The sequence below is a fragment of the Tripterygium wilfordii genome, chromosome 3, assembly GCF_013401445.1.
Source record: "Tripterygium wilfordii isolate XIE 37 chromosome 3, ASM1340144v1, whole genome shotgun sequence".
In the NCBI taxonomy this organism is placed as follows: Eukaryota; Viridiplantae; Streptophyta; class Magnoliopsida; order Celastrales; family Celastraceae; genus Tripterygium; species Tripterygium wilfordii.
This window is the reverse complement of record NC_052234.1, coordinates 8026825-8091366: the sequence shown is the minus strand read 5'-3', so window position 1 is coordinate 8091366 and position 64542 is coordinate 8026825. Positions and strand designations below refer to the sequence as shown.

General features: G+C 37.2%; 8 protein-coding genes across 10 annotated transcripts; 6 read left to right on the top strand and 2 right to left on the bottom strand.

Annotated features, from left to right (window-relative positions):
- Positions 1-1292: 1292 nt before the first annotated feature.
- LOC119995003 (21 kDa protein-like) lies at positions 1293-2360 on the bottom strand. Its single transcript, XM_038841359.1, has one exon. The coding sequence runs from the start codon at positions 2134-2136 to the stop codon at positions 1513-1515; it is 624 nt and encodes a 207-aa protein (XP_038697287.1). The 5' UTR covers positions 2137-2360; the 3' UTR covers positions 1293-1512.
- A 5665-nt stretch (positions 2361-8025) lies between these two features.
- Positions 8026-11689, top strand: LOC119995007 (protein PLANT CADMIUM RESISTANCE 2-like). Of its 2 annotated transcripts, XM_038841363.1 has the most exons (4): positions 8026-8239; positions 10835-10906; positions 11001-11213; positions 11613-11689. In XM_038841363.1, the coding sequence occupies exons 1-4, from the start codon at positions 8155-8157 to the stop codon at positions 11687-11689; spliced, it is 447 nt and encodes a 148-aa protein (XP_038697291.1). In that variant the 5' UTR covers positions 8026-8154. The 2 variants fall into 2 exon arrangements, 1 of the variants encoding a protein (XP_038697291.1); XR_005467593.1 differs by lacking the exons at positions 10835-10906; positions 11001-11213; positions 11613-11689 and adding an exon at positions 8322-8393 and having other exon boundaries at positions 8104-8239.
- Positions 11690-12998: 1309 nt separating this feature from the next.
- LOC119995006 (protein PLANT CADMIUM RESISTANCE 2-like) lies at positions 12999-14489 on the top strand. Its single transcript, XM_038841362.1, has 4 exons — positions 12999-13136; positions 13230-13301; positions 13393-13605; positions 14219-14489. The coding sequence occupies exons 1-4, from the start codon at positions 13037-13039 to the stop codon at positions 14293-14295; spliced, it is 462 nt and encodes a 153-aa protein (XP_038697290.1). The 5' UTR covers positions 12999-13036; the 3' UTR covers positions 14296-14489.
- Positions 14490-24737: 10248 nt separating this feature from the next.
- On the top strand, positions 24738-25608 carry LOC119995714 (cell number regulator 2-like). Its single transcript, XM_038842224.1, has 4 exons — positions 24738-24871; positions 24965-25036; positions 25128-25340; positions 25427-25608. Exons 1-4 carry the CDS (start codon positions 24760-24762, stop codon positions 25501-25503), a joined length of 474 nt encoding a protein of 157 aa, XP_038698152.1. The 5' UTR covers positions 24738-24759; the 3' UTR covers positions 25504-25608.
- Positions 25609-31223: 5615 nt separating this feature from the next.
- LOC119995347 (protein PLANT CADMIUM RESISTANCE 2-like) lies at positions 31224-32415 on the top strand. Its single transcript, XM_038841821.1, has 4 exons — positions 31224-31505; positions 31629-31700; positions 31794-32009; positions 32146-32415. The coding sequence occupies exons 1-4, from the start codon at positions 31319-31321 to the stop codon at positions 32226-32228; spliced, it is 558 nt and encodes a 185-aa protein (XP_038697749.1). The 5' UTR covers positions 31224-31318; the 3' UTR covers positions 32229-32415.
- Positions 32416-47896: 15481 nt separating this feature from the next.
- LOC119995348 (cell number regulator 10-like) lies at positions 47897-49002 on the top strand. Its single transcript, XM_038841822.1, has 3 exons — positions 47897-48451; positions 48575-48646; positions 48743-49002. The coding sequence occupies exons 1-3, from the start codon at positions 48268-48270 to the stop codon at positions 48838-48840; spliced, it is 354 nt and encodes a 117-aa protein (XP_038697750.1). The 5' UTR covers positions 47897-48267; the 3' UTR covers positions 48841-49002.
- Positions 49003-51121: 2119 nt separating this feature from the next.
- LOC119995346 (protein PLANT CADMIUM RESISTANCE 2-like) lies at positions 51122-52583 on the top strand. Its single transcript, XM_038841820.1, has 4 exons — positions 51122-51454; positions 51554-51625; positions 51812-52024; positions 52340-52583. The coding sequence occupies exons 1-4, from the start codon at positions 51250-51252 to the stop codon at positions 52426-52428; spliced, it is 579 nt and encodes a 192-aa protein (XP_038697748.1). The 5' UTR covers positions 51122-51249; the 3' UTR covers positions 52429-52583.
- Positions 52584-54397: 1814 nt separating this feature from the next.
- LOC119995145 (glucan endo-1,3-beta-glucosidase 3-like) lies at positions 54398-59346 on the bottom strand. Of its 2 annotated transcripts, XM_038841545.1 has the most exons (4): positions 59016-59338; positions 55471-56724; positions 55082-55109; positions 54445-54887 (listed from the first exon to the last, which is right to left on the bottom strand). In XM_038841545.1, exons 1-4 carry the CDS (start codon positions 59074-59076, stop codon positions 54728-54730), a joined length of 1503 nt encoding a protein of 500 aa, XP_038697473.1. In that variant the 5' UTR covers positions 59077-59338; the 3' UTR covers positions 54445-54727. The 2 variants fall into 2 exon arrangements, with proteins under 2 accessions (XP_038697474.1, XP_038697473.1); XM_038841546.1 differs by lacking the exon at positions 55082-55109 and having other exon boundaries at positions 54398-54887; positions 59016-59346.
- Positions 59347-64542: the final 5196 nt, after the last annotated feature.

The following is a 64542-nucleotide window of genomic DNA, read 5'->3' as shown; positions in this document are numbered from 1 at the left end:
TCGCAAGAGATATGGTGTGGAAAACATCAAAAGGGATGGGATTAAAGTCCATTACTAAACAATCACCAATGGTGGAAACTTAACTCAACACTTGAAAATTTCATGTTCTTGAGTTCAATGAGCAAAGTACATCATATTAGGTGATGGAAAGTACTTGAAGTGTATATACATCCCAAGGAAAAAGTGCTTTGGACCTATAAGGTAAAGAAGGAGGTTGAGCTATAAAGTTCTTAATAAGCTTATAACAAAGTTTGTGAGGTATTATACTTATAGGAGTACCTTTGATAAGCTTACCTATGTGAGTGTCGAAAGTGGTGCCGCTTTCTATGCGACTTGGACTTGTCTCTAAAGCGCTCATTAAAACAGGATACAGACGCAAGGCCAATCCACGCGTCGGCAAATAAGAATGAGCTTTATATCGAAAGTTTGTGTGTGTTGTGTGTCCGGTTGTTCGAAAAGGATCACTAGTTCAAAGTTCGTCTACTATGTCATCCTGAATAACCTTGATATACATACACTACATGAAGGTTCAAGTCCTAAAGACACCTTTGTTTATGCACAAATTTTCAACTGAACACAACAAGTGAATTTTTCATCCGTATTTTGAAAATGGTGGAGGAATGTTGAAATATTTTCAAAATAATAAAAGAAATTTTTACATTGGTAGTTTCATACCAATGGACACAACTCTTCTCTTAAAACTTCTCTTGAACACAACCTTTCAAAAGAGGTGTGTTTCTTTTGACAAGAGATATGTTGTTTTTTTAGACACAACCCTTCACCAAAAAGGTGTGTTTCTTTTTGGACACAACCTTTCACCAAAAGGTGTGTTATTCTCTATAAATACATCATTCCAAGACATTCAATAATCAATCAAAAAGTCATCTCCAAAACTCTCAAACTTGGATTCTATTCTTTCAAACTAGAATTCCAAGCACTTGTTAAAGTTCTGTTTTTCTTGGTCATTCTTGGGTGTTCTTCCTTTGTGCAAAGGCTGAACATCAAACGTTAAATACGTGGTGCTTCATTGTATCTTGGAAGTGTATTTGCTGCTATCCTGTGCACACCAATTGGTGGAGGCAAATAACACTTTAAGGAAAGCGTTAATCCGTTCCTTGAAGCAAAATCTAAATTGTCGAAAATTCTCCAACTTTCTACATTGCTGAAATTTCTCCAACATTAAGTTGACTGTTCAATGATTGTAAATTCAAGCATCTATATGCATAAGATGGAAATGGACCCGCTTTGACAATCCAACTAACCCTCTGTTTGATTTAGGAAATATTCATAACTTTACTAAAAAATATTCAATATATTTTATGAAAATATATAATAAAAAACCTTCCTTCAAACAATCGCCTCAAAATTATGAATTTTTCTAAAATTTATTTTTCCTAGAAACAAACAGAGCATTTAGCTCAAGTCTTATTGCACATATTACATGTTTTGAATTAACCAACAATTGTATATAAAAAAAAGAAGAAAAGAAAACAATGACGGTGGTTGAACAAATTAAACACACTTTCTCGGCGTGCCCTTGGAAGCATAATTGTTAACCAGAGCGACTGCATTACTCGTCAACTTCTTTACATCACCCACTCCCTCCAAAACCTTCTCCTTGATCTTATCTCCTTCTGGAACATCCTCGAACCCGTCCGTACACGTCTCCTCGTCCGTCAAGGCGGCGCTCATCCACGTCTGCACGTTGCTGATCTTGAACCTAAAATCCGACGCTCCACCCGCCCCAATATCTCTCATCTGCTTCAACGAGTCCTCAATCTCATCCACGGCGTCACCGAGGTTCGAGACGCAGTCGTGGAGGGCCGAGGCGGCGCCTGTGTTGGTTCCGCCTTCCCGAGTGAGGTTGGAGAGGTAGGAGGCCATTTTGCGAGCGTTCGAGAGGTTGACGGCGATAGCAACCCGGGCTAGCCGACCTGGGTCTGATTGGACGGCGCTGGCGTAGCGGGAGAGGGAGGTGTAGCAGACGTCAGGGTACAAAGTGGAGCCGCAGCTTGTTCGGATGTACTCTGAGTCGCTTGATTCTGTGGTAGGGTCAGCAGAAACGACGGCGCCGATTGAGTGGAGATTCAGTAGTAGTAAAAGTGGGAAGATGAATGGAAGGCGTAGGTTAGTCATGGTGGTTCTGTCGAAGATTGCTGTGTCGGAGTATTCTGTTTAGGGAGTGGCTTAAGTAGGATCATGGTGCACCATGGAAATCACGTTTATGCTTGTTATCTTTTATGAAAATAACATGTTTGCCATCGTAAATAGGTTTGTTTTATTATGTTAATAGTGGTATTAGGAAAAGGATAATGCTTGAGACCCCCGAAAAATGACCCCCAAAAGACCCCCATTTAATGTGGAGTGTTGGATGTGAAGTGGATCCTACATATGTGTTTTTAATTAATTGTTATTTTAATGCCACATTGATTTGAGGGATTTTTGTGATCAAATTTTTGGGGTCTCTAACATTGTCCGAAGGAAAATTTTCCGATTTGTTTGTAAAAGATAATGAGGGTAAAAAATAATCTAATCCCATTAAATAATTGCTAACCATTGTATGTGGCAATGATTCTGGAAAAAAATATAATCAATAATATCCAATATGAATTGTTGGTGTATTTTAAAATAATAAAGAATAAATCATATTTGTTAATGTAATCAATTGTATTATCCATTACTATATTTAACTTGTTAATTCTAACCTACCAAATTCAATGGAAACTTAAAAGTCTCGAAAAAATTAGTAAATATCACTTAATAAGACAGAACAAGTTAATGAGTTGTTGTGATGGGCTTGGATATGAATCCAACCCACAAGAGAAATAGAGTAAGAAACGAGGAGGAGGTGTGCGTTACACCTGGGGCTGGGATTGTGTCGGCCGATAATCAACCATCAACCGATTCATAAAATCAGGCCGATAATATCACCCGATCCATGTATAGAGGGGTCGATTGATGGCTTTTAAAATACGTTAAATTCAGTTGACCGATCAACCAACTATTTAAAAGAAAATAACTTTTAAATAAAAAATTAATACTTAATTATTATTATTGATTGTTAGTTTTGTAAATTGTTATTGTTAGTAATTCGTAATTACAATACTTATACATTAATACTGTACCTATTAACATATAATTATATTGTCAAATAAAAGAACTAAGCTAATTATAAGAGAGCTTATCATAAATAGAAAACGAATCAAAATATGCCCTTAAAAAATTGTTTATAATTAAGTTAAATTTCTTTAAAAAATAAATAAATTGAAGTAAACAAGTAAAACACCCCACCGACCCACCCACAACCACACCACACCACCGCCTCCACCACACACCATGCAAGCAAAGACAATACAATGCAAGCAACCGATACAAGGCCAAACCAATAACCAAGGGACAAAGCCGAAGATAAGGTAGTTCCTCGTTAAATGGTAACAACCGAAACTGCTGCAAACTCCTCCAAACTGTAGTAAACTCCTCCAAACTATTATGAACTTCTTTAACTGTCACAACCGCCGATAACTGCTCAAGAAAAGTATAAAAGAAGTTCATTATGACAAGAAAAAGGGGGGACTTTTTGGGATTTGACTCACTCTATAATCTCAAGTGATAATAAAAAAATCATATCGTTCTGCACCGTGGACCTAGGTTCAACGCTTAACCACGTAAAATCTCTCTGTCTTGTCTTATATTTACTCAATCATCTTCAAACAATTTGATTGTCGATAATTTACATCAACAATATTTTTATAAGAATAAAAGAAAACAAAATAACAGTTTAATATTTTTAAAGTTGGTTAAGTCGTCGTGCGTGCGGTGTGAAAGTATTACATATTGCGCGTTTTTATCTGATGTGGGAGTGAAGCACCACTAGCCCAATCAGCCGACCATGATCGACCCCCACCACCACCCTCCTCAAAGGCGATTTTAGTTTGTTAGTTAAACAAGTTAGAAGACCTTTTTGAATATTCTTTCACTTTTGCCCACTAATACTATAATAGTGAATTGAAGCGTGCAACTTTAATTTTGTCTCTCGCTTCAACTTATCGTGGGCCCAAGTAGTTCCATTACTTGAAAATCACGTACCCATCGTTTAATAAATTATTGTCAAATGTAATGACTAAACCCTCAATAACCGACCAAACAATCGGTTACATTTATGTCAAAAAAATCGCTAAAAACTAACCAAAACTGACGTGGACCTAGCTCAAGAATCACAAAAGAACTAAGAACACAAGAAACAATGTAGATAATCACTCTCTGATTTTTGTATTTCTTCGGAATCACTCCTTTGAAACTGATTTTCTTAATACAACCAAAAGTGCCTTTGCTAGGAAAGAAACATAACTATATCTCCTCTTCACTCACGATCAATGTTGCTGTTTTGTAGCCACCATTCATTCCCTTAATTAGCTCTTTTGACCCTTCCTTCTTGCTTTCCTTTCTTCATCTGATTGTGCTAATTGGTTGCCACGAATCCCTCCTTGGTCATTAGTCTCCTCTATGAACTTTATTGCTCCTTGCTGAACTGGTGCTATAGAATCCCCTTTAATCTTCAGTTGGGGTGGGACCGAAGGACCCGTCTATCGGCCTGTGGTCTCGGAATGTTGGTAGAATATAAGTCGCAAGATATGCGACCCAGTTACAAGGGACAGAATAGGGTGTTCTGATAATTCAAACAAATTACATGAACAATGCTTTTTACGTGCGTCGAACTTGCGACATCCTACTTTTTTGGCTTTATACCCCACCTGGTTTGCCGCCGAGCCATATGCCCCTTTAATCTTCATGAAACTTTGTAAATGCATGGGTTTGACATGTGCAATCTGAGTACAAAAATCATTCTCCAGAATATTTGACAAATCATTGTTAGGCCCATCTCTTGCACCAAAAACCGTGAAGACTAAACTTATGTCAAGCTAATAATGGACTAAAATTGATTTGAATTCGCAGGATTAGGGAACATAAAATCTTCATCATAAAAGAAAAGCTTCTAATGGTTCAAGGAAAGGATAGGCTGGACGCGCCTCTTACGGGATCATATTATATAATAGTATAAGTTTTCGAATTATGTGGAAACGGTTTGATCAAAGATTTGGTCATAGAAAACAGGATCATTCAATGTTCTTCAAGATCCGAGCACATGGAAAAAGTTCATATAAAAGAAGTTAAAAAGGCCTTCCATGGATTAGTACTGGGAGAGGCCTACTGTGGAAGACTTGTGACAGGTGTCATCATTAGTGCATCAAAAATTTTGAAAAAATCATAAATTTGTAGTATTTTTTATAATCATTTCAAAGTGTTTTTCTTTTAATTTGAAACAAAAATCAAATTTATTGTAATCAGACATGACAATTATAGATCATTGGTTATATACTAATAATTTAGAAATTATATATTTTTTAAAAAGACATTATAAGTATTTAATTAAAAGTAAGTGAGGATTCCAATAATTCGTCTCTTTTTTCGAAGTAAAGGAGAATTCTTCTTTTGTAGGAATCCAACATTCCTTGAAATTCTAGATTTAAGGATTACACCAACCAAATATCGGAATTATTAGAAAAAGCAAAACTCTTATTCCTAAAACGTTAGATTATGCGAATCAAACGATCCCTTAGTGTCCTAAACCTTTATATACGTTGCCTACTCCATTGATGAGTGCATACACCATCAAAATTTGAAACAGAAAAACCTTAAAATTTAACACAATCAATCCTCACAGTTAATCTTAAACACTCAAGTTTATAGGCATAAGTAACATATATTAACAATTCACATGTGTATGGTTAAAAGGTTTTTTTGCTAATATTGGCAGTTGTGGATCGATAGAGGCCGAACTCTGGGCAGCGATTCATGGGCTTCGTCTAGCTTGGGAAGAGGGTTTTCGCCAAGTTATTTTGGAGACAGATTCCTATATGGTTGCGGATTGGCTAAATAAGCAGAGTGTTCCAAAGCTCTCTCTTTCCAATTTGATTAGTGTGTGCCGGAAGCTTGTTCATCAAGCTTGGGAGGTGAAAGCAATTCACGTGTATAGAGAAAGGAACCGGGTTGCTGATTTCCTTGCATCTGAGTCTCTCAACCATGGCAATGGGCTAACGATTCTTCAGCATCCTATTGTTGGCACTCAGGGTCTGCTTTGGGAGGATTTTATTGGAGTTGCTTGGCCTAGGCGAGTATTGCAAGTAGAGGTTTAATCCTTTGGTTTGTTTGTGGGTATTCCCCCTCCCTAGTATCAAAAAAAAAAAAAAAAAACAATTCACATGTGTCCATTCCTGTCTATAAACAAGGCCTTGCACAAGCAGGCACAATGATTAACTCGAATTGAAAACTTGCTTGGGTTGGGCCTGGTCCATTTTGAACAACGTAGGAGGTAAAAGGATTTAAAGAAATTGGAAAATATAGAATTTGGACTTAGAGTCTTGTGAAAATGATGGGTAGGTTCAAGGGGTCGTATAATTAAGACAGGCCCATATGGGTTGGGCCATGGGAAATATCCAAGCCCATCAAATTGAGGCCCAACATGTACAATACATATGGTCATATACAATTATACACATCCAATCATGTGGGAGGTAGGATTGGCGGATTGCTTTTGTATTAAACGATTGTTTGAAGAAGAAAATGGAGATCATGTTGAACAGGTCCTACTTTTTAGTTTTAATGATTGCAGCATGTTATGCTATTTGATTACATGTACTATGCAATGACTTTGATTGCAAATGGATTGAATTTGAAATGATTATTTTTATATTCAAATGAATTCTGATTAAGATGATATTTTATAAATATAATATTTACACCACAATAAATAGGCCTGATGAACCTCAACCTTGAAGCCCACTTGTCTAGGCCCATTAGCCCGCCTCTCTTTGCTGCCCTAATTATATTGGTTTCCGTGTGTAATTAGGGCACTTTTGGTTGTTAAGGATTTTTTGTATTGTTTATGTTGTCTAGTTTTTCCTTTTGAGAGTGAATCTCTGTTACTTTCATTGAGACTGATTCTCATCTTGCTTGGAGTGACTCTCAGTTCTTTTGGGTTGTATTGGAGCTACCTGTGTTATGGTTCTCCTGGATTGTTGATCATATATTACACTAGTGGGGTTTCATATTCTTGGGAATCATGAATCAATGGAAGAAGAATGTAGAATGTCGGCTCACACCTTCACATTGCTCGTGAAGCTCGTGGAAGTGGGGTTACTTCAAGTCTATGGTCAACGTCAAGTGTTTTCTTCCACATATGGTGGGAATTGAAGATGTCCACTCACGCCAAGTTATAATTTATAAATATACTATTGGCATCTCGCGCTAGAAGAAAGAGACAAGCAAAACCTATGCGACACGTACACGTGGATTTCAATTAAAGCTACCCTCCAATGCGTGATTGCCACGAATTAACGCAGTACACATGTAGTAGGCAAGATTGTGACAATATTGCCTCATCAACTTGTTCCTCCAAAAAAACATGTGACCATCATAGAAAGTCATATGTTCGTTTTTTATTCTCCTCATACTAGCAATTTAAACTATTAGGAATAGTAATACTTCAATTATTATTTAATCACGCAAGTGACAAGAAAGATTGAATCGAAACCCATGGTAAAAATAACGATAAAACTGTTTGATGTGAGAGTTGAACTTGTAATCTTTTATATTTGTAAAGAGTTATCATAATCAACTTCTTAATCCTAACCAAAACTTCTTTAGCTACTCTAAATATAAACCGTACAACTCTAACTATATTTCACAAATACAATAATGTCGAAATCATTGTGTGATCCAATAGCCGTTAAGTCCGAAGGTGTTCATACATTTATTTGATTTTTCCCCTTTTAAAGCATATACTTTTTCCATACAAAATAAAAACTAAAGCCAAAAAGAAAACAAAGCAAGTGAAGTCATTTTTTTTTTCTGTTACTTCTTTTTTTTGGGAATGATTAATTAATATTCCATTCACATAGCGCCTCTCCACTATATATATCAATCATATTACTTTAGCTAGTGTTAAGTTATAAATACTAGGTTTATATAGTTTTCTCCTTTTCTCTTTCTCTACACACACACACCCACAATCACAATTTCTTTGCATTATAAAGTTTTGATACGTATACATATATATATAATCACAGGAGTAAATTAAGCTTGTGAAGGACAACAATGGATTCATACAAATACCCAAAACAAGATGCAGAAGTCTCTTGGTCGACCGGTCTCTGTGACTGCTTCAGTGACATGCGAAGCTGTACATAAACACACTTGATCTCTTGATTGGTGATCATGCATGGATATATTATTATATTAATTAGTTTAATATCTCGGCACAGGTTGCATATCCTACTGGTTACCATGAGTTACTTTCGGGCAGGTTTCGGAGATTGCTGACCAGGGAAAATCATGTAAGTTTTTTAATCAAAAAGAATACTAACGAGTGTCTTAGGGCATTGACATTTGATAAGGGCAGGGCCAGTCCCGAGCCTGTGGGTCAAAGCCTGACCCAAGCTTGAAATGACATTGAGCCTGGGCAGCCTGAAAAAGACTTATAAACAGGCATGGACTTTAGTTTTTGAGCTAAGCCCAACCCAAAACCCGACTCCATGGATTAAATTCTTGACGCGAAATATGGCTCGGCTCGAAACCCGAACAATGGCGAATTTTACATCACATGATTCTACTTATAAATTAGATGTATACATGACCAATCAAATGAGAAATGATTGTTGCAGCATGTTGTGTGAATGGAACAATCTTTGCAATATTGGGTGGTGTGACTCACTGCACTTGCTGCTACGCGGCTTATTATCGGCATAAACTGAGGAAGAATTACATAATTGAAGGCAACTGTTGTGAAGATTGTTGTGTTCATACCTTTTTGGGGCCCTGTGCACTCTGTCAAGAGTATCGTGAGCTCCAACACCGTGGATTTGACATGACCCAAGGTAAGCGACACCACTATAATTAGAAGCATCCTTCTGGGTGGGGCGAGATAGGAAGGCCGTCGTTCAAGACCCTCAAATCCTCAGTGCCCTATATTTTGAAAAAAAAAACCTAGACTATTAACATTAGAATAGTCACAAGAAATGTTGAATGAGTTAGTTATATTGTCTTTTGAAAGTAATTTGACAGAACAAGTTGATTACACCAACATAATTAATGATTTTGCATTTCAAAATACTACAAAATTCATAATTTTAAGTAATGTTCGATATTTAAATTTTTTTTCTCAAGAGGATCTATTTTTTAAAAGTTCACCCGGGACCCTCGAAAACTCGAGTACGCCGCTGACTATAATATATATATATATTTCATATTATTATGATAAATTTGACCTATGTAACTGTTCAATCATGGGCCGGGTTTCCTATAATTTGTTACTTTATTATTCAACTCAATAAATTAACTTGTTGAATAGGGACATTACATATCATTTATATCATATTCTAACCAAATTGATATGCGTTGCTCGATGCGTAGGATGGCAAGCAAATGTGGAGAAGCAAAATCGTGGGGTGGTGATGCCTCCAACCGTAGAAGGAAGCATGACTCGATGATTAATTAATTATTAATTACATGTTAATTAATGTGGAAGGTTTAATTATGTATCTTGTGTGTGGGAGCGTTTGTGTTTTGTTATGAGGGTGCATATAGTTTTATGTTCGAATAAGCATTTATATATGCATATTTGAATTGTAATATTATTTAATTTTAAATAATGATCATTCACTCGTCTATAATTAATAATTTTTTCAATGATACTAGGGATCCCAATGATAACCATTCCAAAAACATCTCAATAGTGTGTGACACTCATTCATTAAGTGTGGTAACATCATAACAAAATGACCATTAAAAATCACATCTAACGAATGAGTATTACGAAATGTGGGAGGTGCCTTTAAGCCCGTACCACATCCAGACTAATCCCCGCTCGCACCGGATCGGCCCACTAAGGTGTAAAATGCTGGCCAACAGGGTACTCCATACATGAGCGGGGATCAAACCCTGACCTCACTTAAGGGATGAGAGCGTCGAAACACTCACACCAACCCATGTTGGTTGTAGGCCATAAATCTTTACCCTTGATGATTCTTATGCTGAAATATTAATGAAGACACTTGTAAACAGACTCATGTAAAGCGGCATTTGACTTGTATCACATCACCGCTTAATTATCTCCAATTTTTTTTGTTGACATGGTCTCCATCACTTCATCTCTCCTTTTTGGGATTTGCATCTTCAACCCAGTTAGTGAAGTAATCAATCATCATTTATGTATCCATGGACATCTAAATAATACATCACAATGCAGCCATTAGACCCTAATAACCAACAAAAGTGCTCTGCTCCCTCACCCCCATTGTCAACCCAACCACAGTATATACAACCCCCAAGTCCGGTTGGTGTCCCATTGAGCTCACCGGGTCAAGTTGTCCAGCCAGCTGTGGTGCCCCAACACCAGCCCTTGCAGGAAGTCCCTTGGTCAACCGGCTTTTGCGACTGCTCTTCCAATTTTAGAAATTGTAAGTACCAATCCAATTCTTTTACTCTAAAAGATAAGGGGAAAAAAATAATGTTATGTTAATGGTGTATTAACTCTGCGATTTGCCTAATTAATATTTAGAGAGAGAAGTCCGATCTAAGTATCCAGGAATTTACCTTTAATGATGCGAACAATTTAGTTAAATATGAATCACTTGTGTTGAATTGATTGAATTTTTGTTATTTCTAACCATGCCTTTTTAGGTATTCTTCAATTATTTTTACTATTTGCTATATGAATTCTCTCGTATTCTTCTCGCCGACACACTACCATGTGAATAACATTCTATCTATATTACAGGTTGCATAACCTGTTTCTGTCCATGCATTACTTTCGGGCAAGTCTCGGATATTGTAGATAGAGGATCGTCCTGTGAGTACTCGATCCTGTAATCGATATATGTTATATAATCGTTACGGTAGTGTGTAAAAATTAATTTGAATGTGTTTTGTGATGGAGAGATCAGCTTGTGCGACAAATGGGGCCTTGTATGCCCTAATTATGTACGTGACTGGTTGTGGGTGTATCTACTCATGCTTCTACAGATCTAAACTGAGGAGGCAATACATGTTGAAAGCAAGCCCTTGTGGGGATTGTATGGTTCATTTTTGTTGCGAGACTTGTGCCTTGTGTCAAGAGTATCGTGAGCTCAAAGCCCGTGGATTTGACATGTCCATCGGTAATTACTAACCAATTAATACTAATTAGAAACTTTTATATATATATATATATATATATATATATATATATATAAATGAATTCTCTTATACGCACTGAATTTACGCACAACTTTTTAAGGATGTGAACGAGTGAATTTCTATATATATATACACATACATAGAAATTCTCCTATGTGAACCAACTTTGTAAATATATTTTTCAACCATAGATGTGATGGGTCCCACAGAAAATTTGTGATCCCCAATTTTCTTATTGCAACCATTGGATTTGAAGTTTACAAAAGTTGTTCACACTTTTAGTTCATATAAGAGAATTTATGTGTGTGTGTCTATATATATATAGTTTGATTTATTAATATTAGGTATATGTTCATGGTTGGTTTGTTATGTATGTCTAGGATGGCAAGCTAATGTGGAGAGACAATTTCATGGAGTGACAATGGCTCCAACAATGGAAGGTGGGATGAGACGCTAATATGTATGGAGAATGTAAACAAATTCATGATTTTCTTAAGATTTTATATTATTGTAGTTCATAAAACTTCTATATACATATAATTGAATAGAGATTAGCATTATTTAATCTAACATATAAAATACTTTATCAAATGTTGTTTATAAATGTTAAATTAAATAGCATATTTTAATATGAATGTGAGAATATATACTTTACGAAACACCAATATACTCCCTTATCCAAACTTGATTATCATTGTAAGCTATTGTCTGTTTTCCCAAGTTCAAGTTCAAGCTCAACCCATCATAGGCTTCTAAAACATTCTGAGACCTCTCAGGCTCACTGTTTTAAAACACGTCTTATTAAGTAAAGGAACACATGAGCTTATAAACTGTCCTTCATATCTTCATGGTCATGCATGACTTTTTCAACAATATATATAACAACAATATTTATATTATAAATAAATATAGATGTATAAGTTTACTTGCTTTAGAACTGAAGAAGTTGAGGAATAAGAGAAGAGATAACTCTGATTATATATTGTAGTGTTCTATATGCAGGCATATATGTTGGAAATTCATGGCTTTGACCATGAATTTAATTGAGATCCAATTAATGGATAAATCGGAAGTAAACATGAATATATGGAGTTTCATGTGGATAATAATTATGTGTATTCACTTGTTCAATGCCATGAATAAAATGGATGAAATGTTACTTTAAAGTGAGTCATTTGGGCATGACCAAGCTTAAGGAAGAATAGACGTCTCATATTGGAGAATTTAGTGAACCAACTCTTGTATAAGTCCTACATCTGTTGATATATATGTTCATATATTAATTATTTGTTTTGATTATTTTTAAATGGATTTCGTAATTATCTGTGTTGATTACTCTCCAATCTATTTTCATTCCAATCTTTTCTCCCTCCCATGTACTATAAATAGAGGCGTTCATAGCATTCACAACTCACACATCAAACACTTGCAATTGCATGTTACTTGATTATTTTTTTTAGTTTTTAGCGTTAAACATGTTACTTGATTGAAAATGTCCCTAAATCGCTTTAAATGTGTAATAATTTGATAGTTGATTGATTATATTTATGATGAATTGTGTAATGACCCCGTATGTAATTTGCCAGAGTATTTTGAATAGTAAAAATGTTATCCGCAAAAATTAAACCAAACGGTCACAACATTTTAGATAATAAATATGTTAAATTAATCTCAAATGGTTTGCCAATCAGACCCGTTATATCCTTATCTATATAACCACCACAAATGACGAAGACCAAGAGTAGTACATCATATATAAATCTGCTAGATATCAAGTTCTCACCTAAGTCTCTACAGCCACACAATGTCCTATCCAAGCCAGCAGCAGCAATCAGTCCGAGATGGTCTACATAACTCAGCTTGGTCTACCGACCTCTTTGACTGCTTCTATGATATTCCAACTTGTAAGTCCACTACATTTTAATTTCAAAATCCATTCTCTTTGTTTTGTAAGAAATCGCAATAATTAGTATGTGTTATGATTTTCCGATGATCAGGTTGTTTAACATACTGGTGCCCCTGCATCACTTTTGGCAGAATCGCTGAAATTGCAGATCAAGGAGCCACATGTAATTTATCATTAAATCTTGTATTTGATTAATTCATTAGGCTAAATTTTGATTGCTATTTTGAATTATTATTTGGTGGGGTTGGCTGTAGCTTGTGAAGCAACAGGAGCAATTTACTTTCTGCTATCGTTGTTTCTTGGGTGCGGTTGCTTATTCTCATGCATCTATCGCACCAAGATGAGAAAACTATACAATCTGGATGAGAGTCCTTGTGGAGATTGCTTGGTTCATTGTTGTTGCGAGTCATGCGCTCTGTGCCAAGAGTACCGTGAGCTCAAGACCCGTGGATTTGACATGTCTCTTGGTAGTTACTTACATACATGGTTGTCAAAATTCTGATTTTGATCGTACGATCTTAAATAATCAAAACGATTCGAATCGATGTAAAATCTCAAAATTAATAAGATCTACCGATGTTTTACCGGTTTTACCGATCTTAACCTTAATAGAATTATGGAGTCATGGGCTTATGGGTTGTGGCCTACTAATCATGTGTTTATGTTTCTAATCCTAGTTTTTGTTGAAAAATTGGTTATAATATACTAACATGATATAATCTTGCATAATTATTGTGCGTGCTTTTCATAGTTCTCTAGAGGCCTTAAAAAATTATAATTTTATGAAATATTAACATGTATATAAATAAATAATAATCGCATTTTTGAATTTTTTTATTACCTATAAACTATAGTGTATTATATAATGTTAATTATTTATTTAGAAATAAGTAATTATATTATTTTACATTTATTTTTTAAATTTTATAAAATCTTACGATTTTACGATTCGATTTTGTATGTCTTCCACCAACCTTATGTAAGATCCCGATTTTGACAATTTTGCGTACATATTACTTGGATCTCACACATATAATTACTTGGGTTCGACATGTCACCCTAATTGTTTGAGTTGTGTAGGATGGCGAGGAAACATGGGGAATCAGAAAGGTGGAGTGGCAATGGCTCCAGTGATTGAAAGCGGCATGAAGCGATAGAACGGATTGGAGAGTGTCGTTATAGTTGTTATATTCTTATATATATATATATATTATTGTGTGTATGATTATGGTTGTTCGTTACCTAATTAAGTTGGGCTGGGCCCCTGGGCTGTTGTTCACTTGTTTGGGCTATCTATTTTGGATTGTACCTAATTGTTTATTGGAAATTTTATCTACTCACCATTAATCTATTAAGTCTATACCACTTTTTGAACATGATAAGTTTACACTAAAAAATTATAAGTCTACACATAAATTTGTAGTGAAAAGACCAAATTACCTTTATTTTCTATAATATTAGAAATATTTATGTTAAACTTACACATATTTAACCCACAAAAAATCTTTCCTTTCTATCGTTTTCATCACAATCCAACGATCCGGTATACCGATTCTTCAATCCAAGAACTCTCAAAAATCACAGACACCTGCTCAACATGCTAGAATCACCATTGGTTGTCGTTGAAGACAACCAAGAGAAATCATTGACCATTCAACAAGCAAATTTGGCATTTGAGAGGTCCCAATGTATTTGCCTCGAATCACACCTAACGATTGCATTCCACAAAAACACATCCGGCATGACAAATCTTCGACTATCTTGCGTGTGTAGCAGACGTCCCCGATATTTGAGCACATTGAGTAAATTTGGTTACCAGAAACCCACTCTCGAACAACCCAAAACAAGTAACTGGGCAGGGATTCGAAGGGCAAAGGGGCAGCTATATTCACAAATAATGAACCACGAGTGGTATGGAGGGTCTGAAGAGATCTTATCTTACATGAAATGGAGGGTCTGAAGAGATCTTATCTTACACGAGTGGTATGGAGGGTTCCATGACGGGTCAAGATTTCGCTAACCTCATTGCGAAACTCCGCGTTGCTCTTGCTACGAGTGTCCATGAGATCAATGGCTTCGATACCACTGTTACGTTCAACTTAGCAAAAGGGAAGAAGAAATGAATTAGAAGAGAATTAGTAGAGAAAGTACTTGGGTAACAACCTCCCCATTTCATTCAAAGATAGGTGGCTTATAAGGCGTACTAACTCATCTATGCAATTGAAGGGAAACGTGCAATGTGCTAAACTAACTATCAATTCAATAACTGCTAGCTAACAGTTACATAACTGATTTGAGATGTGTGCATAACTGAAAGATAATGCTTGACTAAAGAAAATGCATAACTAGAAAACTACTATGCATAACTAGAAAACTACTGGACATGTGAAGTAACTTCCATGAGCACGTATCATTCCCCCCCACTCGGATTATCCTTGTCCCCAAGGAAGAAATCTGGGTAAAGCCTTGAAAATCTCCATTTATTCTCCCATGTCGCGTCTTCAAGGAGTGCTCCCTTCCATTGAACCAGAATTTCAGTTTTGGGACGATAATTGCCCTTGCGAATAATGCGACTATCCAAGATAGCTTCCGGTTGAGGAAGAATTTCTGAATTTTCAGTGATAGGAGGTAAGCTCTGAGAGATATGCGAGACAGGACCGATCTTCTTCTTGAGGAGACTAACATGGAACACATCATGGATTTGAGAACCTGCTGGCAAGTCCAACTTGTACGCCACCGGACCAACTCTAGCCAGAACCTTCTAGGGTCCAAAAAACTTAGGAGCAAGCTTCAGAGAACGCCGAAATGACACCGTATTTTGTCGATATGGTTGTAATTTTAGAAAGACAAAATCACCCACATTAAAAGTAACCTCTCGACGATGCATGTCAGCTTGGGTCTTCATTCGGGACTGTGCAAGCGCCAAATTTCTGCGCAAATCCTTAAGTTAGGACATTTGGAGGTGGAATTCCATAAACAGCTTCAAATGGAGAGACCTTAGTTGATGAGTGCATGGATGTGTTGTAACTAAACTCAGCCCATGCTAACCAATCAAGCCATTTTTTGGGTTGCTCATGCGTGAAACAACGAAGATATTGTTCCAAAGTTCGATTGACCACCTCTGTTTGCCCGTCCGATTGAGGATGATAACTAGAACTCATACGCAATTGGGTACCCTGCAATTGAAATAAAGTTTGCCAAAAAGAGCTAATAAAAACTTTATCTCTATCACTGACGATTGATGTGGGGATCCCATGTAGTTTGACAATATTGTCAATGAAAACCTGTGCAACAATAGAAGCTGTGAATGGGTGGCTCAAAGGAACAAAATGGGCATATTTAGATAATCGGTCCACCACCACCATAATGACCAACTTCCCTTTCGATGAAGGAAGACTTTCAATAAAATCCATTGAGATATCTGACCAAACTCGATCTGGGATCGGCAAAGGCTGTAAAAGACCTGCTGGACTGAGGCACTCGCTCTTGCATCTCTGGCAAACATCACAATTTTTTATGAACTCTTTAATCATCGTTCGCATGCCCGGCCATGAAAAACATTCCTTGATGCGACCCAGAGTTTTTTGGTATCCAAAATGGCCTCCTACTGGTGCTGAATGACTGTCAGATAAGAGGGTTGCAATCAAAGTAGAGTTAGGACTCAAAATGATTCTTTCATTTTTAAACCAAATACCATCACGTTTGAAATACTTGTGTGGGCCTTGCTGATGAGTCAACTCTTCAAACTTAGTGTAGAAAGCATCAGATTGTACTTCTTGTTGAAGAATGGTCCACCAATTTGCAACTGGGAGAGAGATTGCTAACAACTCAAACTCTGCCAATCTTGAAAGAGCATCTGCACCTTGATTGTCCTTACCCTTCTTATATTGAATAATATAATCATATCCCAAAATCTTTGGTAGCCAACGAGTTTGTGCCGGAGTCGTTATACGTTGTTCAAGAAGAAATTTTAGGCTCTTTTGATCGGTCTGCACAATAAATGGCTTCCCCAACAAGTATGGCCTCCACTTACGAATTGCCTTCACCATTGCTAACATCTCTTTCTCATAGGTGGATAAAGATAGTGCAGACCCTTTGAGAGTTTCACTGAAGAAGGCAATCGGTCGGTCTTGCTGAATTAAGATTGCGCCAATTCCTACACCACAAGCATCACATTCGATAACAAAAGGTTGGGTAAAGTCAGGTAACCGCAGAACTGGTGGAGTCGTGAGAGCCTCTTTTAAAAAAGAGAATGCTTGTGTAGCCTCCCGGTTCCAGTGGAATCCATCTTTGGAGAGAAGATGAGTTAACGGTGCGGCAATCACACCAAAGTTACGGATAAATTTGCGGTAGTATCCAGCCAAACCAAGGAAACCACGTAAACTTTTGACTGTAGTTGGAATGGGCCACTCCAAGACTGTCTTGATTTTGGAAGGATCTACGGCCACACTGTCTGATGAGATTAAATGACGAAGATAATCCACCTGTAAAACTCCAAAACGACATTTTGATTTTTTTGCAAATAAATTGTTAGTCAATAAAATCATCAAGGCTGTGTTTAAGTGGTCGAGGTGGTCTTCCCAAGTCCGGCTATATATGAGAATGTCATCGAAGAAAACAAGGATGAATTTTCTGAGATAGGGTCGGAATATATCATTCATGAGGCTTTGAAAAGTCGAGGGTGCATTTGAAAGACCAAAAGGCATGACAAGAAATTCATAATGACCTTCATGTGTTCGAAAGGCTGTCTTAGGGATATCGGCATCACATACATGGATTTGATGATATCCAGAGCGCAAGTCTAACTTTGAGAAGTACCTTGCACCATGTAACTCATCAAGAAGCTCATCAATTACAGAAATAGGGTACTTATTTTTTATTGTGATGTTATTCAAGGCTCGGTAATCAACACATAATCGCCACCCACCATCCGCCTTTGGTACAAGCAACACAGGAGAAGAAAATGGGCTGGTGCTAGGCCGGATTAAACCCGAGGTCAGCAATTCACGCACCATTTTTTCTATCTCAGATTTTTGGTGATAAGGGTAACGGTAACGTCTAACACTTACTGGGCTGGTGTTTGGCTGCAAAGGAATTTTGTGGTCATGGGCTCTTTTTGGTGGGAGGTTAGTGGGTTCAGAAAAATGGTTTCATATTTGGTGAGAACATGGGCAATTTCAGGTTCAGGTTGGTGGACGAGAGGTGGAGTAGGTAAATGACATGGAATAATTTGTAGAAAATAACCTGTGCCCTCCAAGTGATGCAGTTGCTTATCATTCAGGATATCAAGTTCATAACGTTGTAGTCCATGGAATTTGTGTGTCTTTCCCTCATTGCAGAATTTCATCGTTAATTCTTGGTAATTTGTCTCAATTGGCCCAAGCGTCTCCAACCACTGAACTCCCAAAACTGCTTGCAGGCTGCAACTGGTAAAACATAGAAATCGGCCACAATTGGGTGATCTTGAACAATCAAAGTGAGGGCGAGACATTGACCTGCACAATTAATTTTCTCTCGGTTGGCCACCATGACTTGAAACATCTTATCTTGCACCACCGGAAGCCCAAGTTTAGATACCACGTTTTGGTCAATAAAATTGTGCGTACTGCCGCCATCAATAAGAAGTGTTACATCTTGTTTGTTCAATTTTCCAAACACTCTGATGGTTTGAGGATGAGTGGTTCCGGTCATGGCATGGTAAGAAATTTCAGGGACAAGTTCGGCAATGTTGGGTTCTGTATGGTGGTCATCCGGAACGGGAAAATCTTCAATCATAAAGAGTTTGGGCTGGCTACATTGATGACCAATTGTGTATTTTTCATCACAATAGTAACAAAGGCCCTTCTCCCTACGCTCTCGAGCTTCTTGGCCGGTGATTTTTTTAAATGGTAGCGAAGTAGGATTATGTGATTGATGGGTTTTTTGGTTGGGTGCAGGTCCAAGAAGGCCAGTAGTGGAAGTGTTTGGGGTATGGCGAGGTTGTGTTGCAGCGGAGGTGGCTAAAGGCCGGGAGAAACTAGTGGATTTCTTCTGAATGGTGTTGCGTTCTTCGATTAGGCGGGCAACTCCTACCGCTTCAGAGAATGTACGAGGCTTCTTGATTATGACATCAAGACGAACTTCATCTTTGAGGCTGGCTACAAAACATCCAATTAAAAAATTTTCAGGTAAATCATCAATGAGGTGAGAGAACTTTTCAAACTCTTCTACGAGAGCATCCACTGTCGTGGTCTGTTTGAGCCTTGTGAGTGCCTCAGATGGGTCCTCAAAGTCTGTGGGTCCAAATCGACGTAGTAAGGCCTTGGTGAAATCATCCCAAGTTAGCGGCCCTTTCGATTTGGTGAGCCAACGATGCCACTGCAAGGCAATTCCTTCAAGATGAAACGAGGCGAGTTGGACTCTTTGATCAACCCCAATATGCTGGAATTCAAAGAACTGTTCAGCTCTATATATCCACCCAGTTGAGTCATCGCCAGTGAATTTGGGAAAAATTAATTTGAGATTGGAAGTTGGGCAGAATAGGGCTTGGGAAGTGTTGGATTTAGATAGGTTCAGTGTTTGTGAGGGAGGTGGTGTGTGGGAACTTTCACCAAAAGAGAAGGGATCGATGCTATCTTTGTCAGGATTTTTTTGGTGATTGTTAGTGACTCGCAAAGCTTACAATTCCGTAAGAACTGATTGGAGGGCAGCATGAACTTGGTTGAAGTTATTTGTCAAGTGATCGAAACTCGACTCATGACGGGTCAAGATTTCGCTAACCTCATTGCGAAACTCCGCGTTGCTCTTGCTACGAGTGTCCATGAGATCAACGGCTTCGATACCACTGTTACGTTCAACTTAGCAAAAGGGAAGAAGAAATGAATTAGAAGAGAATTAGTAGAGAAAGTACTTGGGTAACAACCTCCCCATTTCATTCAAAGATAGGTGGCTTATAAGCCGTACTAACTCATCTATGCAATTGAAGGGAAACGTGCAATGTGCTAAACTAACTATCAGTTCAATAACTGCTAGCTAACAGTTACATAACTGATTTGAGATGTGTGCATAACTGAAAGATAATGCTTGACTAAAGAAAATGCATAACTAGAAAATTACTATGCATAACTAGAAAACTACTGGACATGTGAAGTAACTTCCATGAGCACGTATCATGGAGTAGCTGTCAATAACACTAACTGAAAAACGGAACACTTTAATCTTTGTTTACCAAACCATATATATATACATATATATGTGTGTGTGTGTAACCCCACGAGTCTTGTATATCTTTCAGAGACTATCCATTAATCACTTGATCCCTTCCCCTTCAACAAGGGCAGAAGTTCTCCTTTTTTTTTTTATCAAGATATATCCACCATGGCGTCAATGAACACAATTGCTTACGATGAAAAATATTCCGGCCACCTAGCTGTGATCGGAGTTCCGGTAGGAAGCCCAAATTACACTGACAACGGCCAGATTTAACTTCATCATCATCATCATCATCAGCCTAGACTTCATGAGGCTTGGTCTTCTGGTTTATGTGATTGCTCCTCCGCCAAATTGTGAGTCCATTCATTTCCAAAACATCTCTTTAATTTTGTCATATTCAATGGCATTGCGCAACAAAAGCACAAATTAGTGAGAACGATGAATAACAGTTAGATTTGATTTCTTCTGCCAGGCCATTTATCTAAGACTCAAATATCATGTATCAGAAATCCATAGCCCAAACAACCAACAATATTATCCGCTTTAGGATTCTGATCCAGTGGATACATCGGATTATCCTCACTGGTTTATTCCTCCTAATCCCAATAAGTGGGCTAAGCCCAACTCACTAAGCATAAGAAAATGCCTAATTGAATGTCAAGGGTGGGTTTTACCCATATATATATATATATCCATCAATTAGGATTTGCCCAACCGATGTAGGACATATGTAGTCTTAACATCATGTGATCCTCATTAAAAGTTCAAAGTCATATATTGTCATATTTTTGTGAAACACCCTGAAGCTCAAGTTTGTAGAAGGGCGATGTTGCTAATTTATTTTATATTACTTGGCGGATCTAAGATTCTTAACATATATATACTTGGAGTCTTGGCTTTTCAGGTTGCTTAACATGTTGCTCCCCCTGCATCACCTTTGGTCGAATTGCTGAGATTATAGGTCAAGGATTAAACCATGCATGATAAAACTTTTTAATTATTGGGTTTTTAATAAGGATTAATAATTAATTATTTGTTATTTGTTATACGTACGTAAATACATAAATACGTAATTATTAATTATTTGTTATTTCTCAATATCATTCCCTAGATATGATCAAGAACATAATTGGACAAAAAGGAGCATCTTTTGGGATCTGCCTTACTGGCACAACAATGTCATACGACATAACCTGGATGTCATGCATATTGAGAAGAACATGTTTGATAATATTTTCAATACGTGTATGGATGTTAAGGGAAAAACAAAGGATAATGCAAAGTCTCGGTTGGATCTTTCACATTATTGTAAGCGCAGAGCTTTAGAGTTGGTGGAGTATGACAACGGCAAATCCTTCAAACCGAAAGCACAAAAAAATTATGGAATAAGAAGAATGGAGAAATATTATGGAAAATTATGCAAAGGGTTCGCAAAAAGGAGGATGATGGTGAATGGATTCAAGAGGAAGCCAAAGCTGCGCTTGAAAAGCTTTGGGCGGAACTGGATTATGTGAGGAAAAGAGAGAAGGCAAAGATAAACCGAGCATCCGAGACTGACGGGTGCACTAATACTGATGGCTCTATTTCACACTCGGAACATAAGAAGAGATAGATAAATTTTTATATTTTTAAATCAAGTTTACCTCTTGAATTGTTTATTTGCTTTAAACTTATCTTGTATACAATGAATGTAGGAAAAAGAATTGGGTCGGCCTCCAACTAAGGCTGATCTCTTTCGTCATTGCCATATCAAAAAGGCTACCAAAGAATTCGTTGAACGCCGAACAACCACTACATATGTAAGTAATTTAAATTTTATTAAATATGAAAATTTCTATGATATTTAAGTTGTCATTCATGATAGGTGATATATAACTTTTATAATATTTATACAGAATGATAACAACAAGTTGAAGGAAGCCCATTCTAGTCAAGCATCGACCTCCGAAGAGTCACCTCTTGAGCCTCAGGATGATGATTCCATATTCATGGAGGCGACTAAGTATGTCAATAAGAAAGGTCGTATCTACGGTCTTGGATCAAAGGCGTCACATATGCGCTTTTCATCCTCCTACAACAGACCATCTAGATCGGGTCTTGATTATTTACAGCAGGAGATTGAGGAGCGCATCGCTCGAATGAGCTCCTAGCTACATGATCAGTTTTCATCATAGAGCACTACGATTAGTACATTACAGGAGGAGTTGCAGTTCTATAAGCAATCCTCTAAGACACAAAGCGAAAAGATGAAGCAACAAGACTAGAGGTTGGAGAACAGAATCGGATGATTCAGAAAAAAAAAATCAAATGATGCAGGGACTCTTTGCTCGACTTGGGATGCAACCACCTAGTGATGACATTGACGATGATAGTGAGGATGGTGGACACACTTGACAATTCCGATGAGGAGTAGATTTTGGGGTTGTATTCTTTTATGAAAACTTTGTCAAAAATCTAGCTAGAACTTTTATATAATACTTATTATTGTATTTTAAATACAATTATATTAATTAAAAAGTAATATTGCATTAAAATAAATAATACAGAAATAAAAATTGATAATTAAATAAAATGTGATGAAAAAATAATTAGTGACGAAAATTTAATAATTTTCAGTCGCAAATAAAAATTGTAATATTTTATAATTTTTTAGTGACGGAAAAGTCCGTCACAATTTCAAAAAATTTTATAAAATATTATTTTATTAGTGAAGGAATTTTCCGTCACTAATTTGAAAGATTTATTTTTTATTATTTAATTAACGCAAAGTTCGTCACAAAATAGCCGTCACTGATATTTTGCGACGAGGGTTTTTGTCACGAAATTTTTTCCGTCACTAATCCGTTTTGTGACGGAATTTTCTTATTTTGTGATGGATAATTCCATCACAAAATCACCTGTTTGTTGTAGTGATACTTACCTAAGACTTACACTCACCTAAGTAATTTTTAAAAAAGAAATTAACTTTTTTTTCTTAAACATAACTTCAAAAGGTAGTTGGATTGTCTGGATCAAACGCTTTTTCTCGCTGTGGTTATAGATTTTCCGAGCATGATTTTGGCAACTACGGAGAACGAAACTCTCAGGATTTGTTGAGTTTTGTTTCTCATCTCTTTATGGTTCTTTTGGCACCTGTCATGTCACATACGATTATCAGACGAAAAATATGCCATGTAGATAGTGGTGAGCTCGAGTGAGAAGAGACAAAGATGAGAAGAGAGAACAACAACTAATATGACTCTTTGAGTAGAGAGAATAAAAAAAAAGTAAGAAATATCTAAGGAGAGAGAACGGGAAGTTGCTTCTCTTTCTCGTTTTTTAAGTTTTTTAAAAAATTATCTATATGAAATATTTAGTTGACTTGTCACATAGATGACATACGATATGGACCCAAAAAATTGTAGACATGTATTATTTTCGATTAAAAGACTTCAAGCGTACAAGTCAAACAATACGTAGACCCAATGGTAGGTAGCAATTGAATTTAGTGTCTTTACAACGGTGACTCTATCCCAAACTAACGTAAACACTACGCGTAGTGTGACGGGCTCTACAGAAATTGACTTAGTTGACTCCACTCCTTACTCCATAAACTTGTTCATAGGGGCTAAGAATCATCTTTACAATACGCAAACTTTTAATTAGATATAATATTATTTTTTGGAGGATAATAGAATTTGTGATTTTTGAGGTTGTGGATGGTCAAACAATGTAAGTAATCAGTGGGGGCAGAAAAAAAACCAAAAAGATAATTTTATTGGGGCAAAAATAAAAATTGATATATACATTTAAAAGAAAAAAAAATAGTGGATAAGTGGAGCAATTTTTATTGTTTTTTCATAAGTGTAGCATTTTAAGCAATAGTATTTGAATAGCGTTCCATATTTTTAAACCAAAATACTTGTTATACTCCACTTTCTTGCTGTTATATTCTAAATATACCCTACTATTCACAATTGTGTTTCAAGATACAAACATGACAATATTTCGAGTTTCAATTGCCGAACAATTTTTTAATGCAAGAACAAGATAGTTTAATTAACTTCTTAAATATATAACAATTTCTTTTCTTTTTTTTAGTTCTTAGTGTTAAACATGTTACTTGATTGAAAAAGTCCCTAAATCTCTTTAAATGTGGAATAATTTGATAGTTAATTGATTATATTTATGATGAATTGTGTAATGACCCTGTATGTAATTTGTCACAGTATTTTGAACAATACAAATATTGTCTGTAAAAATGGAACCAAATAGTCACAACATTTTAGATAGTAAATTATACGTTAAATTAATCTCAAATGGTTTGCCAATCAGACCCGTTATATACTTATCTATATATCCCCCACAAATGAGGAAGACCAAGACTAGTACATCATATATAAACAGTCTGCTAGATATCAAGTTCTCACCTAAGTCTCTACAACCACACAATGTCCTCTCCAAGTCACCACTACCAGCAGCCGCTGCAGCAATCAGTCCTAGATGGACATAACTCAGCTTGGTCTACTGACCTCTTTGACTGCTTCTCTGATATTCCAAGTTGTAAGTCCATTACTTTTTAATTTCAAAATCCATTCTCTTTGTTTATTAAGTAATCGCAATAATTAGTATGTGTTATGATTTTCCGATGATCAGGTTGTTTAACATACTGGTGCCCCTGCATCACTTTTGGCATGATCGCTGAAATTGCAGATCAAGGAGCCACATGTAATTTATCATTAAATCTTGTATTTGATTAATTCATTAGGCTAAATTTTGATTGCTATTTTGAATAATTATTTGGTGGGGTTGGCTGTAGCTTGTGAAACAGCAGGAGCAATTTACTTTCTGCCATCGTCGTTACTTGGGTGGGGTTCCTTATTCTCATGCATCTATCGCACCAAGATGAGAAAACTATACAATCCGAATGAGAGTCCTTGTGAAGATTGCTTGGTCCATTGTTGTTGCGAGCCATGCGCTCTGTGCCAAGAGTACCGCGAGCTCCAGACCCGTGGATTCGACATGTCACTCGGTAATTACTTACATATTACTTGGATCTCACACATATATATAATTACTTGGGTTCGACATGTCACCCTAATTATTTGAGTTGCGTAGGATGGCGAGGAAACATGGAGAATCAGAAAAGTGCAGTGCCAATGCCTCCAGTGATTGAAAGCGGCATGAAGCGATAGAATGGATTGGAGAGTGTCGTCATAGTTGTTATATATATATATATACTAGTTATGAACCCGCGTGTTGCAGCTGGTGTTCTAATTTTCGTGTGTGAACAATTTTGTTACGATCATGTCAACTAGGGCTGTTATTGGTATGGTAAATTATCCATTGGTATACCGTTACCGACATATTGGTTACCGAAAATCACAGAATATTGGTATACCGTTACCAATACTTCGGTATGGTAAATTTACCGTTGACTTCGGTAACGGTAATGGTAAACAAAGTTCAAAATCGGTAAATTTCCCGATTACCGACTTATATATTAAATATTTATTAATATTATTTTTAGTTTTAATTTTTTAAAATTATGAAGTTATGACAGTTAGATTCATCATTCATCTACTTAGTGTAATCTACACCATTGATTGTTTGTTAGGGTTATTCACTTACTCATTTCACACGAATCTCCCCTCACTCTCTCAAGTCTCTCCATCTCTGCCACTCAGTCTCTCTACTCTCATCCCAATCTCATCTCGATTAACATTTGCGACTCTGCCTGCGAGACTATGAACTACCAACTGAGACTCTGCGACTCTACGAGGATGTGACTGCCGACTAACATCTGTGCCCTGATTTTCTTTGGCCTAGCTCAGCCTCCGCGCCTCCATATTGGTAAGTGGTACTAGTAACCATCTCAATCACAGACTTCTCTGCTTATCTGCTTCAATTTTTATTTTATTTTTTGAACAAATCTGCTTCAGTTTTAATACAGGGTTTTAGGGGAAAGGGGAGGGAATTGAGGGACTCTAGGGTTTTACCTTTCTATAAATATAATTTCCACATTTTAATGTATAGATTAGGCTTTTGCTTGTCTTGGATTTATGTAACAATGTAGCGAGGATATTTACATTTCTCTGTGGAGAAGTTTGGTTATGCTATATTGTTGTTGATAAGTTTATAAGTTTTACCTTTTTGCTACTGTACTTCTGAATAGAGGATTATTCAATTTTATTGAATACTTGTATCTGAGGATTTTTGCTACTGCACTTATTGTATACTTGTATTTAAGGATTTTATTGAATACTTTTATACTTGTATCAAGAGGCATTTTTTTCATGTAGGAGAAAGGTTTCAAAATTGGTAAATTTACCAATTACCGGTTCACCGTTACCGATCGATCGGTATACCGACCATCGGTATACCGACTCTTCCGGTAATGGTAACGGTAGCAATTTTTGACTTACCGAAGGTATTGGTACGGTAACGGTATTCAGTGTTTGATAACGGTAACCGTACCAATAACAGCCCTAATGTCAACTGTGTATTATGAATGATAGATGAGCAACAAATGCATGTTTCTTGAATTAGAAACCATTAAAATATCAAAACGTTACATTTGTCTCATTGATAAGAATCACATAAGAAAGCCTTCAAGTAAAACAGAACATGAAATGAATGAACTTTAGGAATAGCATCAAAGATTCAAAATTCAATGAAAAGACCAATATGATCATTTTGGACACTTATCTGAGAGAGTAATCAGAGGTGACAAAGTATTGAACCAATGTATGACATGCAAACAACAAATATAGAAGGGGCAAAAATTTCATGAACCAATAGATCATTCCTACTTTCGAATACGAAGGCTAAATCAAAAGTATGAGCTTCGACAGAGCTACCTCAACAGTTGACAACACGTTACTATCATAGCGAAGGTAATACAGAGGCCAAAACCGTGAGCAGGACTTCCAGCAAAGAGATGGTGCATAAGACACAAATGAAGCATTGAATCAAAGCAATGCATTTATAACACCACCACATAACCCAACCAATGGTAAGCAAACATAGACATACAATCGGTTCAAGAAGGAATCTAAACTCTGGTAAAAAAAAAATTTAATTACAAAGGGTATACAACATAAAGAAACCATAAAGTATCAAATAAAGCAATTGTAATTTGTAAGTAACTCTCTATTGAATTGGTCTTCCTATTATAGATTCACCAAACAATAACTCAGCAAAAACATGAAAAAATAACCACTCAATCGTATCAGGCAGTGAACAAATTATTCGTAACATTAACAGTGGTGCTTGGAAAGAAATCAACAGTCCAATTTAAAAGTACACTAACAGACTCAATTACATCTTTATTCTCGTGTCCCTCTACAGCTGGTGTTGGGAACTGAAAAAAATGAATCACACCAATACATTCAGTAACTTCTCGCAAATTAATTTAACATTCGAATATTTGTGGTTCTAATGCAGCCTTTATGTGGACATCTTGCCCTTTGTGCAAACTCTAAATGCTTGGATCTTCTCTTCTCAGTCTCGATTCGAGCTTGATTATTTTCTAAAATGGTGAACACAGAGTTTGATTATTTTCTAAAATGATGAACAAATTCCTGAAGAAAGCCCCTCTGATGAACACAGAGTTTGATTATTTTCTAAAATGATGCAAAGATATGGCACCAGGTATTGAGCATGATTTTAAAGACAATTCAGCTCCTAATCAATAGTCTTATGATCTTATCTCTTTAATTTTTACATAGAAAGTTTACACCTACTCATATCAATTGTCACTATGAGAAGAAATCTAGCAAGGAAAAAGTTTATAGGTACGTAATAGGCAGCATGGTTTTAACTCTAGCAACACGAAGGAAGAAACTATAAATAAGCCAACTTCATTACAGTTAAAGGTTACCTATTCTTGAAAATCTCCTTCAGTGATTTTGAATTCAATTTCACGTTGAAAAAACAGAGGAAAAAATTGCTCTCAACAAAAGGAAATTCCAAGTAAACAAAATTAAGAGAAAAAAAAGGAGGAGAGAATCCCCGACAAAGAGAGGAGCAGCCGATCAGTGAGAAGGAATAAAAATATTATCAATTATAAAAAAAAATTATGATCCCTATCCTAAGCGCAGACCCAGGACTTCTCCATTCCGGCATCCAGCGACTCCTCCAACCAGCACTGCCACGCCACTCTCTAGCAAAGGAAATGTCGCCTCAGACGCGGTTCACGTCATCTTAGATCTGGAAGTCATCGCAAGAGCAGAGAGTGAGAGAGAAGAGAGAGGATCGATTGGTTGAAGACACGAAGGGAAGACGTCTAGGTTGTGTGAGTCCAGAGCAAATACATGAACCTACAGCGACGAACAGGAAAGACATGAACCTGCGTGGAGTTTCATGTTTGTCGTACTCTGAAATTCTGCTCTGTAGCATGCGTTGGCAAAATCTTTTCCAACCACATTGATGTACTGTCTACCAAAAACGACAATATAGGCTCCCAAACAACGCAACAAATTGTCGTTTTTTGACCACAAAACCGATGACACGATGTCGTTCCACGCTATGACAAGATCTGAGAATAATGGCTTATGTCAAACGATGTCGTTTTTGCTGTGTAGTTGCAGCACCAAAGAAACACTACTCCCACGAGTAAGAAAAACCATACCGAACTCGCCAGGAAATCACGCCTAAACTTACAATTTTAGATATATATATATATACTAGAACTTCTCGTTGACACAAGTGGAGCAAATGTGCTGGATTATCAGCCATAATGATATGTTTTATGAGAAATAATAAGTTGAAGTGTTTTGAAAGTTGAAAAGAACACAAAGATTTGCTAATTTATATAGGATAAACAATCATCACAATTAATAAATATTTTGTATTAACCATCATAAATTGAAACAAATAGAAATAACCAACCTCTGAGAATTTAATGGGGTTGGTCTATCAAACATGGAAGACATGAATCAAATAGCCAAAAAAAATGGAAGACATTAAATAAAACGTATTTTATGTTTTGATAAACGTATTTTATGAAAACATGGAAGACATGAGTGAGAATGTGTATGGAATAATGGCTCAATTAATGGATTTAATTATATAGTAACCTATATAGTAACCGTTTAGCAATTAAGTGTGATAAGAAAAATAAAATCAACATTAATGAAATGAGTGAGGTTATGTATGGAATAATGGCCCAATTAAGGGATTAAATTATATGGTAACCGTTTAGTAATTAAGTGTGAAAGGAAAACAAAATCACTTTAATGACACAAATCAATTGATAAATTGAAATAGGAAAAAAATTGTTAAATTGGAATCATTCTTTAATGGTTATGCTTGATTTAATTTGTTCTGATTAAATCAATAATTAATATATGTTATTTGTGTGTTTGTGTATAACTTGAATAAATATAAATTAATCCACTTGGCAATCATAGAGTTTTCCTAAAAGCTAATGTGGCTGCACCAAAATCATTCTCTTATTCAGTAATGATACTATGTATATGATATATATATATATAGATATATAGATATCTATACACATTATTGTGTGTTTGATTATGATCGTTCGATACCTAATTAATTTGGGCCTGGCCCATGAGCAGTTGTGCACTTGTTTGGGCTTTCTATTTTGGATTCTACCTAATTGTTTAGGGAAATTTTATCTACACACCATTAATTTACTATCTTGACACTACTTTTTAATTTTTTGTAGTTTACAAAAATATTCTTATATACAATGACATATTAACCCTTAAACTAAAAATTTGAAATAAATAATTTTTATATATTTAATTAGAGATTACTAAGTTTACACCAGAATTTTCCGAAGGAAAAAAAACAACAATAGGATGTCATTTTTCTAGAAGAAAAACAACACAAGTTGTCTTATTTCTGTAAGAAAAAAACATGGTCCTATCATTTTTCTTACAAAAAAACAACATGGTATGTCATTTTTCTGGAATAAAAATAATATTACCCTACCGATTTCTGGAGAGATTATAAATCGACAGAAGCTGCCTTTTTTGCGAATAAAAATGACGGATGGTGTCATTTTTTTAACAGATAAACTACACGATGTTACCGTTTTATAACCCTAGAAACAGACCTGGTGTGCCGATTTTTATTTCAGTCATATTCTAACCAAAAATCGTCCAAGGTTTAACAACTACACACACTCGCTCATACTATATACAGAAATCAACAAACCCACATGTTCAATTTGAGAGATTTCATTAGATATATAAATATTTAAGAGAGAATTCACAAGATCTTACCTCTCCTCTAAAGCTTTTTGACGTTGATAATGAGAAATTTTTGGTCATCTACTCGCACGGTTTTGGACGTCAATTCAGGTGTGAGAAATCGGTGACAGCTGGAGTCCCAACATGGGAAAATCAATAAGAGACTTGAAATTTGAACGTGTGTAAACTTAACACTAATACTTCTAATATTATATAAACAAGGGTAATTTAATCTTTTCACTATAAATTTATGCGTCTACTTATAAATTTATGATGTCAACATATCATGTTTAAAGAGTGATGTAGATATAATAGATTAATATGATGTGTAAATAAAATTTATCAATTGTTTACTGACTTTTTCTTTAAGTTTCTTGAAGCCTTCAACACTAATTTACCAAAAGAAAAGCAAGGAGTTATTTTATATTGAAGTTTAATCCATCTTACATTGACGTGGCATCACCAGATTAATACTCACTCATGCGCGCAATCTCCCACCAAATCTCTCCTGGAACTTTTCAAACTTGAAAGGTGTCAATTAATGCACAAAATATTAATTATATTGTCTTTTACTGGTTCTTTACGCGGAATTACTAGGTCAGTTCACGCAACATTTAGTCATTTACAATAGCTAAGAATTTGACTTCTACAAACAGTTTACCAAACCATATATATATGCATATAACCCCACAAGTCTTATATATCTTTCAAAGACTATCCATCAATCACTTCATCCCTTCCCCTTCAACAAGTGCAGAAGTCCTCCTTTTTTTATCAAGATATATCCACCATGACCTCAATGAACACAAATGCTTATGATGAAAAGTATTCTGACCGCCCAGTTGCGATCGGAGTTCCGGTGGGAAGGCCAAATTACACTGACAACGGCCAGATTCCACTTCATCATCATCATCAGCCTGGACTTCATGAGGCTTGGTCTTCTGGTTTATGTGATTGCTCCTCCGATATTCGAAATTGTGAGTCCATTCAAGTTATATATTGTCATACCCTCAAGCTCAATTTTGTAGAAGCGCGATTTTTTTATGCATATATTGCTTAGCGGATCTAATAACATATATACTTGGATTCTGACTTTTCAGGTTGCTTAACATGTTGGTGCCCCTGCGTCACCTTTGGTCGGATTGCTGAGATTATAGATCAAGGATCAACATGTAAGATTAAACCATGCATGATAAAACTTTTTAATTACTGGGTTTTTAATCAGGATTAATAATTAATTATTTGTTATACGTACGTAATTACAGCTTGCGGTACAAGTGGAGGTATATATGGACTAATTACTTGGTTCACTGGTTGTTGTGGTTGCCTCTACTCATTCTCCTATCGCTCTAAAATGAGGTCACAGTACAATTTGGAGGAGACTCCCTGTGGAGACTGCTTGGTTCACTTCTGCTGCGAGTGTTGTGCCTTGTGTCAAGAGCACAGAGAGCTCAAGACTCGTGGATTCGACATGTCACTTGGTAATTAATTAACACTTAAAATTTATACAATTGAATATGATCTGCTAGCTAATACGGTGTTTTAATTAATTTGATTTGGATATTTGTTTTTGTTTTGGCTATATTAGTTAAGTAATCTTTTCAATTGTAATTGTAGGATGGCAAGGAAACGTGGAGAGGCAGAATCGTGGAAGAGTCGTGGCAACAGCTCCCATGACGGAAGAAGGCATGAAACGATAGAGAGAATGATATATTAGTTCGTTTTTGGAAAATAATATATGCAATAGTTATTGATATTTCCTTTATATATACATGTATATAACAATATACTGAGATTGAATCGTAGGGAAATAAGTAATTGATGTATCAATAATATGTTCTTTTTTAAAACATATATAAACTATTGTAAAATGAGTTCCCTCACAAACACGATGACAGATTATAGAGCAATATAGAGAAGCAATCGGAAAGAGACAGATTATAGAGCAATATAGAGAAGCAATCGAAAAGAGTAACAGAGAAGGAGAATACCGGATTTACGAGGTTCGACAATGTGTCTACGTCCTCGAGGTTTTGCGGTTGCTTTTCAATATAGAAAATTTCATAGTATATTCGGCTAGGGTTTTTAACCCTTATATACCAGTTACATACGTACCCAAAAATATAATTTTACTCCCATATAAAAATACAACTTCCCTTTTCCTTAGAACTTTTAGGTAAAATAAAACTTCTAATATGAGTCATTATTTAAAAATCTCCACCTTGACAAATATTCACTTCCTTTGAAGACTTCTTCACCCTTGAAGCACCTCCACCTAAAGTTCCAACCTCCATGCGATCAACACTGTAAAAGTTGGAGCAAGTCCAAAACCATGTTTGAACTTCTCCAATGATAGCACCTTTGTCAACATATCCACTACAATCTCCGATGTATGCACCTTTTTTAACAAAATTTCACCTAAAGACACTAAGTCTCTGATCTTGTGATACCTCACTGCTATGTGCTTTGTGCGGGCATGGTACACATGATTATTTGATAAGTCAATAGCACTCTGATTGTGACAAAATAGAGAGGGAGACTGACCCACAAAACCAATTTATGCCAACAACCCTTTCAACCATAATGCTTCCTTCGCACCCTCTGTCAATGCCATGTATTATGCCTCTGTTGTAGACAAGGCAACCACACTGTGCAAAGTTGACCTCCAATTGATAGGACCACCATCCAAATCACCTACATAGTCTGCGTCTGCATACCTAGTAACAGAAGTATGCTCATCAGCTGTACCAAAACAAATCCCATAATCAACCGTACCTATCAAATATCGGAGAATCCACTTCACAGTTTGCCAATGTTCTTTTCCCGGATCAACCATGAACCTACTAAGCACACTAACAGCCAGCGCCAAATCCGGCCTGGTGCACACCATAGCATACATTAAACTTCCAACTACGCTAGAATATGGAACCTGTGACATGTATGCAATTTCCTCATCTGATTAAGGACCTTGTGAACTGGACAGCCTGAAGTGATTAGCTAAAGGAGTATAAACTGGTGTAGCTTTATTCATGCCAATCCTCTCCAATACTTTCTTAACATAGGTCTTCTGTGAGAGCCATAACTGTTGGCACCAAAAGTATGTTAGGCCTAATGGGCTTAGAACATGTGCAAGTCCCATGTTGTAGCCTATTATGATTTGGATTGTTATGGCCTATAAGCCCGTATTATTGAAGAAGAGAAGCCCAATTGATGAGTAACTGCCCAGGTGGAGTTGTGCTGGGAGTGGTCCATGTAAAATGGAAGAAGTGGTGACAGTTACAATAAGGTGGTCCGGGTGGCAGCACATGAGAGAAATAAGGGAAAAACTGATATGATAAGGTGGTAATAGTTTCTAACTGACAGAAATGGCACACTTGCAAATCATCATCACCTTGGGCCACTTTTTGGTGACAACAAGCTTTTTTGGCACACCCAGTGGGACTAGAAAAGAAGCATCTGAATACTAACATGGCACCACGCACTCATTTGTCAGGCAAAGAACCAATTGCTGAGGAGAATCCGCAGGAGGAAAACCCACTGGTTGAGATGGAAGAAGCTGTCAATGATGGTAGCACTGAAGAAAATCAAGAGCTCATTGAACGACCAGCTGGCTTATCTGATGAAGCCGTCATTTTGTTTGAACATTTGGTCAAAACCATCAAAAATCTGGAGGTACGTTCTAACCAAACAATTGAAGATGCCATGAAACAGGTGGAGCGAAAGTTGGAGCAGAAGTTTGAAGATATGACTACGGGGGGGCAATTCCCATCACAGAAAGGAACTACTAGGCTGATGGTGGTTATAGCAAGTATACTCCTCCTCCAATGGGCCCTCCATCTGGTAATGGTCAGAATTTCAAGCCTGTTGCGTATGAAAACACTAATCCTATGAACAACCCAACTGCCTATGCAACCACTGAACCTACTGGACCAGGAGGTAACGTCGTTGCAGGTGTGGGTCCTGCTCGTAGGGCTCAACCTATTATTCCACGACAAATACCACCTATTGATTTGGAGACTCTCAGACAGTTAGTTCAAGATTTATATGGCCACGGCCTTAGACAGGTTGGTCGGCCAGAGTATCACAAACCCTATCCAGCTGTTATGGATAGGGAGAATCCTTATCCACGAGGATTTAGAGTACCTGATTTCACTTTATTCTCTGGAGAGGAAGGCCTGTCCACCATGGAGCATATCGATCGTTTCAATGTGCAATATGGTGAATTGACAAACTATGACAACTTTGGCAACCTTCGTCTCAGGTTATTTCCAAACTCTTTGACAGGAGCTGCTTTTACTTGGTATTCCACTTTACCAAGAAATTCCATCAACACATGGTGGGAGATAGAACGGTCATTTCATACTCAGTTCTTTAGAGCTGAACCATAAGTGTCTGTGGTTGAGCTATCCAGATTGGTGCAGAAGGCAGAAGAAACCACCGATGCTTATATTGCTCGTTTTAAGAGGCTGAGGAATAGATGTCGCATCTATCTACCTGAGTTAGAATTTGTCAAAATGGCCCAACGAGGATTGGACATTAAATTGCGCAAAAAATTCCAAGGTATGGAATTTTATGACTTTTATGAGATGGCAGCACAAGTAGCAAAGTATGAAAAATTGTTGAAAGAAGAAAGTAGGAGAAAGAAATCTTCTATGGGAACTTACTACCAGGAGATGGAGATGGCTGCTACGGAGGTGACTTTAGAAAAGAAAGTGTGGGTTTGCCCCACATTATCCAAACCGAAAGCAACTGAGCCAGCAAATAAACAACTCATGGGTGGTAACATCAATTACACTTTTGATGTGACCAAAACGGAGGAGATTTTTTATTTTTTATGGCAGGAAAAGTTTGTTACATTTCCAGCTGGACACAAAATACCATCTCAGGAGGATACGAAAGGAAATGAGCATTGCAAATACCATGACCTATGGTCTCATACCATCAACAACTGCTGGACTCTGAAGAACATGATTCAGGAGAAAATAAACAAGGGCGTCCTGCGATTCCCTAATAAAGACTCGATGCTGGTAGATGAAGATCCATTTCCTCCAGTGACGACCACTATGCATGCAATTGATATAGATCTTCGTGACTACCTTGAGCTTAAAAGGAAACTGAAGGAGAAATCTCAGGTATGGGAATCAAAAGCTTATAATTCTCAAAATTCTTAGGTCTACAAGGAGAAGAAAGGACGGGAACCATGCTATGTGAAACCACCAGCCAGCACCATTACCAACAAATGGTAGTTGGTGAAACATAAGAAGTTTCTAGCACCTCTAACCATAACTTAGTTGAGGAGAAAGCAGAGGCACTATGCTGCCTATATGAGGAGTCACTACAAACCTCCAGTGGTTCAACGCAGGAACTGGACATGGGTTCGCAAAGAGAAGAAGCAAGAGGATAACCATCAAGTAAAAAAGGATAAACCATCTACAAAGGAGTTCATGGTGGGAGCAATCCAGGTACCACATGAATGTTCTACTACTATTTTAGTTTTCCCAGCTGTTTGGCAAGCTAAGAAGCACATAAAAGAAAATCAAATGCCAAAGCTTGACCGGTTAGGGAAAGGTGATCAACCTTTCAGCTCAATGACGGTGCATACAGTGGATGAAGAAGCCCCCAAAAGGGTTATCTTGGAGAAACCTTCAATCCAAATGTCACAACACATCAAGCCATTGTATATTAGAGCACAAATGAATGATAGGTAGATTGACAGAGTCTTGGTGGACAATGGTTCTGTAGTCAATACCATTCCACGATCAGTTCTCAGGCTGTTGGGTAAGAAAGAAGATGATTTAATTCCAACTGACGTGACTAGGGCAGGCTTTACAGGTGAAGTTACTAAGGTCGTTGGTATACTGCTAGTGGAGCTGACTGTCGGGCAAAAATCTTCCATGACAGCTTTATTTGTTATTGACAGACAGGCAAAATACCAAGCTCTACTAGGAAAGGATTGGATTCATTCCAATTGGTGCATTCCATCCTCACTGCATCAGCTCTTGGTGTGCTGGAGAGGAAATGATGTAGAAATCATTTGGGTAGACGACCAGCCATTCAAGACTACATCACATCAGGTGGAAGCTCGTTACTACCATGCCCAATGTGGACAAATTCAGTTCACAAACAAAAAGGAAGAGATGCAGAAAATTGTAAGACAATTATTGCAACCAACGGCCATTGTTCCTTATAGGCCGAGGAGATCAGAGCCAATTATTGAAGAAGTTCCATGAGGTGGTCAAAGGAAGAAGAGAAGATAGTGGCGGCTGCAATAAATAAGATTGTAGTACAAGCTGCCATTGACAGAATTATAATAGAAGAAATTAGTGAAAAAGAAATGATAGTAGAAGATGATGGTTGTTTAGCCACTAATAAAGAAGAAGAGTTGAACTGGAATAATTTAAAGGTAGCATCGGCCAAATTAGATAATTTGAAGGTCGAAACCCAAGATCCTTTGGAAGAAGTGAACTTGGGGGGGGGGGGAAAGAGTCCAGAGTTACTTACATAAGTTCTACCTTGGATCCATCTATCAAGGTAAAACTAATAGCTTTACTTCATGAGTTTCACGATTGTTTTGCTTGGGATTACCAGGAAATGTCAGGATTAAATAGAAAGGTGGTAGAACACAGACTGCCTATCAAGCCAGGATACAAAGCATACCAGCAACCATCTAGAAGAATGTCTTCAGAAGTGGAGTTGCGTGTCAAATAAGAAATACAAAAGTTGGTTAAGGTCGGCTTCATACGGCCAACCAGGTATGCTGAATGGCTATCCAATATTGTACCGGTAGTTAAGAAAAATGGCAAAATTCATATCTGTGTTGATTTTCATGATTTAAACACTGCTACACCTCAAGATGTGTATGTTATGTCAATTACTGATATGTTGATAGATAGTGTGTCTCAACACGAGCTACTATCTATGATGGATGGTTATTCTGGATACAACCAGATATTTATTGCAGAAGAAGATGTTTCAAAAATTACATTTAGATGTCCAAGAGCATTGGGTACCTATGAATGGGTAATTATGCCATTTGGCTTAAAAAAATGCCGGAGCCACTTACCAACGAGCAATGAATGCTATTTTTCATGATATGATAGGCAGGAAACTAGAAGTTTATATTGATGATATCATTGTCAAGTCAGTCAAGGCCAATGACGATATGGCCAATCTCAAACTTGCATTTGAAAAGATGAGGCAGTACTAACTAAAGCTCAATCCTTTGAAATGTGCATTTGGAGTTAAAGGTTGACCAAAACAAAGATAAAGCCATATGCCAAGTCAACCACCGAAGAACAAACAATAGCTCCAAAGCTTTCTTGGTCAGGTAAATTACCTTAGAAGATTTATTTCTAATCTTGCAGGTAAGACCAAGGTATTCTCAGAGTTATTGAAGTTAAAGAAAGAGGATGCATTCAAATGGGAGCCACAACAAGAAGAGGCCTTTCAAACCATCAAAGCCTACCTAATCAAACCTCCAGTTCTCATGCCACCCAACAGGCACAAACCATTGAAGTTGTATGTATCAGCTACTGATGATTCCATTGGGTGTTTATTGGCTCAGGGTGATGATGTTGGAAGAGAAAGGGCAGTCTACTACCTGAGCAGATTGCTGACAGATACTGAAAGGCGATATTCCGTGGTGGAAAAACTCTGCCTTGCATTATATTTTGCATGTACCAAGTTGAGGCACTACTTACTTCAAACTAAGGTGTATGTGACATCAAAAATGGATTTGATCAAGTACATGCTGACCAAGCCATTGCTGACAGGAAGGATAGGTCGATGGTCATTAGCCTTGACAGAATTCAACCTCAAATGGAGATCACAACAGGCAGTTAAAGGGCAAGCACTTGCTGATTTCCTTGCTGACCACCCATGTCTGGAAATTCCTGAGACCTTATAAGGCATGATAGATGCGCACACTACACCAATCTTTGAAGATGAAGGTGAATGGGTGTTAAAGTTCGACGGGTCTAGCACTGAGATGGCTGCTGGAGCTGGGGTAGTCATTCAATCCCCAAGAGGTACAAAAACCACCTTAGCTTTTAATTTGGATTTTGATTATACTAACAACCAGTCAGAATATGAAGCACTGATCATTGGCTTGGAGATCTTGCTTGAACTAAAAGCCAAAAATATTCTGGTGGTTGGAGATTCTCAATTGGAGCTAAAACAACTGGCTGGAGAATACAAATGTGCTAGTTTTACATTGGCTCCATACTACAGTATAGCCTTGCAACTGCTTGATGACTTCCAGGAGGAGGAGTTGAAGTACATTCCACGAGAACAAAATCATGAGGCCAACGGATTGGCCCAACTAGCTTCTGGTTTAATACTTCCAGAAAGTTTGATACAACAAATCATCACGGTGGAAAGATTATCTCATCCATCTATCAGAGAAAGAGGCATGACAGTTGAATGCCTAACTCTTGACGATCAGATGGAAGATTAAAGGAGAGATATCATTAACCATCTGACATATCCCAATGATCCAGCGTCCAGAAAGGTGAAAGTGTTGGCACAGAGCTACGTAATGATCGATGGTGAACTCTTCAGAAAAAGAGCTAACGGTTTGTTACTTCGCTGCCCTAGTTTTATTGAAAGTATGAAAATAATGGAACAGGTACATTAAGGTATCTGTGTCACACATCAAACCGGTCCAAAAATGAGATGGTTGATCAGGAGACATGACTATTATTGGCAGACCATCCTGAAAGATTGCATTAAATATGCAAAAGGCTGTCAACAATGTCAGAAATTTGGCAACAATAAAAAAGCACCAGCGGCGGACATGTAGCCTATCATTAAACCACGGCCATTCAGAGGGTGGGCATTTGATATCACTAGAAAAATCTTTCTTGTCTCATCTAAGGGTCATCATTTTATCCTGGTGGCTACTGACTATTTTACAAAATGGGTAGAGGCAATACCCCTAAAAAAGGTCGAACAAGCAGAGGTGGTAGATTTCATCAAAGAACACCTTATTTTCAGATTTGGCATTCCGAAAACCATCACAACTTACCAGGGGATAATGTTCACTGGAGGGGAGGTCAAAGCATTTCTATAAGATTATGGAGTCAAATTGCTCACATCTACTCCATACTATGCTCAGGCCAATGGGCAGGCAGAGGCTTCAAATAAGGTGATCATCTCTATCTTGCAGAAAACCATCGAGAATAACCCCAGAGCAGGGCACAAGATACTACCAGAGACATTATAGGCCCACCACATACCCAAGAGAACAAACACTGCAACTAGCCCTTTTGCTCTCACTTGTGGGCATGATGCAGTACTACCTATGGAGCTGGTGGTCCCATCTCTGAGGATCATGAAGCTGCTGAAGAATATTCAAAAGCTATAAACATGGCGCTAGAACAGTTGGATGAAAGCAGGATGGAAGTTTTGAACAGGATGATAGTCCAAAAGAAGAAGATAGCAAAGGCCTACAACAAGAAAGTGAAGAAGAAAGTGTTCCATGAAGGCCAAATGTTGTGGAAGGTGATCCTACCACCAGGAATCAAGGACAGAGAGCTAGGCAAATGGTCTCCAAACTGGGAAGGACCCTTCAAGGTCCACAGAATTCTCAAAGGCAACGCATATTGGCTGACAAACCTAGATGGTCAGCCACATAAGAGATTTATCAATGGCAAATACTTAAAGCCATATTTCCCAAGCATTTGGGAATCTACATCTGTAATGATATAAAGAATGTAAAAGCAGGTTTTTTAGCCGCAACTATAAGCTAGCCTTAGCGGCCACATATTATGAATAAAAATATTATATGGCCATAGGCCACATAAAAGAAATTACAAATAAATGGTTAGCAATTATAAAAGAAAATATCCGAAATTAAGGCCAAATAATGGCCAAAGTCAAGTACTAGTTGAATAAAAGAAGCCAATACAGATGGCAGTAAAATTATTTCTAACTAAGGCCAAAATGGCCAAAATCCAAAAATCAAGTCAACATATGCTTTAGAGCCGACCAGGTATTCTGATGTGCTTGAAGGCGTACTTGAGTTAGCTGCAAATCTGAAGACCAAGCTTGAGCATCCGGTAGTCTTGACTTGATGGAAGAACCCAGAGTATTGAGGCTTTACTGAGCATCTTGAAATTTTTCATGCACATGGTTTCTTGCATTGTATTGCTACAAAATCTTATCTTTCAAACCTTGGATCTTGAGTTCTAAAGCCTCAATTTCTTCTTGAGCAGCAATAATATCCTTTTGAATCCCAAGGTCTTCAACAGCCAGGCTTTCAGAATTGGCATGTAAAATTTCATAAGCAGCTCGGTCGTTAGATAAACCTTCCAACTTGCTAGATAAAGCTTGCTCTAGAGAATAGTCTTGATGAAAGGCAGTTGGTAGATGATGCAGATCATGCTCCAGACGTATGAGCCTACTTTTACTCTCAGGAGCTATCTGAGGATCTGCCAACATAGTCTTCACATGCTTTAATGCTTGCTTACCATCTGCTTCTTGAACATCTGGAAGATTTTTCTCAAAGAACTGGACCAACCTATTGGTGGCATGCTACAGTTCTTCCTCAGTTGGCACTTTGCTAGCAAGAGGAGGCGGAGTTAGGAAGGAGAAATCCAGACCTGCCAATGGATTTATCACGCTGGTTGGAATGATGGAGGTAAGCACTTTAAATGATGTTGCTGCCTGCATACATAAAATACTGTTATAAGTATCAAAGAATTATTTGTGGTAGCGCAATAAAGAAAGTGAAAGATATCAACCTAAGAAGAGAGAGAAATAATTGAGCCAGTAGCTGGTAGAAATCTTCTCACTCTCATCTTTAGAAGCTTCACTATCAACATCTCTTGAAATTGTAATAGGCTCTGAACTGGATTGGGTGGTCTTTTTAAGTCTAGTAGAAGATCGTTGAGATCTTCTCACAGCCACCACCTTCCTATTGATTTTTGGCTTCTTATTAGGAGAGATTGGCTCACTTTTAATGTTCAATTTTCTAGAGGAAATTGGAATAGCAGGAATGGTTGCACAGTATGTTACCAGATCAGAATCTCATAGACGGACAAGCAAATAGAAAAAGAGGTAAAGAAAACATACCAGGTGCAACATCTACAATGTCTGCCTCAGATTCAGTATTGAGAGGAGGAAGCGAATCAAGTGGAAGCAAACCTGTGTAATACCTTTCCCTTCAAGATAGATAGTCAGAAGTACAATCAGGACAGAAAGGTGGTAGCAGCTGAAACACAAATCTTCTCAAAGCATTATTATTTGCAGCCACCTAATTCTCAATCCTTTCTCTGGATTGAATGATGGTCCTCTCTTCTCCAGGAGGATTGTAAGGAGAAAGGCGGTTAAGAGATACATTTTGGGTATAACACAACTGCATAGCACAAAGTTAATGATTGTAGGCCTCAAGTCACAAGTAGGGTTATGGGGTTGTCAATGTTGGCACCTTCATGAAGATATCTGGGTGTAACAAGAATGGCCCAAAAATCATGAAGGATATGGTCCATTACCATAGATATGGTAACTTTGGAAGATAACAATGGCATCAAAGGACCACCAGGCAAAGTATCAATAAACAATAAATATTTAGAATCAGGTCGATTTGAAGGCAAGGACAAGAAGAAATTGAAGATTTCTACAAAAGACCTATCACTGGTGCAAGCTAAAACAGATTGCCCATAAGAAGTGAATTTGGCAGGTAGTCGATAGCCAGAAGCACGTAAAGCGGGGAAATAAGTAAACAATCGAGGCTAAAGAATCCAAAGGCTACCAGAAAAACGATGGTAGTAGGGTTTCTCAAAGGTAAGCAAAGAAATACAGTGATAAATACGGCATAGCCAAATACTCCCTAAAGCTACATTCTGACCTTCAGCTAGGGCGCATGCAAGGGGAAGATAATCTTTGGTTGGTTGATTAGCAAAGGTACAGAAAACATACGTGCAGAGTAGACACCATAAAAACAGAGCATGCTATTTAAAGGTAGATTCCCCAAAGTGCTTTGTGGAGCTCAAACCCTGGTAGGACAAGGCTTTCTTTTCCTCCATTACTCCTACCTCGACGATTCTGACAGAAGTAAAGAGGCTGGGAGCATCTGGACCTATAATGGGAAGCCCTGCTAGGGCATACATATCTCTCAATGTGATGGTCATATGGCCATCGAGGAAAGCAAAAGAATTTGTCAAATGGGAACAAAAACAGCAAGCCTCTGAAATCAAAGCTGGGTCGAAGGGAATTGGCTCAAAAGTCATGTCAATAAATCGATCGAGTCCTTACATCATCCATTGGACACCGAAGGTAGTTCGAAGTCGATTGACCCAATCTCTCCATCCCAGAGGCGGTTTGGGCCAGGAACGATGTCGTTCCAATAGCTGTAACTCATTTGCACGGTTGGCAAGGAGTTCTTCACGAAATAGCTGTAACTCATTTCCACTCCAAGGATCTTCTTTGTAGCTTCTAGATCCTTCATATCATATACATCTTTCATATCTTTTGTAGCAATCAACATATCATCAACATAAATCAATAGAAAGATATAAGAGTCATTTTCAAGTATCTTGAAATACACGCAGCAATCGAACTCACACCGAGTGAAGCCAATATCCATCATGTACGAATTGAAACGCTTGTACCACTGCCTTGGAGACTGTTTCAACCCTAGAGAGATTTCTTGAGTTTGCAAACATGATGTTCTTTTCCAACCTCTCTAAACCCCTCTGGCTGTGCCATGAATATTTCTTCATCCAATTCTCCATGCAGAAATGCAGTTTTAACATCCAACTGTTCAAGCTCCCAATCTAGTTAAGCAGTCAAGCTCAACAACACCCTGATAGAAGTATGTCTGACTACTGGAGAGAATACTTCATTGTAGTCAATTCCTTCCTTCTGTGAGTACCCTTTTGCTACTAATCTGGCTTTAAATTTGCAACCATCATTTTCTGTTGCCCCTTCTTTCTTTTTGTAGACCCATTTACACCCAATCGGCTTCTTTCCCTTTGAAGGTTTCACTAACTCACAAGTTTGATTTTTATGTAGAGAGTCCACCTCTTCCACCTTGGCCTCCATCCACTTTTCTTTTTCTGAACTCAAAATGACTTCCTTGAAAGAGTAAGGCTCTCCACCACTAGTGACTAAATAGAAAGAAGTTGATTCATCATACCTTACAGGACGTTTGACTGTGCGCCTGGGTCTATCTATGGCAATGTTGTGTCCAGGCGGCTGCTGCTGCTACTGATGAACTCTATTTGACTCTGAATCATCATCACTATTTTCTGGTCTCGTTGAAGATTGAGCTATTTGGGGGGGACTGTCTAGCTCAATTTCAACCTTCGAACTGTCAGATGCATCCTCCTGATGTGATTCCTTGTTCTTTAACATAGCCTTTTCATCAAAGACTACATCCCTGCTAACTATCATCTTTTGTGCCTTTGGATCCCATAGTCTATATCCTTTTACCCCCTTTTAATATCCGACAAAGATGCATTTTCTAGACTTTGGATCCAACTTCGATCTCTTATCACTAGGAATGTCTTCATAAACTGGACAACCGAAAACTCTAATGCCCAAATAATCAACATCATTACTTGTCCAAACTTCCTCCACAGTCTTCCCCTCTAGCCCAGTTGATGGTGACATGTTGACGATGTAGCAGTCTGTATTGACTGCTTCTGCCCAAAATTGCTTGGGTAAATCAGCTTGTATCCTCATCAATCTAGCCCTCTCCATAAGTGTTCGGTTCATTCTTTCTGCAACCTCATTCTTCTGAGACTTTTTAGGAACTGAAAAATTCCTTTCAATTCCTTCCTTCCCACAGAAATCATCAAACTCACCTGATGTGTACTCGCCACCATTATCAGACCTCAAGCACTTCACCTACTTCCCTATCCGTTTTTCAACCTTGACTTTCCACTCCTTGAACCTCCATAATACCTCTGATTTTTCCTTCATGAAAAATACCCAGACTTTTCGGGAGAAATCATCAATAAACGTCACAAAGTATCTAGCTCCACCTTTCGTCGGTACCTATGCTGGACCCCAAACATCTTAATGAATATACTCCAAAATATCCTTGCTCCTATGTGCAGGCAGCTTGAATTGAACTTTATTTTGTTTCCTGTGTACACAGTGTGCTTATGATTGTTCACTACCTTAATTAAGTTGGGCCTGGCCCCTAGGCTGTTTGTTTGGACATTCTATTTTCGATTTTACCTAATTGTTTGTGGGTAAATTTCAGGCCGGTACTCACATGGGAACTTTTAGACATCTAAGTCAATCAAAAAAACTGATGGACACTTAAGTACCCATGGAATAGTCATTTACCCTTTTACCCTCTCATTAAACTTATCCTCTCTCCTCTCATCTCTTCTCTCCAACACATCTTGCGCCAGGGGATCTCAGTACTAAAAGCGACGTTTTCAGTTTCGAAAACTTGTTATTGGAGATCATCAGTGGAAGGATTGTGATCGATTTGAACTACAGTCCACCATAAATCATTGATTTGGCAGTGCGTTGATCAAGCATGGAAACTTCATCGGAATCTGTGACGGAAGAATCAGATCATTGGTTGACCCAGTTGTTGCCCGTAAACTCACTATTTTGTAGACTTGTAGGAAAGAGGCAGAAGCAACAATTAGAAAAAGCAAAAAAAGTAAAAAAAAAATGGAAGAAAAAAGAAGCCTAAGAACTCACCTTTTGTCTTTGTTCGATGGACACCTCCAAAAGGAAACAAAACAGGGACTTACGCGCAACAGCTAATGGAGGCTTGTGGGAGAGAGACACACGGCAGAGAGAACAAGCACGGGAGAAAGGAGTAATCAACTTGAGCCAATTTTTCTGAGTTGGACCAAAATCTATTGTTTGCCTTTGTTTTGTATAATGTCATATGACAAGTTGAATTTGGCATTGTTCTATTTTTATTTCTCTCTCATTTTACTAGTCCAAGCCAATGTTGAAGAATAAGAAGAGTAAAGAGAAGCAAACAAGCAACATGCATCGAATGCGATTCTTTCGGCCAGTAATCCAAGTCATGGCGGTTTAAGACGTTTCATGAAAACGTTAGTCTAATGTTACTATTATAAAACAGTAACATTATAACTGTGGCATTATATGTGGGTATAATGCTATTTTTTTTTTCCAAAACAATAACATTATAATGTAGGTAAATATTAGTCTAGTGTTACTTTTTCAAAACAATGTACATAAATATTAGTCTAATGTTGCTTTTACAAAACCGTAACATAGGTAATTGTGTCATTACATGTGTGTATAATGCTAATACTTTTTTCAAAAAATAACATTATAATGTAGGTAAATATTAGTCTAATGTTACTTTTTTTTAAAAACAATAACATTATAATGTAGATAGATATTAGTCTAATATTACTATTTTAATGTTACTGTTTAAATGTCAGTAACATTAGGTAACAATACCTTGTCAGACATTTGGATGATTTTTCTTAATTTTTGCAGGTCTGGTTTTATAATGCTTTTGTTTTTGGGCTGATGCCTTTTGATTCCTAGGACAACAAAAGAAAAACTAATAAATCCCAATACTGAACAAGAAGTTAAATGAAAACAACATCCTCAGAACCCACATTAAAAGCTAGCCTCTGAAGCCAACACCATGAAACTTCCCACACATCTCATAGCCCGTTGGAGCACTACAAACAGTCAATAAAAACCACCACTAAAGATATAGCACAAATCCAAGTTAATACGACAGTTTCGGACTAACTCCTAAGCACCCCACACTGAGTTGTCATTATGGAGCCAATTCAATGCCTTCGGTGCATAGCAAACACACAGAAATTCACATCATCAATACTCCCCATCAACATCAATAACAATCCAAAGCATACCATCATTGTCATTAATACCAAAGCAAACTAACAAAGTGCCAAACTTTATGATAGACATAATTATTATTGCCATTACTCCTCCACCATAAACCTCATACTCCAGAATACTAAATACATCATTAATTCGGATTGAGGGGGAGCCGGTACACCAGGTGCCGGTTAATAATCCTGTGCAGCATGTGAACTGTTGGATTTTAAAAAGTATATCCAACGGTTCACATCAAATGGCTTTTTTTTTTATATCTAATTATTAAACTTGACTTTTTTCATGTCCCTTCTTCCCATCTTTCTCGATTCTTCTCCTCTTTCTCCGGCTATGCATTCATCTTCGCCGACGAAACAACTGGAGGATGATCAGCCTCGTCTCTGATGAAGGCATATCAGGCGGCGACATCACCATTATATATCTAGAAGAATCAACTCTTCATCTACTGTCTCGAAATAGCCCAAGTAACCTTGATATTTTGTATTGGTATTGAGTTCGATGTTCTGTTAGAGCTATTGAGTGCTATTACTACCAAATCTTTCTTTTTTTGTCATGGATTTTCCTTATTCTTTTTGTAAGGAATTTTCAAAATCAATGTTGTCACTACTGATGTGTTGAATTGGAGATGCGCTCTACTTGTTCGACAATATGTCTGAGAGGGTCATTATGTCCTGGCTTTGAGGCTCCATCAATTACTACTATTACTACCGAATATTGTTTCGTCGGTGAAGATGAAGGCGTGGCCTGAGAGAGGAGAAGAAAAGGGGAAAGGTCGGAAGAAGGGAGATGAAAAGTTAGATTTAGTAATTATGGATAAAAAAAATAGGGATATTTGATGTGAACCGTTGGATTTACTTTTTAAAATCCAACGATCCATATGCTACACAGGACTATTAACCGGTACCTGGTGTACCGGTTCCCCCTCAGTCCCATTAATTCCTCATGCACAAGCCCGTATATCAGACTACAAAGACTATTCAATGCACAATACACCTTATGATCAACGCCACCAATAATTACCTAAGCTCGTACATGTTTGTGGTTTGCTTGTGGTGAAGCCACCAATAATTAACTAAGCCCCGAGGTTATTCCAACGTATTCATCAGTTCAGATTCGAAACGATAAGAATGGGGAAGGAGTTGGTACCGAAGTGGGAGAGAGGTCTGGTGGGAGAAGATGAAGAAGTCGACGATCTGATCAGCAAAACTTAGATCTTACCTAAACTTATTTGGGAGGAGGTCATTTTGGGATTATATAATTATTAATTATGTAAAATAGGTATTTATGTGAAAAACTTGTACTTATGTGACAAAATATTTTTTCCTTTTACCCAAGTGTCTAACTTTAATAAAGTGAACACTAATATGTCATTTCCCGATTGTTTGTTGACTTTTCTTGTTTAGTAGTTAGCATTACTTGACTTTTCTTTAAGTTTCTTGAAGCCTTCAGCTCTGATTTACCAAAAGAAAAGCATGGGATTATATCGAACTTTACGAGGCATGGCCAGATTATTACTCACACATGCACGAATTCTTCCACCAAATTAATATATTTCCTGGAACTTTTCAAACTTGAAAGGTGTGTCAATTACTGGTTCTTTACGCGTAACAGAGACTGGTATTACTAGGTTAGTTCACGTAACATGTATCATAGCTAGGTCCATACTTACGATTACGAATTTGACTTTTACAACCAACAGTTGAAAAATCTAAACACTTTGATCTTTGTTTACCAAACCATTATATATATATATAATGTTTACGAAACCATTACCACAACTCATATATATCCTTCAAAGACCATCCATCCATCACTTGCTTTGTAGTATTATTCGCTACCTCTTACACCATATTAATTTGATCCCCTCCCCTTCAACAAGTACAGAAGTGCTCCTTTTTTATCAATATATATACAGGCATGGCCTCAATGAACACAAATGCTTATGATGAAAAGTATTCCGGCTCCCCAATCGTGACCGGAGTTCCAGTGGGAAGCCCAAATTACACTAACAACGGCCAGATTCCAGGTCATCATCATCAGCCTGGACTTCATGGGGCTTGGTCTTCTGGTTTATGTGATTGCTCTTCCGATATTCCAAATTGTGAGTCCATTCAAGTTATATATTGTCATACCCTAAAGCTCAATTTTGTAGAAGAGCGATTTTTTTATACATATATTACTTAGCGGATCTAATAACATATATACTTGGATTCTGACTTTTCAGGTTGCTTAACATGTTGCTGCCCCTGCATCACCTTTGGTCGAATTGCTGAGATTGTAGATCAAGGATCAACATGTAAGATTAAATCATGCAATGATAAAACTTTAATTATCTGGTTTTAAAGGAGGATTACTAATTAATTAATTATTTTGGTGTACGAACGAATTACAGCTTGTCTTACAAGTGGAGGTATATATGGCCTAATTACTTGGTTCACTGGTTGTTGTGCTACATATATATATATAATACACTACACACACTTAGATTGAATTGTAGGGAAGTAAGTAATTGATGTATCAATATTATATTCTTTCTTAAAACAAAAACAATAGAGGTGGTCTTGATTAGTTAATCCTCTATAGTGTATTTGTTGTGTAGTTAATGTGTGATTTATTAATTATAATATCAAATGATCATTTGTAACTTATTGAGTTTTTTTAAATTTCCATTTTTAAATATATATATTTATATATCGGTAACTATGGGACAAAAACCATCTCTACACAAAGTCTCCATAAACATGGCCCATGAGAGCCACGATCGAGCCCAACAGGCTCACGACTTGAGCAGTCTATTCAACAATACCCACGAGTCTTAAGCAAAGTCCATAGACCCACAAAAGCCATGGTTGAGCCCAACAGACCCACAAGAGTCTTAGTCGAGCCCAACAGGCTCACAACTTGAGCATTCTATTCAACAATACCTACAAGAGTCTTAAACAAAGTCCATAGACCCACAAAAGCCATGGTCGAGCCCAACAGACCCACAACTTACACTATCTATTCAACAAAGGCTCAAAGCTTAAGCTGCCAGGAAGCTCCCTCACAGGTCTACGAACCAATCCGGGCCAAACACTTGCCAGCTCAAGAGTTCATATGCCCATCACAAGACCAGGAGCCCTATAAATACATGAGGTCCTACCACATTAAACATGTAACTTTTTGAAGATATCTTGTTGTCCCTCTCTCTCTCAAATCATTTCACTTCTCACACTACAAATTCCAACGACCATCAACTAACTTGATCGTCAAAGCTTTCTCAACCAGCACCACACCGGTGTCAAGCTCCATGGTCCATCTTCAATGTGATTTTTACAGGATTGTCGAAGGCCTTGCTCGATAAATATTGATTGTAGATCTTCGAGTCTACAATTTGGGTCCCACCTTGGGGCCTCAAAAATTTATTAGTGGCTACGTTCACACTACATCGTGTGACACACTCAGGTAGATATAGTACTGCAGGACTTCGCTGCTCAACTCGCCATGATCGCCGCTAAGTTGGAAGAGAGTATGAACTAGTCCATGGCTCTAGCAGAGGAGAATGCTAATATTCGAGCAGAAAACCTCAAGTGGCATACAAAATATGATCAGCTAATCGTTCAGCTCACCACCTTCGAGAAAATCCCCAAGTCCGATATCATGATGCCGCCAGCTCCATTCGTCCTTTCGAACTTTATGCATCAGGAGACTCCTTCTGTCGATCGAGTTTCGCCCAGTCAACAGCTGATATTCCATCATCATCGTCCCTACCATCAACAAACCTCTCGACACCTGATTCAAACCAATCTTTGCCACCACATTCCATCCGACATCTATGTGCGTCATGGACTTCGTCCTCTTGCTAATGAAATCATTATATCACTACTTGTCCACTATTGACTAATCTAATAATAATCATGTCAATAATTGGACATCACCCCTTTTCATGTATTGCTATTGGCCTGCTTTCACAATCAATCTAACTCTTTTGTTTTCTTCTATCTGACAAGTAAGTTTGGCTAGAATTGGAGCAAAGCCAGATTCTAGATTTCATGGAAAAATCTACCTTCAGGAATATTCAAAAATTTCTGGTCTTTGTTTCATGAAATTTTCCTTTACATATTTACACAGAATATATTTTGAATACGTCAAAAATCCACACCCTCATACAACCTATTATATAATTCGCTTTGGGATGCCGGTTCTTGTGGATATATCGGATTACCCTCACGAGTTCGTTCCTCTCAAACCCAATAAGTGGGTCAAGCCCAACTCACTAGGCTAGGGAAAATGCCTAAATGAATATGCCACACATACGATCTCTGTGGAATAACAGAATAACTAACTATTTTCTTACAAAAAATATAAATTTTTCAAAAACTTGATTTTTCGTAAAATAAACATAACCTAAATTACAAATATATGCTTCCAACAATAACATATCAAAATAAAGGAAAATCGCATTCAGTGGTGGATTTTAGCCCATTTGCATCCCCTCAACTTTTTTTTTTTTTTTTTTGCAAAATTACCCTAGTAATGAAACCCTAATTTTATTTTTTTCTCTCCTATTAACCGTATTCAACTATAAGTTTTGTCACTCACAAATTTTTTTGATCATGTCCACTCTATATTAATCTATTGAAATCTCACCTTTAAAAAGGAAGAAATATCACGTTATTGACCAGTCAAATACTGCCAGCTCAGCTTAGCTCTGTGGTTCCCCTTTTAACACGCGCACGCGCATAAGCTCTCAAGTCTCAACAATGGCGATGGGTTTGACTTCAAAGTCAACTCCTCTTATCTTATCTCTCGACTCTCGTCTTCTTCTTCGTACTCTCCTCTATATCTTAATGGAAATTCTCTCTTCATTCCTAAAGAGTCCTCTCTCTCGCCCAACCCCATTTTCCCGATCAATCAATCATGTACGCGAATAAACACCCTTACGAGAGCTTCTTCGCCTCCCTACCACCACATACGGCGCCATCGGTGATCTCAACAGATCTCGAAGATCATAAAGAGATCAATTATAGTACCCAACCTATCGTCGTCACCGCTGGTGTTCGGTCCAAACAAAGGGTCCCTTGGTCCTCAGGTCTCTGTGACTGCTTGTCTGACCGCCGAACCTGTAAGTCAAACCTCCTCTTCTCTCTTGGTGGCGCGTCCTTTACACGCTTCTTGATTTTGAAGCGCGTGGAGTAAAAATTTTGCTAATTTGTTGATGCAGGTTGCCGGACGTTCTGGTGCCCATGCGTCACGTTTGGACAGATTGCTGAAATTGTAGATAAAGGATCATCATGTAAGTACTAAGTGCCGATTATCCGAGTGGGCACAAACAAATCAGTATAAAATCCATCTCATTTTGCTTTTACTCATGCAGATACAAATCATATTCCATGTTTAATTTCTGTGTTTGTAGATATCTTATATATACATTATGGTGGAAACATTATTATGATGTGTGTTGTGATGATGATTTGGGCAGCTTGTGGAGTGAATGGAGCTCTTTATACACTAATAAGTTGCGTGACATGTTGCTGTTGTTGGTATTCGTGCTTCTATCGAGCCAAAATGAGGCAGCAACATTCGTTGAAGGAGGACCCTTGTAGGGACTGTCTGGTCCATTTATGTTGCGAGTGTTGTGCCTTGTGTCAAGAGTACCGAGAGCTTACAACCCGAGGATATGACCTTTCAATCGGTAAACTAATTGCTCTCTTCTATTTAGACAATATATATATATATATATAAAAGGTTTTCTCACATAAAGGTTTAATGTAAGAATGTAAAATAATGGTCTATATTTACACCATTGATTTGAAACATGTGGGACCCAAAGCAGTGGATTCTTCTTGTCATCTCATTCATCCACACTATTAAGACGTAACCCTTATTTTATATCCTTACATTAGACTCTTATGTGAGAAATCCTATATATATTTAAGTTTGATCGATTTTGTTAAATAAAGGTCCTAAATGGCTTAATTGGTGATAAATATGTATGTATTTTGTGCAGGATGGCATGGGAATATGGAGAAGAAGAATAGGAAGTTGGAGATGGCTGAGATTACGGCACCAATGGTGGAAGAAGGCATGAATCGATAGAGTGGCAGATTGACCAAATAATAATGAATGTAATCTTTTCAATTTCAATTTCATGATCATTCATTATGTAATTATGTCATTAAAATGATTGCAATGGAGATTGAGTGATCACTAATTGTTGCTTATTGTTAGTAATATTTATGGGGTCTTTTGAAGGTGGGCGTTTAACATAACAAGTTTTATACGTAATTGTCTAATTTAAGGTAAAATGAGAGCGTTAGGTGTGTTTTTTTATTGTTAATGATGGATCATGAAGAATGTTGGCTTTAACTCTATTAAGTTATTAGGAATTGATGGCTTAATTAAAAACAAGTGGCAACTATTTAAATAAGCTATTTGGACTTGAAAATTGTATTACATAATAGGAAAATTGCACTAATACCCCTGAAAGTATTTACCTTGCTCAATTGTCATATATTTCCTTCTTAAAGCTTTAAAGCATTTCAGCATTTGTGTTGAAGTCAAATATAATTAACATACAGATCATATAAATTTTTATCTTTTATTTTTAATAAAAAATTTTATTGACTGGTGCGACGTATAAACTCTAAACTCTTTAATATGTAAGTATTGTATATAGATGTATTACCCTACTCACCCCAAATTTACATAAACTAAAGGCTCATACTTTGTCATATAATCATGTGTGGACGCAAGATTTTTTCAAGGTGGGCAAAGGCATGCAGGGATTCGGAGATAGTGTCTTTGGAAAAAAAATTGGATTATTTATTCATTTTGCCTTCAAAAATATAGAAACCAAGAGTAAAAAATCAATACCTTATAAGTAAATTGAAAGTTAATTTACAAATGTGATCAACGATTTTTCATATTTTGAAATTATTTCATAATAAAATCATTTGGAATAGTATCAAAAAAATATTTCTCAATGTATATAACTAAATTATCATTTAATCGTTGATCGTCCATTCGATTTTAAATATGATTCTTGACAATCTTCAAGACACAAAATATTCTCTCTACGATAGCAACAACGACAAGTAGAATTAACGTCAAACTCATAAGTCTATAAATCAATATGTATAGGGTTTAGAATCGTCACCCCTTTGATCTCTAATTTCTTGTTGGAATAGATAAACAAAGACAAAAACATCATCTTTTTTTATTATGTACTCTTAACTAAAATATTACAAATTCAGAGTAGGCAAAACTAACATTAATATAAAAAACTACCATTACCTATTCAAAATAAATTAATTGCCCACCTTGACTTTTTGAATTTTTTTTATAACAAGTTACCTACCTTCTTTGTTTGAGATTCTTTCCACGAGCGAAGTTTGCAGGTCACTATGAGATGTTCTTAACAGAGATGTGTTGCCATGGTGGAATATCATCATTGAGAGCCCCCTGAATCTGCTGCTCTCTGATGATATCTCCGTTAAGAATCACTTCCAAGGCTAATGGTGGAACCTTGGTTCTTCTTTAGTGCACGGGCTTGACCTCAGACGGAGTCGTTAAGGCTGTGAAGAGATTAATAGGACCTAAACATAATTTAGAGAGTTTGAGCATTAATGGCATCTACAATGTGAAGAAGGAACACCTTGAATTGCTTCACTCTTATCTTTGGCTGCACCCGTTGCAGCAGCAGCTGCCGATCTTATATCATGATTAGCAAGCATTCAGAAGGTGTGAAGAGTGTGGGAGCCGCGTACAACCTGATGAACTAGATTTTGTTTGTGAAGATGATCTGTGTTCAGAATGTTGGCTGCAGCTTCCTAAACGTAGTTTCACAGGCAACAGGCCCTACACTAAAAGCGCCATGCCAACCAGATGGTGTGCAGTTCAAGCTCTTCTCAGTTTATTTCTGATGCTAGTGATCTAAGGATGTATTACCTGAAATATCAAACATCTACCTTAAAGAAATGGAATCACTCTTTATTTTCATAATCAAAATGCAGTGACACCACAGTAGAATATCTTGGAATGATTTCACTTCGCAGCCCCACGAACATAAATAAGGAACGATTTTTTCTCATTCCGAATGGTCACCACTCACTTGAACATAATAATATTACAGAGATACATGGCCTTGTTACTAAATCCAGCTCAAAGAATGCAACCAAATTCAACCCAGTAAGGTATTTTACAACAATCCAAATAATTTTCAGTTGGTTTGTACATGCCCAATCACCTAGTGTTCAATGAGCCTTGCCAACCCTTAACTACCCTCCATTCCTGGAGGGACAAAATTGGGAATTTTGCAAGTTCTCCTTCACCTAATGCTCCATGCTAGTTCAAATGCAATAAGAATGTGCTTTAATAAAATGCAGGTGTGAAGGTTTTACAAGAACACTGCAACCATAAGTAAAAGGCCTGAGATCACAGAGGTTGTAAAAGAACCGACACCACGGAAATACACCGCACAGCTGCTAGCATCTGTTGTTGAATTTGAAGACGGAGCCAGTGATGTGCCATTTAGGAAGGTTCCATTTTTCCCACCACTACAATGACAATAAAGAAATGATGAAAATATGGTTCAGCAGTACGTAAAAGGGAATCTTACATTCCTAAATCTGAGTCATCAACTATATACATGTGAAATACAATTGTGATGAGATGAGACAACGGTAAGATCCATTTGGCCACAAATAATATAGGAGATTTTATATTAATATTAAAAAATTCAAAATCATACCTCCCCGGAAAAATACAAGAACCATGACCTGCAACAATGAAACAAACATCAGCAATGTTTATTGGCGCCAAGCATGGTCATCACACCAATAAAGAGTGGTAAGCGCACATAGCAGCTTTGCTTTCAAAAGTCAAGTTCATGCTTTTAGGTAGAGGAATTCAATGATCACTGCATACATAAACAGCTGCGTGATCATAAACCATGATCTTTAAGAAGGCCTCAACTGTCTCAACTAATGCAAGTCGTGTAACTTAAAGGTTGAGATAGTTAAGGCAATTGGCGCACACTTTTCGTATCAGATTCCTAGGTCAAATAATGCTGGCAAATTAATCTATATATGCCCTACGATATGCAAATTAAGAGTGAATAATCTCATTCTCATAACATACTTGGATCAGTGGTAGTGATGGTAGCAACCCCTTTGAAATCACAGGTCCCTGGAGACTTAGCCATCTTCTGGAAGTATGCATTGAAAGCATATGTTGAATGTGCAACCACGGTATCGGGATCATAACAAGGCTGCCCCTGCAATAAGGTTGAGCAATCAACTTTCCCAGGTCCACAAGCCCAATCCAACGCTGCCTGTAACATCTTTTTATCAGCATCTGGCCTTGCAATGCAAAATGTCTGGTTTGTAGTATCATTTGCCAACACGGTCCCACCACCCGTCAAATGCAAGATATAAACAGGCACCCCATTGGCATCGAAAAGTCCCCAGTTCTTTTCAGATACCGACCCAGGTCTCAAATCCTCGTTGTAAAGCTCATAAATATAAGTGTTAACCGCAATCCCAGGGCGTTTGGGTGTCCCTGTGTTGTTAAGCACATGCCTGATCAAGTTACTGTTGTATGTGTTCGCATTGTCAAGTGTTGCATCCGGCTCCGAAGAGTCACCCTTGGATGGCCAACCAGATTCAGTTACTACTATTGGAACATTAGTAAAGTTCAGGTAGGACATTGCAAAATATGCTGCATCAACAATAGCATCAAAGACATTAGTGTAGTGAAGGAGTGTGTTGGCATCCACGGCTTCCTTGTTAGCAGGGAGGGGCCGGAAAAGTGCATAGTCCAATGGGATCACACCATTCGATTGCACATAATCATAGTACGGGTAAACATTGAGCATAAGGTGTGATCCGGTGGATTGCAAAAATTTGAGTAAGGGAACCACGACTGGATCCCATGAACGATTAAAGAAAGCTTGGGAAGGTGGAAAGGAATCCAGGATAAGGGAAGATGAGTATGGGGTGGAGACTTTGATTTGGCCATCAAGATTAGAAGCAACAAGGGCAGAGTGGATGAAATTCAAGGCAGAAACTAAGACTGGAGCAGCATTTGAGAGGGCAGTTAGGACTTCAGATCCGACGGCTATGGCTGTAATGTTGGTGGCAGGGACATAGGCTATTACATTGCGAGCAACCCAATTGGCTGCAGTGGCATTGGATTGACCAATGCCCAGAAGCTGGTCATTGGGAACAGACACGGTCACATGAATGCCTGTGTTAGCAAGTGCGAGAAGCATTGCTCGATCTGCATCATAAAGCCTGACATGTCGTATATTCTGAGCCTTTAGAAGAGCCACAACCTGAGTTGGATTTGGCATGTCAGAGAGGTCTGTACCAAGGTTCACACCAATGAAGGCATCTGCAAAAGACAACCCAGTGATGGAAACTTAGGAAAGCAAATTGACCATAAAATACCACATATTCTGAGCCTTTAACTCAATCATGAATGATGCAGAGAAATTTAGTTTAGATGAGGCAGACAACCATTAGCACAAAACGAGACAAAAACAGAAAACTTATTTATGATAGTCACCAATGCAAGAAAATTCTTTTATATTTTTATCCATTTGCCTGAAAATTCATCCAGTCAAACATGTGCCCCAATGGTAGAGTTGCAGTGGTGCAACTAGAGATCACGGGTTCAATCCTAGAAACTGTCTCTCCAGAGATTATGTGCGATTAAGATATGCGTACACGTGCATGCCGCACTCACGAGGGACTGCCAGTGATATACTGGAGGAAGGTGGGGATGACGTCAAGTCCGCATGGCCCTTATGGGCTGGGCCACACACGTGCTACAATGACCGGCTCTCCGTAGCCGACCCCGCCCATTGTGGGAGCTTTGTGCACCAGAGTTGTTTACTCCTTTTTTTTTTTTATCTTTCTTTGAAAATTCATGAAAAGCAACCTCACCATTGGGCCTCTGCACCCAAACACCTCTCCTTGCTAAATGTGGGTCTTCATGACCACAAAGAACAAATATTCAGTACTTGGAAGTTAAAAGCCTTTGGTATTATATTTATATCTTATACTCCTGTCACGAATATTACTAAAGAAGGCAAGGAAGAATAATTCAATTCAGGAATCATCTTTTGTCTTCTTCTACAAAACTCATCTAGAGGACAATAATTCACCTGTGACCTATCTAACTAGCTGGTTGTGGATCTCTCCTTATTCTCTTCTGCCAAAGACAAACTAATTGATACAAGAAGGATAGCCAGAAATAAGCATCTGGGGCCAGTTGCAAACGAAGGGGGAAGCATTTGGACAAACTAGGATTTCAGAATCTGGGACATGTTCATATACAAAAACTTACATTATTTGTCGAAAAGCCACCAACCTTTTAGCACATGAAATGTCCAAATTGGAAGATTTCTGTGCCATTGGCTGTTCCAATTATTTCAAGAAAAAGAGGCAAACTCTAGAAGCAAAGTTTAAAATAATTCTCAGTTCTCACAGGCTGAAGAGTAGTTAAGGACACAGATTGGTATGCTCCATACCAAAAAGACACTGTAAAACCAGCAATTAACAACAGATGAAATAAATATTATCATATCATCATTAGGGTATACGCCAACTACTATCCCGGTCAGATTCATCTGATATTGAGTCTGCTGGTACTTCATGCTTGTATGTCAGGTTTCATGTCACATTCAGATATCCATAAGAAAACATATACAAAGAAAAAGATCTGCTAACTCTGGAAGTTACACAGATGCCCTTGCAACTTGGATCCTAATACCCCTCAGTTCATCTAATAGTTTGCCATTGCCTATCTAAGGGCACTTTGGCCCTACACCATTTTCTTCAGGAATGCAGCAAGTGCCGCTAAAGAACCACCACATGAGCTGGAAGGCAATATATTAAACATTTCACTAAAAGGGGTAAGAGATGAGTTCAAAGCTTTTAACAAAGAGGCTTTTTTTAACCTAGGCTTCCACTAAAAACAAGGTAAATGACCATAGAGACAATTTTCGTCTTCCCGCACCCACCCCCAACCATTTCTGCAGTTTTGGGAGAGGAGAAAATGAACAAGATTGTTGCTATATTCTCAAAACCACACTCTTTCTTGTTTTAACTGGCATAATTAAGCGTCATACACTCCTACCAAATCTAACATTAAATACCTATGCCATTAACGCTGAAAACAATCCTTGACCAACGAAATCTAACACTAAGTACCAGTTCGCTTAAAACACTTGAATACAACAATTGGGTATTTCAAGATTTTTACCAACCAAGCAATCCTTTTCCCAGTTTCCCAGTAAATCTCACAACAAAAATTAAGTCATAAAATCCTGAAAGGCCATAGAGATAGAAGAGATTGAATCTTCAATAGGAGTACAAAATGACAACTATTCCATTGAAATCACTCAAAGAGAAGTCGTATTCAATAGAAAATGATGTAGGCAACAGGCACAAACCCAAAGAGAAGAACACATCATTGCAGAGACAGGAAGCAACTGGAACTTGAAGAATAAAGTTCAAAATTACACACAAATAAGAAGCATATATATATTGCACCACAGCTGAATGTGACCATTCTAGCCAGTAGAGTTCAAATATAGAGAAGATTGAACATAAAAAGTGAGCATAGATTAGTAAGGGAAAAACCCACAAATAGAAACAACAGAGAAAAGAGAAGCTGACCTTCATCAGCAGAAACAGCGGACACTGCCAAAACAAGTAGCAGAGGCAGCAATGCATCCATCAAAATCTTCAGTACAGACCTCTCTCAATCTCACAACACCATAAACGCAAAAACCCACTGAACTCCTCAAAGAAAACCCAGAAGGGAAATCTACACCGACCCAAAAAAAAGAGAAAGGAAGAAAGAGAATCAACAGAGAAAGAGAAAAGTGACCTTCTTTTCGGAGGTCTATGCGGTCGTATGACTTAAACAAGTGTGAAATTAGTGGAACAGAACCGAAGGGTTTCTGATTCTATCTATGTAATGTTGTCATTAACTTGTAAAGACACAGATGGAGAGAGGCGAAAGTAATTGGGTCGTTGACTGATCGAAGCAATGCGTGACTTTTGTGTCAGAGATCGGACGGCTGTAGTCGTAATGCTTGTACACAATAACAATTGAGTGCTGCCGCAGACGACAATTATTTGGAAGTGCATCAGGCTTTTAATGCATGGAAGACTTCACTGTCAACGAGGAGGCTGTCACAGCTGACGTGGCGATGAGCTGGATTCAACGTTCATATTCTAGTAACCTGTTTTTTTAACTTATTGTTTGTTTGTTTATTTTGGAGAATACACATATTAATATCGCGCCTGCAATCTTGGTGTTTGGTTGTATTTAAATTATTATGATAAATAATGTATAAGGGTATTATATATTTTAGTTTTAAAAAATCAAATAAATATTAAAATAAAATAAAAATAATATCTAAAACAAAGTTAAATATTTAAAATAAAATAAAAATAATATTACATGTTTTTTAATTTTGTTTTCGATTTTTTTTTATCTTTTCAAAATTTTAAATAAATAATTGCAAAACAAGAGACAACCCTAATTATGAAATGCAAATCGAAAATGTGTTGAGCATCAAATAAATACGTGAGCCCCCCGATTGCTACTGCAAGCAATTTGTAAACAATTAAACCATACCCAATCAAACTCATGTCATAAAACAAAGGGCAAGCAGAATCAATGTGTTAAAGAAGACGGAGCCTAGTTTCAGTCAAACGAACAAGAGCCGAGCAGAATCAAAGCGTTGATGGAGTGTTGAGAGCCGTCCACTGGGTTGGCACCAACGTGTTCAATTGGGAAGAATTGAAAGAGATAGGTGAAGAGAAGAGCAGGAAGAAGATGGGGTATTAAGAGCAACCAAAATGGTGGGGTTTTGCCATGGCATGATGATTTGTATTTTGTTGATATGGTTGTATTGATGTATTTTGTTGATGTGGTTGGGCCAACAAAATGTATTAGTACAATAGCATAAATTTGTTGGCTTTACTTTTTGTGTAATAGAAGTGGGATCCAATAGTAATTTTGATGTAGATGTGAGTGTGTTTGATGTGGGGTCTAACAAGCAAGCCAACATGGTAAGCCCTCATGTTTGTGTCAACAAAAAGAGGCTAACAAAATGACATTGGGTGCGTTTAGTGCACAATTTTGCACCACAATATATGCTACTAGTAACATATATTGTCGTGCAAAAATGTAGAGACACCAAACGGCATTTTTCTAGTGCAAACTTTCAGATAGTTTTGGGACAATAATACTACCCTTTTGATGCAGATCATTGGGTTAGACCTTCAATCGAACAATTTGTGTCCATCTCAAATAAAACTAGCGGCAATAATTTCAATAATGAAAGACAGCCCAAGAGTTTCGACTTACAACACCACACTCAAGTACCATAATGGAGACCCATGTCTCAAACTTAATCCAACACCCACGTACATAATTGGTCACCCACAAAGACAAGAACATCCATGGGTAACTAATACGCTTGACAACACTAAGAAATTAGATCACAAAATAAGGTCACAAGATGTTTACAAACATGGGGAAGAACCTCAAACCATAAGGGATTCTTAAACTAAGGAAGATAAACCTAAGAAAAAAGAATTAAGAGTCTAAGAACAAGAGTTCACAAAATGTCTGATCTGCCTCTCCAACCTTCAGCCTGCCCTTTTGTATTGTGGAAGAAGCCTTTACTTGCTTCATGGACCTGGGCCAATTAGTAACCAAACAAAGTTTCATTTCCAAATGGGCTTGATAACAGTAAGCCCACTGCATCACCTTTCAAAATGGTACTCTTTTGGACAATTTCTAACATTTTTACCATAGTTTTCCATTGATGTCCAATAGTATAATTGATTTTTCGATTTTGCCCTTGTGTAAATGAGGACTTGCAACAAAATATTTATTAATATTAATAAATTATTTATTAAATATGATAATTGTTCAGATGGTATTAAATTATTAAATCTGATAATTATTTATGAAAAATATACAATTTTATTATTTATTTTATTTAATTAATTTAATAATGTTGTTATTAGTATTAGATCTTTGTTTTTACAATTTATTTTACTATTTATTTATATCTATTACAATTTACATGTATAATACCCCTACACGTAATTTGTCACAATAATTTTAACACGAATATGCTACCGCAAAAGTACTACCAAACACCTATCAATATTTCAGGAACCATATACGCTACCATTTAACCACCATATATACTACCACATTATATGCTACTGTCAAAATTGTTGTAGCATCTTTTTTTTTTCATGGCCCATCAAAATTCACTTTTTCTTATCCAGACTCCCTCTTATATTTACATTATTGCAATTGCTCTAATATCAGGCCATACAAAAAGTATGGTTATAAATGGAAATAGATAACAAACGTTTCCAAAATTGCCCGAAAATTGTCAAAAGCTGGACAATTTTGAAATGATCATAATATGGTCTTGTAATTGTCTCAGATTCGGGTCCCAAAATTGCCGTTTGGTTGAGCTTAACAATATATGATTCAAAAACAATAAATTATGGTGAAATATTGTCTAATGATATCACATAAGTAGCACCCATAATTAATAGTCAGGGTAGTGATATGCATATATTTTACCACACTTTGGTGCATAGTTCTAATTAAGTTCTCGGTAATTTTGATTGAATTGAATTGATTCTATTCAATTCAAATTCCTTGTGTTTTAATTGTAGGAGAGTTGGAGTGAAGATATAATGTTGATGAAGAGGAGAAACAACTAAATCAGCCTTAAAAATGCGTTAGAGGGCCGCTCCAGCGCTCACGGATGTTCGATTGTTCCAAAAAGGGATTCTTGGACTAGAAGAATGATTTTGAGCCGCTCTTATACTATTTGATTACATGTCTAATGTGATGAAATTGTTTGGCAATTAATTGAATTTGAAGAAGTTACTTAACAAGTTAATAATTACACATGCTAAGTGTTAATTCTCATATAGACCAAATGTGTCATATTAGTATATGTCACTTTAGGATTATTCTAAACAATAAAATGAAGTCCAAATGACATAAATCTCGAAATATGCATCCATGACCTTTAATAAATGTCGAGTAAAAATCAATTAGGAATTTGTTGTACACCAGTACGTGACCAATGTCCTTTCATACCGCATATCCTCATGACCTTTTCAAGACTTATTGTCAATAATATGTGTCCTCTATAATTGTGGAAGAACATGAAGGAGAGGTATGGACATTATAAGACTATCACCCTACCAAAAGCCCGCTATGACTGGATGCACTTGAGGTTGCAGGATTATAAATTGATTTGTGAGTATAATTCTGCACTACACAAAATTGTCTCACAATTGGAATTAAGTGGTGAGAAAATCATCGAAGTGGATAAACTGGAAAAAATATTTACCACGTTCTACCTCGCTAATATAAACTTGCGACAACAGTATAGAAACCTTGACTTTACTTGGTGTCCTCAATTGATATCCCTCCTACTCCTTGTTGAATAAAACGGTAAGGTTTTAGAGAAAAACCACCAATTTCATCCTACGGATACTACATCATTCCCTGAAGTGAACGTGGTTGTGTATAATAATCATAGACATAGACGTGGTGAAAAAAGAGGACGAGGCTGCGTTTATGGCCGTCAACATTGAGGAGGTAACTATTTTCAGCCATACCACCCAAAAAGGTATGATATTGAAACAAGTTAGAAAAATAAACCATACCTCCAGAAGAGGTATGATGCAGAATCAAGTCAATAGAATGACAAACAAAGGTTTACAATATAAACCCCATAAGGGTACTAAGGAAACTTGTTTCAGATGTGGTGCTCTGGGACATTGGTCGCGTACCTTTCGTACGCCTAGATATTTGGTTGATCTATACCAAGTCTCCATCAAAGGAAAAGCAAAAGTTGTGGAAACAAATTTTATAGATTTTGATGATCTTGATATTGCTGATGAATTTACACATTTGGATATCTCTTATTTCTTTCAGAATAATCCAAATGGTAAATCCATATAAACTATAGTTATTTATCCAAGTGTGTTGTATTTAAATTTATGTATGCGCGCTATAATATAATCATATAATTAAATAAAAATTCTATGTGCTATATTATATATTGAAATAGAATAATATCACCAAGGAATCGTTAATCCGAGTAGTAGGGATCTCAGATTGCGGCTATAAAGTGTCGGGATCAAATCCCCATAGTGACAATGATTTCAAGGTTTTTATTCATTTATATGTTTAAATTATATTACATCAATAAGTAATTTATGCCATATTTTATTGTTCTAGAATTATGACTCACAACAAAGCATTACATGATTGCTCCATAAGAGAATAGTTTTCATGTAGAGAATACTCCTGTAGAGATTACTCCTGAAGGGAATGTATTTTCTAATCCCTAACCTTCTGAAAAAATAATTCCTTAAAAGATACAGGTACCTGATGATAATAATAATGAGAGCTCAATATCTCAGGAAGACAGTTGGGATAGATGTAAGGTTATTGTTGATAATGTATTCGCTCATACAATTGCTATAGACATTACCAGAAGTAATGAGGATCCTGAGCCTAAATTTGTTGATGAATTTCGATATAGAAGTGATTGGCCAAAATGGAAAGAAGCTATGACAGCATAATTAAATTCTCTATCAAAAAGAGAAGCTTTTAGACATGTAGTCCAGACACCAAAAGATGTACAACCAAAAGGATACAAATGGGTATTCGTGCGAAAGCGAAATGAGAATAATGAAATTACTCGTTATAAAGTGATAATTGTAGTACAAGGTTTCTCGTAGAGACCTGAAACTGATTATGATGAAACATATTCTCTTGTCATGGATGGAATCACGTTCAGATTCCTAATTGGCTTAACAGTCGCTGAACGACTGAATATGCGTCTTATGAACGTTGCCATAACTTATTTTTATGGCTCACTAGATAGTGATATCTATATGAGAGTCTCAGAAGGATTTCATTTGCGTGAAGCAAAGTCTAAAGGATTATGCTCAATCAAACTTTAGCGTTCATTATATGGGTTGAAACAATCCTGGCGCATGTGATACAATCGATTAAGTGAATACCTGGTACAACCGATTAGTCATAGTGGGCGACTTATTGTCATATTGATGTGCGATTGACTGGTTTAGTTGGGTTTATCCCTATTACGTGTATTTATCTTCATTTTCT

What these genes read in the sequence shown, in the direction of transcription:
- LOC119995348 (XM_038841822.1), top strand. Translation starts at nt 48,268, where the DNA reads ATGGCCTCAATGAACACAAATGCTTATGATGAAAAGTATTCCGGCTCC. An exon ending in CTCTTCCGATATTCCAAATT is followed by an intron (nt 48,452 to 48,574) that starts GTGAGTCCATTC and finishes CTGACTTTTCAG; the next exon opens with GTTGCTTAACATGTTGCTGC. An exon ending in TGTAGATCAAGGATCAACAT is followed by an intron (nt 48,647 to 48,742) that starts GTAAGATTAAAT and finishes AACGAATTACAG; the next exon opens with CTTGTCTTACAAGTGGAGGT.
- LOC119995006 (XM_038841362.1), top strand. Translation starts at nt 13,037, where the DNA reads ATGTCCTATCCAAGCCAGCAGCAGCAATCAGTCCGAGATGGTCTACAT. An exon ending in TGCAGATCAAGGAGCCACAT is followed by an intron (nt 13,302 to 13,392) that starts GTAATTTATCAT and finishes GGTTGGCTGTAG; the next exon opens with CTTGTGAAGCAACAGGAGCA. An exon ending in TGGATTTGACATGTCTCTTG is followed by an intron (nt 13,606 to 14,218) that starts GTAGTTACTTAC and finishes TGAGTTGTGTAG; the next exon opens with GATGGCGAGGAAACATGGGG.
- LOC119995346 (XM_038841820.1), top strand. Translation starts at nt 51,250, where the DNA reads ATGTACGCGAATAAACACCCTTACGAGAGCTTCTTCGCCTCCCTACCA. An exon ending in CTTGTCTGACCGCCGAACCT is followed by an intron (nt 51,455 to 51,553) that starts GTAAGTCAAACC and finishes TTGTTGATGCAG; the next exon opens with GTTGCCGGACGTTCTGGTGC. An exon ending in TGTAGATAAAGGATCATCAT is followed by an intron (nt 51,626 to 51,811) that starts GTAAGTACTAAG and finishes TGATTTGGGCAG; the next exon opens with CTTGTGGAGTGAATGGAGCT.
- LOC119995003 (XM_038841359.1), bottom strand. Translation starts at nt 2,136, where the DNA reads ATGACTAACCTACGCCTTCCATTCATCTTCCCACTTTTACTACTACTG.
- LOC119995145 (XM_038841545.1), bottom strand. Translation starts at nt 59,076, where the DNA reads ATGGATGCATTGCTGCCTCTGCTACTTGTTTTGGCAGTGTCCGCTGTT. An exon ending in CATCACTACCACTGATCCAA is followed by an intron (nt 55,110 to 55,470) that starts GTATGTTATGAG and finishes TCATTGTTGCAG; the next exon opens with GTCATGGTTCTTGTATTTTT. An exon ending in TCTTGTATTTTTCCGGGGAG is followed by an intron (nt 54,888 to 55,081) that starts GTATGATTTTGA and finishes TTGTCATTGTAG; the next exon opens with TGGTGGGAAAAATGGAACCT.
- LOC119995714 (XM_038842224.1), top strand. Translation starts at nt 24,760, where the DNA reads ATGTCCTCTCCAAGTCACCACTACCAGCAGCCGCTGCAGCAATCAGTC. An exon ending in CTTCTCTGATATTCCAAGTT is followed by an intron (nt 24,872 to 24,964) that starts GTAAGTCCATTA and finishes TCCGATGATCAG; the next exon opens with GTTGTTTAACATACTGGTGC. An exon ending in TGGATTCGACATGTCACTCG is followed by an intron (nt 25,341 to 25,426) that starts GTAATTACTTAC and finishes TGAGTTGCGTAG; the next exon opens with GATGGCGAGGAAACATGGAG.
- LOC119995347 (XM_038841821.1), top strand. Translation starts at nt 31,319, where the DNA reads ATGACCTCAATGAACACAAATGCTTATGATGAAAAGTATTCTGACCGC. An exon ending in CTCCTCCGATATTCGAAATT is followed by an intron (nt 31,506 to 31,628) that starts GTGAGTCCATTC and finishes CTGACTTTTCAG; the next exon opens with GTTGCTTAACATGTTGGTGC. An exon ending in TGGATTCGACATGTCACTTG is followed by an intron (nt 32,010 to 32,145) that starts GTAATTAATTAA and finishes TTGTAATTGTAG; the next exon opens with GATGGCAAGGAAACGTGGAG.
- LOC119995007 (XM_038841363.1), top strand. Translation starts at nt 8,155, where the DNA reads ATGGATTCATACAAATACCCAAAACAAGATGCAGAAGTCTCTTGGTCG. An exon ending in CTTCAGTGACATGCGAAGCT is followed by an intron (nt 8,240 to 10,834) that starts GTACATAAACAC and finishes TCTATATTACAG; the next exon opens with GTTGCATAACCTGTTTCTGT. An exon ending in TGGATTTGACATGTCCATCG is followed by an intron (nt 11,214 to 11,612) that starts GTAATTACTAAC and finishes ATGTATGTCTAG; the next exon opens with GATGGCAAGCTAATGTGGAG.